Below are 72,089 nucleotides of genomic sequence, written 5' to 3'. Positions count from 1 at the left end.
CACAGGCATTTAAACTTATCATGTAGATAAAAAGGGTAGCCCCCGAGTGCTTCTCGAGGGGCTCGATGTCTTTGCTCTTAACATGAAAGGTAGTGTGATACATACTGCGTTAACTGTAAAATCTTCGGAGAAGATTTGCGTTCCATGGGCGCTCTGTTTCTTTGTCGGAGTCGTCCCTCTTGCGCGCCTTGGGCATCTGCGAGTCGATGAGGTAGTAGGAGTCGTTGCCCAAGGCTTTGTTGATGATGAAGGGCCCTTCCCATGGGGCCGAGAGCTTGTGCTGGCCGGCTGTTCGCTGGATCAGCCGGAGCACAAGGTCCCCCTCTTGGAAGGATCGTGGCTTGACCCTCCGATTGTGGTAGCGGCGCAAGCTCTGCTGGTAGATGGTGGACCAGCTGAGTGCCAACAGCCGGCCCTCTTCCAGCTGATCGATGCCGTCTTCTCATGCTTCCTTTGCCTCCGCCTCCGTGTACATGGTGACCCGAGGCGAGTCGAACTCTATGTCGGTCGGGATGACGGCTTCAGCCCCGTACATGAGGAAGAAAGGAGTGAAGCCGGTTGATTTGTTCGGCATGGTCCGAAGACTCTAGAGGACGGTCTGCAGCTCTTAGATCCAGCAGCCGGCCGAGCGCTCAAGTGGCTCGACCAGTCGGGGCTTGATGCCAGACAAGATGAGGCTGTTTGCTTGCTCGACTTGGCCGTTTGACTGCGGATGGGCAACGGACGCTAAGACCAGTTGGATGCCCTGCGTCGCGCAAAACGGGCCAAAGCGTCCTTGGCAAAGTTTGTGCCGTTGTCGGTGATGATGCTGTGTGGTATACCGTACCGGACAGTGATATCTGCGATGAAGGTCACATCAGTCGGACCGTTCAACTTGTTGATTGGCTTGGCTTCAATCCACTTGGTGAATTTGTCCACGGCGACCAGCAGATGGGTCATGCCGCCGCGTGCTGTCTTGAACGGGCCCACCATGTCCAGCCCCCAAACGGCAAATGGCCAAGTGAGGGGGATGGTCATGAGTGCAGAAGCTGACAGATGTTGCTTGGAACTGAATTTTTGGCATCCTTTGCACTTCTTGACCAAGTCCATGGCATCGTCCAGAGCAGTCGGCCAGAAGAAACCATGGCGGAAAGCTTTGGCGACAAGGGATCTTGAGGCTGCATGGTGGCCGCACTCGCCTTGGTGGATGTCTCTGAGGATAGCTTTGCCCTTCACTGGCTCTACGCAGCGCTGAAAAACACCAGTGACACTGCGCCTAACCAGCTCTCTGTTTACTATGGTGTATGCTGCTGCCCGGCGTTGCACCTGCCGGGCCAAGATTTCGTCGGCTGGTAGCTCTCCGCTCACCAGGAAGTTGAGGATGGGCTGCGCCCATGATGGTACTTTGACCACTGTCAACACGGCCACTGGTACTAGGGCGGTTGGGTTGGGCGGCGGCGGGTTGGAGTTGGATGCCACTTGCTGCGTCGTTGAAGTCCCTGGGCTGACTGCTGCAGCCCTTGGGCCGGGTTCTGAAGTCCTCGGGCCGGGTGCGACTGCTGCAGACCCCGAGCCGCTTGGTGAAGTCCCCGGGCCGACTGCTGCAGCCCCCGGGCCGGGTTCTGAAGTTCCCGGCCCGGGTGCTACTGCTGCAGTCCGCGAGCTGCCTGCCGAAGTCCCCAGGCCGGCTGCTATAGCCCCCGAGTCGGATCCGACTGTTTCGAGAGCAGCCGGCATGAAGATGGACTCTGATTTCGGCAAAGGCTTGATAGAAGGCTTGCGGAGGCACTGGAGGGAGACTCCGGCTGGTATCGCTTGGCGGGTGGAGCCGATCCGTGCCAGGGCATCAGCTTGCTCGTTGTCGGCTCGTGGCACGTGAAGGAACTCGCACCCGTCAAAGTATCCGCTGATCTGTTGGACGAGGAAGCGGTAGCTTGCCATGTTTGCATCCTTGGCGTCCCAGTCGCCAGGCGGCTGCTGGACTACCAAGTCCGAGTCACCGTAGCACAGAATCCGGTGGATGCCAATCTCCTTCGCTAGTCGGAGTCCGTGTACGAGCACCTCGTACTCGGCCACATTGTTGGAAGAGGCAAAGTGAATTTGCAGTGTGTATCTGAGCTTGTCGCCTTTGGGAGAGGTGAGGACGATGCCGGCTCCCATGCCAGAACGCATCTTCAAGCCATCAAAGTGCATCCGCCAATGGGTAGAATACGGCGCTGGCGGCAGGTACTGGGTCTCGGCCCAGTCGACGAGGAAGTCGGCCAGCACTTGGGACTTGATGGCAGTGCGTGGCTGGTAGAAGATGGTGTAGGGAGCTAGCTCGATGGCCATTTAGACACCCGGCCCGAAGCATCTCTGTTGCCTATGATCTCAGCGAGCGGGGCGGTGCAGACAACCGTGATGGGGTGCTCTTGAAAGTATGGCTTGAGCTTCTTGGCGGCGAAGTACACGCCGTAGCACATCTTCTGGTAGTGGGGGTAATTCTGCTTCGAGGTCGATAGCACTTCACTCAAGTAGTAGACTGGCCTCTAGACCGGCTATGCTCTGCTGTCTCCTGGGCGCTCGACCACGATCACTGTACTGACCACCTGGCTGGTGGCGGCGATGTAGAGGAGCATGGGCTCCTTAGCAGTCGGAGCCGCCAGGACAGGCGGCGTGGTCAGCATCTTCTTGAGCTGGAGGAAGGCCTCGTCTGCCTTGTCGTTCCATTCGAAGTGAGTGGTTTTCTTCATTAGCTGGTACAGGGGAAGAGCCTTCTCGCCCAGCCGACTAATGAAGCGACTGAGGGACGCCAAGCATCCGGTGAACTTTTGGACGTCGCGCAGCCGGGTGGGTCTCTCCATCCGCTCAATGGCCTTGATCTTCATAGGGTTGCACTCGATGCCGCGTTCTGAGACAAGGAAACTAAGGAGCTGGCCGGTTGGGACTCCGAAGACACACTTCTCTGGGTTGAGCTTGATTTGAAAACGACGCAGATTGTCAAAGGTCTCCTTGAGATCTTCCAGGAGGGTGCCACGCTTCTCCGTCTTCACCACAATATCGCCTACGTAGACATGGGCATTTCTGCCGAGTTGCTTGAGGAGGCCCTTCTGCATGCAACGGTGGAACGTGGCACCGGCATTTCTCAAGCCGAATGTCATGGTCAGGTAGCGGAAGGCTCTGAATGGTGTGATGAAGGCGGTCTTCAGCCGACCGGCTGGGTTCAGTTTGATCTGGTGGTAACCAGAGTAGGCATCCAAAAAACTCAACAGCTCACATCCGGCTATGGAGTCTATCACTTGGTCTATCCAAGACAGAGCAAACAGATCCTTGGGGCAGGCTTTGTTGAGGCTGGTGTAATTAATGCACATGCGCCACTTGTTGTTCTTCTTCAGTACAAGGACCGGGTTGGCAAGCCACTCTGGAAAGAATACTTCCATGATGAAGCCGGCTGCAAGAAGGCGGGCGACCTCTTCACCAACAATTCTTCTCTTTTCTTCTGACAGGCGGCAGGGGGGTTGCTTGACTGGTTTTGCATCTGATCTGACATGTAGCTTGTGCTCGGCGAAATCCGTCAGAACACCCGGCATGTCTTTGGGATACCATGCGAAGATGTCCCGATTCTCACGTAGGAAATCGACGAGCTCGCTTTCCTATTTGCTATCGAGGTTGGTCCCCACGATAGCGTGCCTCCCCGGGTGGTCGGGGTCCAAGGGGGTCTTCTTTGTTTCTTTGGCCGGCTGGAAGGAGCCCTGGGTCTCTGACTCCTTGGGATCTTGGGACAGGTCCGGCTGCATGCTGGCCATGGCTACAACCCGGTCAAGGAGCTTCTTCTCAGCAGCGATCACGAGGGACTCGACCAGCCGGCTGCTAGCAGCAGCACGGGCGGCCGACTTCTTGTAGTCGCCGACTATCGTGATAATGCCCTTGGTACCCGGCATCTTCGTCTTGAGGTAGGCATAGTGCGGCACCGCCATGAACTTGTCTAGAGCTGGCCGGCCTAGGAGCGCGTGGTAAGGGCTCTCCAGGTCAACCACCTTAAACCAAATTGGCTCGCGACGGAAGTGATCTTTGTCTCCGAAGAGGACATCTATCTTGATCTTGCCGATTGGTGAGCAGGAAAGGCCAGGTACAATGCCATGGAAGACAGTCCGACTAGGCTAAAGTTGTTTCTCTTTGATGCACAACTTCTCTATGGTGTCGCGGTAGAGGATGTTGATGCTGCTATCGCCGTCTATCAGAACTCGGGAGAAACGAGCAGCTCGCCTCTCTGTTGAAAAGGTGGCATCCAGCACCATGGCATAGGAACCCGGAGAAGGCATCACTTCCGGGTGGTCAGCACGGCTCGAGCTGATGGGCCTCTCGGACCAGTGCATGAACTCTGGGACTTCAGAAGTGACGGCATTCACCTCACGATGATGCTGACGCCGGCTATGCCTGTCGTCGGCCACGCTGGTGAAGACGACGTAGGCTCCATGCTCTTCGGGGAATTCATCTTGGATGGTGGTGACTGGACGGGCCGTCGGCTGCTGAGGAGGCAGAGCCGGCTAGCCAGCAGGCGGAGGCGGCAGTCCTTCACCCTTAGCAATTCGGGTGAGCCAGTGGCACTTCCGGGTGGTGTGGTTGGATGGCTTCGCGCCGCTATGGAACATGCAGGGAGCATCGAGGGTTTGCTCATAGGAAAAGGCAGGCAACCATGCAGGCTTGCCGCCCTTCTGATGCTTGGGGCCGGGTTGTCCCTCCGGCTGCTGGTCTTCAACTGTTGCCACTTGCCGGCTGGTGGCCGGCTGAGGGGCTTTGCGCTTGTTGTCGTTCTGCGGCTGGCTCCGGCTGTTGTCACACCAGCCAGCGTCTGAGGAGCCAGAGGGAGCACTTTTCTAGATGCGTCCACTCAGAGCTCCGACTTCATAGAGGAGTCGGCAGTGGCATACTTGTCTGCTATGATCAGCAGCTCGTCGAGTGTGGCCGGCTCGTCGCAAAGAAGTCGGTGCCTGAGTAGGGTACCCTCTCGGCACCCGGCGGTGAAGTACTCTATGGATTGTACCTCGTGCACCCCTTCGCAGGAGTTGCGCAGTTTGGCCCACCGCGTCAAGCAATCGCGGGTGGACTCGGTCGGGCCTTGGATGCATAGAGAGAGCTGGCGGGGCTTGGGCGGCCGCTTGTAGGTGCTGGTGAAGTTGCGGATGAAGACTTCGGTGAAGTCCAGCCAGCTGTTGACACTGTAGGGCTTGATGCTGTTCAGCCATGTTCGGGCCGTGCCGTGAAGCATGAGCGGAACGTACTTCACGGCAACACACTTGTTGCCGTTTGTGATGCTGACGGAGGTGGAGTAGTCAACCAGCCAATCTTCCGGCTTCACAGAGCCGTTGTACTTGGTAGTGTCTTGAGGGAGCGAGAACCCTTTGGGGAAGGGCTCGTCGCGAATGCGGGGGCCGAAACAAGGTGGGCCGATTGCATCCTCTTCTTCTACCGCCAGAGACTGAGCCAGGCGGTCGATCCGGTGGCGGGCATCGTTCTCTCCGACTCCTTCATGGCAGCCCAGCCGGTCTCCGAGAGTCGGGTGCTCAACAGGCGGCGGGGAGGCGCGCCTCTCCCTGCGCGGGGGAAGCGGACGATCGTCCCGCCGTTCCACTGCTCGGGGGCGGCCGTCTTGGTCGTGCTCGATGGTGATGCGGGTGCGGCTGCGGCTAGCAGCCGGCTCTTGGTCTCTTCGGTCGCGGGCACCGGCTGTCGGCGTTTGGGAGGTCGCGCCGTGTTCTCGGCAGGGGGGTGGGTCGGCCTGCGAGCCGGGTTCCGGCGGCCGGCTTCTTGCTGCGCGGTGGCCGCATCGATGAGCTGCTGGACGCGCTCCGTCATGCAGCGGCGCTCGTCACCCTCCAGGTGGTCGAGCTCGTCTGCAGCCGCCTGGGCGGCGCGCATGTTAGGCGGTCGGCTCCCAGCATGCTGGCGATGGCGGCGCCGCGTTGTCGCACCGTGCCCACGCGGCTGGGCTCTCCAACAGCCGGCGTTCCGCAAACGGCGCGGTCGATCTCGCGCTGGTAGGCTTCGGTGAGGCGTCTCATGGTGGCCAGCTTGCTGGTGCTGTCGAGGAGTGCGACGCGGCAGGCTTCTCGTGTCTCGCCGTTGGCGTCTACCACTATGGGTGCGGACAGGTCCCGCATTGTCGCCTGCACCGGATCCTGACCCGCCCCGCCAGAGGCTCCATCATGCCGGATGACCAGCACCTCCGTGACGGTGCTGCCGCTGCTGTCCGCGCGAGGGAGAGGGTCGTCGATGACCACCACGTTGGTGGGGAAGGCGTCGAGGGATGCCGTGTCGGAGTTGACGAGCATCGGGTCAGTGGAGCCAACTGACTCTAGGTCAGAGGCTGGCTCGTTGGCGATGTGAAGCTTGCCAAGTAGGTTGACGAGGCAGCTCTCGGAGCTGGCTGCTCCCGCGTCGAGTGCGGGCTCGTCGGAGAGGCGGATCCCGCCAATGAGATCAGCGACGCTGCTCGCCACGCAAGCGGCTTCCACGCCACGCAGCGCGTCGGTGCAGGCGCCGTCGGGCATGCCGGGCTGGCTGCGCTCGTCAGGAAGGAAGAGGGTTCCCGTCCAGAACGTGTTTTCGGACGACGGTGCACCTTGCCCCACGGTAGGCGCCAAATGTCGGGGATATCGTGCGACATATGCCAGGGGGTGGCTTATCATGGATGGGGACAAGAGTACGTCTCCGGGCTCTAGAGGCGGGAGTGAGCGAGACCGCATACGCCTGCGAATCTTACCTAGGTTCGGGGCTCTCCTAGGAGATAACACCCCTAGTCCTGCTCTGCGGGGTCTTCGCATGATCACTATCTCAACAAGGTAGCTACAAGCTTGCTCCTTGAGCTATTTGGCTAGAGGAGGAAGAAGAACAAGGCTAGCCCTGCTTCACTCTCTCTACGTGGGTGTGTGGCAACTAAGGTTCTGAACCCTTTGCATGGGTGACCTGGGGGGTTTATATAGGCCTACCCCACCAAGGGTACAATGGTAATCCGGACGGGTGTAGGACCCGGTCGTCAGTGTCTCTGGTCGCCGGCTTCTCCGCCGGCTGCTGGGGCCCGCCACTTGGTGGGTCCCGCCGACTGTCGTGCTCTCGGCCGACATGTAGGGCCCGCCGCCTGCGGGTCGTGTCGGCTGTTCTGTACTGTAGCCTCGCCCCTGACGACGGAGTCTTGGTCGGGGGGAGCGTGGCTACAGTCCCGCTGCTACCTCTTGAGCATGCGTTGGTTTTTCCTTGAAGAGGAAAGGGTGATGCAACAAAGTAGCGTAAGTATTTCCCTAAGTTTTTTAGAACCAAGGTATCAATCCAGTAGGAGACTACACGCAAATCCCTAGTACCTGCACAAACCAATAAGAACCTTGCAACCAACGCGATAAAGGGGTTGTCAATCCCTTCATGGCCACTTGCAAAAGTGAGATATGATAAAGATAATAAGATAAATATTTTTGGTATTTTTGTTGTATAGATTGAAAAGTAAAGATTGCAAAATAAACGGCGACAGAAATAGCACGTTGGCGGGAGATTAATATGATGGAAAATAGACCCAGGGTCCATAGGTTTCACTAGTGGCTTCTCTCAAGATAGCATATTTTACGATGGGTGAACAAATTACTGTCGAGCAATTGATAGAAAAGCGCATAGTTATGAGAATATCTAGGCATGATCTTGTATATAGGCATCACGTCCGTGACAAGTAGACCGAAACGATTGTGCATCTACTACTCTTACTCCACACATCGACCGCTATCCAGCATGCATCTAGAGTATTAAGTTCATAAGAACAGAGTAACGCATTAGGCAAGATGACATGATGTACAGGGATAAACTCAAGCAATATGATATAAACCCCATCTTTTTATCCTTGATGGCAACAATACAATGCGTGCCTTGCCCCTGCTGTCACTGGGAAAGGACACCACAAGATTGAACCCAAAGCTAAGCACTTCTCCTATTGCAACAAAGATCAATCTAGTAGGCCAAACTAAACCGATAATATGAAAAGACTTGCAAAGATATCAAATCATGCATATAAGAATAAAGAGAAGAATCAAATATTGTTCATAGATAACCTTGATCATAAACACACAATTCATCGGATCTCGACAAACACACCGCAAAAAGTATTACATCGAATAGATCTCCAAGAGAATCGAGGAGAACTTTGTATTGAGATCCAAAGAGAGAGAAGAAGCCATCTAGCTAATAACTATGGACCCGAAGGTCTGTGGTAAACTACTCACACATCATCGGAGAGGCCATGGTGTTGATGTAGAGGCCCTCCGTGATCGATTCCCCCTCCGGCGGAACGCCGGAAAAGGCCCCAAGATGGGATCTCACGGGTACAGAAGGTTGCAGCGGTGGAAAAAGTGTTTCGTGGCTCTCCTGGATGTTTTCAGGGTATAAGAGTATATATAGGCGAAGGAAGTAGGTCGGTGGAGCTACGAGGGGCCCACGAGGGTGGGGGGCGCGCCTCCCTGCCTCGTGGCCGCCTCGTTGCTTCCTTGACGTCCACTCCAAGTCTCCTGGATTGCGGTTGTTCCAAAAACGATCCTCGCGAAGGTTTCATTCCGTTTGGGTTCCGTTTGATATTTCTTTTCTGCGAAACACTGAAATAGGCAAAAAAAACAGCAATTTGCAGTGGCCTTCGGTTAATAGGTTAGTCCCAAAAAAATATAAAAAGGTATATTAAAGCCCATTAAACATCCAAAACAGATAATATAATAGCATGGAATAATAAAAAATTATAGATACGTTGGAGACGTATCAAGCATCCCCAAGCTTAATTCCTGCTCGTCCTCGAGTAGGTAAATGATAAAAAACAGAATTTTTGATGTGGAATGGTACCTAACATAATTTTCAATGTAATTCTATTTCTTGTGGCATGAATGTTCAGATCCAAAAGATTCAAGATAAAAGTTTAATATTGACATAAAAATAGTAATACTTCAAGCATACTAACCAAGCAATTATGTCTTATCAAAATAACATAGCCAAAGAAAGCTTATCCCTACAAAATCATATAGTTTGGCCATGCTTCATTTTCGTCACCCAAAATGCTCCCATCATGCATAACCCCAATGACAAGCCGAGCAATTGGTTCATACTTTTTAACGCGCTTCAGCCTTTTCAACCCTTACGCAATACATGAGCGCAAGCCATGGACATAGCACTATGGGTGGAATAGAGTATGATGATAGGGGTTATGTGAGAAGACAAAAAAAAGAAAGTCTCACATTGACGCAGCTAATCAACGGGCTATGGAGATGCCCATCAATTGATGTCAATGCAAGGAGTAGGGATTGTCATACAACGGATGCACTAGAGCTATAAGTGTATGAAAGCTCATCAAAAGAAACTAAGTGGGTGTGCATCCAACTTGCTTGCTCACGAAGACCTAGGGCATTTTGAGGAAGCCCATCATTGGAATATACAAGCCAAGTTCTATAATGAAAAATTCCCGTAGGCCAATTCGGCAGCTTTTTGTTCAATTTCTCGTGGAGTAAAAAATTGATCATCACTAGTATATGAAAGTGACAAAATAAGAAACTCTCTATCATGAAGATCATGGTGCTATTTTGAAGCACAAGTGTGGAAAAAGGATAGTAACATTGTCCCTTCTCTCTTTTTCTCTCATTTTTTTGTTTGGGCTTCTTTGGCCTCTTTTTTTATCTGGGCTTCTTCGGCCTCTTTTTTTTATTTCAAAGTCTCCATCATTATTTCCTCACATGGGACAATGCTCTAATAATGAAAATCATCACACTTCTATTTACTTACAACTCAAGAATTACAACTCGATACTAGAACAAAAATATGACTCTATGTGAATGCCTCAGGCGGTGTACCGGAATATGTGATGAATCAAGAGCGACATGTATGAAAGAATTATGAAAGTGGCTTTGCCACAAATACGATGTCATCTACATGATCATGCAAAGCAATATGACAATGATGGATCATGTCATAAGAAACGGAACGGTGGAAAGTTGCATGGCAATATATCTCGGAATGGCTATGGAAATGCCATAATAGGTAGGTATGGTGGCTGTTTTGAGGAAGATATAAGGAGGCTTATGTGTGATAGAGCGTACCGTATCACGGGGTTTCGATGCACCGGCGAAGTTTGCACCAACTCTCAAGGTGATAAAGGGCAATGCACGGTACCGTAGAGGCTAGCAAATTGCGAAAAGGTAAGAGTGCGTACAATCCATGTACTCACATTAGTCATAAAGAACTCATATACTTATTGCAAAAGTTTATTAGCCCTCGAAGCAAAGTACTACTACGCATGCCCCTAGAGGGATAGATTGGTAGGAAAAGACCATCGCTCGTCCCCGACCGCCACTCATAAGGAAAGCACTCAAAAAACACCCCATGCTTCAAATTTGTCACACAACGTTTACCATACGTGCATGCTACGGGACTTGACAACTTTAACACAAGTATTTCTCTATTTCACAATTACCCAACTAGCATGACTCTAACATTACCACCTTTATATCTCAAAACCATTATCAAGCATCAAATTTATCATAGTGTTTAATGCACTCTATATGAAAGTTTTTATTATACCTATCTTGGATGCCTATCATATCAGGACTAATTTTATAGCCAAAGCAAATTACCATGCTGTTCTAAAAGACGCTCAAAATAATATAAGTGAAGCATGAGAGATCAATAATTTCTATAAAATAAAACCACCACCGTGCTCTAAAAAATATAAGTGAAGCACTAGAGCAAAATTATCTATCTCAAAAGATATAAGTGAAGCACATAGAGTATTCTAATAAATTCCGATTCATGTGTGTCTCTCCCAAAAGGTGTGTACAGCAAGGATGATTTTGGTAAACTAAAATGCAAAGACTCAAATCATACAAGACGCTCCAAGCAAAACACATATCATGTGGTGAATAAAAATATAGCCTCAAGTAAAGTTACCGATAGACGAAGACGAAAGAGGGGATGCCTTCCGGGGCATCCCCAAGCTTAGGCTTTTGGTTGTCCTTGAATTTTACCTTGGGGTGCCTAGGGCATCCCCAAGCTTAGGCTCTTGCCACTCCTTGTTCCAAAATCCATCAAATCTTTACCCAAAAACTTGAAAACTTCACAACACAAAACTCAACAGAAAATCTCATGAGCTCCGTTAGCGAAATAAAACAAACCACCACTTTAAGGTACTGTAATGAACTCATTATTTATTTATATTGGTGTTAAACCTACTGCATTCCAACTTATCTATGGTTCATACCTCCCGATACTAGCCATAGATTCATCAAAATAAGCAAACAACACACGAAAAACAGAATCTGTCAAAAACAGAACAGTCTATAGTAATCTGTATCAAACGCAAACTTCTGGAACTTAGAAAAATCTACCAAAAATGGACGACCTAGATAATTTGATTATTGATCTACTGCAATTGGAATCAGTATTTTATCACTTTCTGGTGATTTTTAACGATTGTTTTCGTGAGCAGAAAGTTTCTGTCTTTTTCAGCAAGATCAAATAATTATCACCCAAGAAGATCTTATAGGTTTTACTTGGCACAAACAATAATTAAAACATAAAAACCACATCTAACCAGAGGCTAGATTAATTATTTATTTCTAAACAGGAACAAAAGCAAGGAACAAAAATAAAATTGGGTTGCCTCCCAACAAGTCCTATCGTTTAACGCCCCTAGCTAGGCATAAAAACAAGAATAGATCTAGGCATTGTCATCTTTGGTTGGCAATTCTTCAATTGAACACATATAACCCTTAGGAGTTTCCTTCTTTTTATTAATGATCAAACTCCTAGGCAAGAAATCAAGAAATTCATTTGTAGCGAAAGGTTCCTTAATGATAGCGAAAAAGTTGGGGTGAATACTTATTGATTTGAGATCTGCAGTTTCCTTACTAGAAGATTCACCCTTATTTTTAGGAACATACATAAATTTGGCAACTTTGGTGGTAGGAGGGTTTCAAGTATTTCTCACGGCAGAAAAGGCAGACCCTAAGTTGGTAATAATATCCTCAAGCTTATCAATTCTAGTGGAATCTTGATCTATTTTTTCATTAACTATGGGTTCTTTTTCTTTAAAAAAATTCAGAGTAACTCCTATCTTAGATCCATATTGGGTACTTTGGTTGTGGATCTTTTTATCCAAATTCTCAATCAACTCTACAGTGGCAACTTTATTTTCAATAATTTCAAGCCTTTGCATTACGTGTTCCAAAGTTAAAATAGTTCCATTAACTAAAAGAGGTGGTGGGCCAAACAAATCTAATATAGCATTATAAGAATCAAAAGTATGGCTACCCAAGAAATTCCCTCCGGTAATGGTATCAAGAATATATCTGTTCCAAGGAGTGATGCCTACATAAAAATTGCGAAGAAGAACGGAAGTAGAAAGCTTCCTAGTAGATCTATTCTGAGCATTGCAAATTCTATGCCAAGCATCTTTTAGATTTTCTCCCTCCCTTTGTTTAAAATTAAGAACTTCATGATCGGGAGTACTAACAATGATAGAAGGACTAGCCATAACAGCAAAATAAACGATCTAACACACGGACACACAAGAAGCAAGTAAAAAGGGACGAACGAAAAAGGGCGAATAAAACAACAAAGGTGAAGTGGGGGAGAGGAAAACGAGAGGCAAATGGCAAATAATGTAATGCGAGGGATAAGAGTTTGTGATGGGTACTTGGTATGTCTTGACTTGTGCGTAGATCTCCCCGGCAACGGTGCCAGGAATCCTTCTTGCTACCTCTTGAGCATGCGTTGGTTTTCCCTTGAAGAGGAAAGGGTGATGCAGCAAAGTAGCGTAAGTATTTCCCTTAGTTTTTGAGAACCAAGGTATCAATCCAGTAGGAGACTACACGCAAATCCCTAGTACCTGCACAAACAAATAAGAACCTTGCAACCAACACGATAAAGGGGTTGTCAATTCCTTCACGGTCACTTGCAAAAGTGAGATCTGATAAAGATAATAAGATAAATCTTTGTGGTATTTTTGTTGTATAGATTGAAAAGTAAAGATTGCAAAATAAACGGCGACGGAAATAGCACGTTGGCTGGAGATTAATATGATGGAAAATAGACCCGGGGGCCATAGGTTTCACTAGTGGCTTCTCTCAAGATAGCATATTTTACGGTGGGTGAACAAATTACTGTCGAGCAATTGATAGAAAAGCGCATAGTTATGAGAATATCTAGGCATGATCATGTATATAGGCATCACGTCCGTGACAAGTAGACCGAAACGATTCTGCATCTACTACTATTAGTCTACACATCGACCGCTATCTAGCATGCATCTAGAGTATTAAGTTTATAAGAACAGAGTAACGCATTAGGCAAGATGACATGATGTAGAGGGATAAACTCAAGCAATATGATATAAACCCCATCTTTTTATCCTCGATGGCAACAATACAATACGTGCCTTGCTGCCCCTGCTGTCACTGGGAAAGGACACCGCAAGATTGAACCCAAAGCTAAGCACTTCTCCTATTGCAAGAAAGATCAATCTAGTAGGCCAAACTAAACCGATAATTCGAAGAGACTTGCAAAGATATCAAATCATGCATATAAGAATTCAGAGAAGAATCAAATATTGTTCATAGATAATCTTGATCATAAACCCACAATTCATTGGATCTCGACAAACACACAGCAAAAAGTATTACATCGAATTGATCTCCAAGAGAATCGAGGAGAACTTTGTATTGAGATCCAAAGAGAGAGAAGAAGCCATCTAGCTAATAACTATGGACCCGAAGGTCTGTGGTAAACTACTCACACATCATCGGAGAGGCCATGGTGTTGATGTAGAGGCCCTCCGTGATCGATTCCCCTCCAGCGGAGCACCGGAAAAGGCCCCAAGATGGCATCTCACGGGTACAGAAGGTTGCGGCAGTGGAAAAAGTGTTTCGTGGCTCTCCTGGATGTTTTCAGGGTATAAGAGTATATATAGGCGAAGGAAGTAGGTCGGTGGAGCTACGAGGGGCCCAGAGGGTGGGGGCGCGCCCACCCCCCTGGGGCGCGCCTCCCTGCCTCGTGGCCGCCTCGTTGCTTCCTTGACGTCCACTCCAAGTCTCCTGGATTGCGTTTGTTCCAAAAACGATCCTCGCGAAGGTTTCATTCCGTTTGGATTCCGTTTGATATTCCTTTTCTGCGAAACACTGAAATAGGCAAAAAAACAACAATTTGCACTGGGCCTTCGGTTAATAGGTTAGTCCCAAAAATAATATAAAAAGGTATATTAAATCCCATTAAACATCCAAAACAGATAATATAATAGCATGGAACAATCAAAAATTATAAATATGTTGAAGACGTATCACCCGCCGCCTGACGGGTGCTCACTGTAGCCACACCCCGTCTTATCTGGTTAATGGCGCACAGACTCCGATGGAGGGGGAGGGCCGCCTGCTGGGAGTCGGCCCACACCCGTGCCGCCTGCTCAGGGTTCGCCGCCTTCTGGTAGCTCACGGACGGGTAGGGCCCGCCGAGTGCGGGCCGTACCGACCGCCCGTCGTGGAAGCTTGTCTCCCTCTGCCATGGATGATGTCACGGGCTGCGTGGCCATAGTGTCGCGCCGGGCAAGGGGTGTCCGCCTGGTACGCTGCACTGTGGCCACGATCTGCCCTGGATCCGGGGGTGGCAGGCTGCACTGTAGCCACGCCCCGTCTCGTCGTGGTAATGAGGTGCTAACTTCAAGGGAACGAGGGGCCGCCTGCTAGGAGTCGGCCTCGCTCGTGGCCGTCTTCTGGGTTCTGCCGCCTTCTAGCAGCCGGCCGCTTGGGCCAGCCGGCCCAACAAGGCAGACGTTTGTCCGGGAGGTGTGAGGGGTGCAGCCGGCCCCGATGTCTTGAAATACCATGGGGGGATGATGAGGCTACCCGTGGTCATTTACTCCGACAACCAGCTTCGGGGACTACTTTCGGAGTAAATAACCACAGGTAGCCTCATCAGCTCCCCATGGTATTTCAAGACATCGGGGCTAGCAGCGCCCCTCACACCTCCCGGACGAAAGGCCAACCCTTTAGGCCGCCTGGTCAGACGGACCGGCTGCCAGAGGACGGCCGGCTCTCAGAAGGCGGCCTCGAGGGAGCCGACTCCTAGCAAGCGGCCCCGTCCCCTCAAAGTTTGCACCCACTTAACCATAACGAGACGGGGCGTGGCTACAGTGCGACCTGCCACCCTCGAATCCAGGGTGGAACGTGGCCATAGTGCGGTGTACCAATCGGACACCCCTTGCCCGGCGCGACACTGTTGCCACGCGACCCATCACATCACCCACGCCAGACGGAGCCACGCTCCCACGATGGGCGGTCGGTACGGCCCGCAGGCGGCGGGCCCTACCTGTCCGCGAGCCACCAGAAGGCGGCGAACCCCAAGCAGGCGGCAACAAGGGCGGACCGACGCCTAGCAGGCGGTCCTCCTCCCCCTCGGAGTCTGCGCGCCATTAACCATATGAGACGGGGTGTGGCTACAGTGAGCGCCCGCCAAGTGGCGGGACTGTAGCCATGCTCTCCCCGACAAAGCCTCCATCATCAGGGGCAAGGCTACAGTATAAAACAGTCACAGGGCCCGCAGGCGGCGGGCCCTGCCTGTCGGTCGAGTGCGGGCCCAGCAGCCGGCGGAGAAGCCGGAGCCTAGAGACACTGACGGCCGGGTCCTACACCCGGCGGGACCCACCAAGCGGCGGGCCCAGCAGCCGGCGGAGAAGCCGGAGCCTAGAGACACTGACGGCCGGGTCCTACACCCGGCCGGATTACCATTGTACCCCTGGGGGTAGGCCTATATAAACCCCCCAGGCTTCCCCATGCAAGGGGTTCAGAACCCTAGTGATCATACACACACATATAGAGAGGGGAGTAGAGCTAGCCTTGCCCTTCTTCCTCCTCTAGCCGAAGAGCTCAAGGAGCAATCTTGTAGCTATGCTATTGACTATAGTGATCATGCGGAGACCCCGCAGAGCAGGACCAGGCGTGTTATCTCCACGGAGAGCCCCGAACCTGGGTAAGACTCGCCGGCGTATGCGGTCTCGGTCACTCCCGCTTCTAGAGTCCGACGACGTACTCTTGTCCCCATCCATGATAAGCCACCCCCTGGCATATGTCGTTAGATATCCCCGGCAGTGACTTCCTCATGAGTGCGGCGTGCCGCCGCGCCTCAGCCTGCTAGTATTATTAGAAGATCACGTGCAAAGTTTAGAGCTCTATCTCAGTGTCTATGATAAAAAAGGAATATGGGCTTGATAAAACCCTAAGAATATTAATTTGAAAAACAATTTAGTTTTGGAGGTTTGACATTTTTGTCATTTATTTCAGAATATTTGCATAGTGAAGTGATGCATCCGGACATGATGGTTGCAAAATAAAATAACAATTCATTATTCTGGTTAGGGTATTACCCAGGGATGTTACAACAGAGCTGTGAGCGCGGGGCGGGGCGGTATGTGCGGTGACGGTCAGCATCACGCTACGAATGGGCCCAACCGGTGCTGCAATGACACCGGTCAACGCTACCACGGCGAGTCTCAGGTGAGGCATGAGTTCGGAGAGGACGTGCATGCGCGAGGGGATGGCGAGAGGAAGACGACGACCGAGTCTCACGCGCAATCCAACGGTCGAGGAAGGGACGGGTCGATCAACCAACGGTGAATAGGATTTGGAGTCCTGCCTCGCTATCAACACAGCAAGGCAAATTCGCCATGCTTTCAGTCGCACCCAGCGACAACGCGGAAAGAAAAGAAAAGGCTGAGGACCACGCGAGCCACAACAAATCCTTGCCCTCTGCGGTATCCTTATCTTCGCGAATTTTACCTACTTTCGGCTAGTTGGGCCTCACCAGGATCAGTGCAGATATTTGGGCAGGCAGGCGCCGTACGTCCTTAGCTGGAGCCCTCCGCGGCCACACACTCCAGCAGGACAAAATTTTTGTTCTAACCTTTTCTATAAACTTAATCACGAATTGAGCATGTTTTGAAAAGATTTTCGAATCTGACCTTTTTGTCACGCCAACATCCTTGGTGTCTGGTTTGCATGGCAGACGCCAGGATGCGTGGCGTTTGGCCCTGGCCCATACTTGCCTGGTTGGCGCTGATGTGGCGATGCGGAGACGCCATCCATCTTGGCGTCTGGGGGAAACGCCATAGCCCTTGGCGTTTGGTCCTACTCCATCACTTAAACAAAGAAAAGGCTACATGCACCATTAATGAAGTTGCTTCTAAAAAAAATTCTTGATTAACTCCCGTAATTAATGGCTTGCTTGATAGCCCAGCCCAGGCTAGAGCATGTATGGTTACCTCGTCCTAATTTGGTAGTAGTATCATGCACGCAAAAAGATAAGGAGAAGAAAATAAAGAGATCTGCCTTGAATTTTAAGGGATTACAATTACAGTATATGAGATGATCTCTTGACCAAATCACCACTTGTTTTTTCTTCACAAGAATTTACAAGCTGCTAGAACACACAAACGTAGTCTTCACACATACCCATCTGGCTATGTTTAGCAAAACGGGAGACAATGTACAAAAAAGATCAAAATTCAGGATCCAAACAAAATACCTTGGTCTTGGCGTAGGCACGTCTAGACAACTAACGAAATACTCCTATGTGTAGTTAGGACTTGGCAAATCCGACTCTTCAAACGTCCACGGGCGCGTCTAGGCGCGTCCGTGGACAGTGACCAGCCATGCCTTAAAAAATGCATTCCACATCCACAGAGCCCGACCGCTGCCGTGCACGGGCCTCCTCCCAGGCGCGGCGGAGCGCAAGTCGGACGGCCATCTCCTTTCCGGGGCGCGTGGGATGAGTTCAGAGTCGACGGATCTGGAGGTGAAGGACTCGGATCCGCTGCCCGCCATGTCGGAGACGGTCGGAAGGAGCCGGAGACGAGCTTGGGTGGCGGAGCAGAGTGGAGGGAAGTGGCTAGGTTTTGGTCCGGCGAGCGGATGGGAAGAAATTTATGTGGGGTCGGGTGGGCCAGCGTGGGCCGGGTCCGACGTGGCGGGTGTGCCCGGACGTCTCCATATCCGGCCCATATTTGGCCTGGGGATGAGGGGTGCCGGTCTGTCTGGGCGTTTGAGGGGGCCACCGTCAATGTGGGCGGCAGACGGATGGACGGACTACTGTCATGTTGTTTGAACATGGAACAGACGCCAGCACCGGGAAGCGGTGCGCGCGGCACTCTTTTGGTCGGCGTGTTGCTTCAATGATGGCGCCAGTGAGTGGTCGCGTCTGCTCTGGTCCTCATGAATGCGGACACTCACACTCTGGATCTACGCTGAACGTTTCGAGCGGGAAGCGTGCACCGGCGAGGGAGGAGGGTTTGGGTGGGCTAGGGATGTCAGAAGCGGGCGTGACAGCTGTCCCGACTCCCGGAAAGCTCCTCCACATTTTTTCTCCGGTTTGTGAAAGAAAAAGCGTCGGGACCACACCGTAGACCGATACAGGACCATGTTGGATGGATTCTTTGTCCAAACAAAACGGTCCGGACGGTCGCGGAAGGTTTGAGAGTCAGCGTTGGAGATGCCCTTAATAGGCTAACAACCGCAGATACTACAGAAAAGTAAATCATCATGTGATTAATTAATTTAAAACCGGATCACCATATTAATCTCCTAGAAATCTGCTCCATCTCACCCTGACGCCTCATCCAAAGTCGATCCGTAGAAAATTTGTCGTCATTGGTTGCATTTAGGCGTGGGTTAATTCGTTTTGCAACGATGTTTAGCAGGCTTTTTATTACGGGAGTAATTAATCATGAGAATTGTTTATAGAAGCAACTCTAGTAATGGTGCATGTAGCTTTTTTGGTTTAAGTGATGGAATAGGGCCAAACACCAAGAGCTATGGCGTTTCCCCAAACGCCAAGATGGATGGTCTCCACATTGCCACATCAGCGCCAACCAGGCAAGTGTGGGCCAGGGCCAAACGCCATGCACTCTGGCGTCTGCCGTGCAAACCAGACGCTAAAGATGTGGCGTGACCAAAAAAGGTCAGATTCGAAAATCTTTTTGAAACGAGATCAATTCGTGATTAAGTTTACACAAAAGGTCAGAACAGAAATTTTGTCCCTCCAGCCTGGCTCGGAGCACTGCAACTGCAAGCAGTGAGTCGCTGTCTCTTTTACAGCGTGGAGCCGGGTGGATGAGGACGGGAACAGTCAGCAGTGGATATGTACCGCGCGTCCCTGCTTCAAAAGCCAACGGTCAGGTTCATCCCCCGCATTCCTAATCGGGAGTTTTACTAAGGTTACCTGGCCCAGTGGGTGCGGTGCGCTCTCCATTTCATGGGATCTCTAGACCCACCTTTCAGCGTCTTTTTTCTGCTTGACGCAAACACCACCCACATGAGTGGAGTGGATTAAAAAGTGGGACAAGTGTATATTCGTCGGGCATCCCATTATTATATTACAGAAAAATAATCAGCCAGTCATACCATGTGAAGAAACAGAATAAAATGTTACTGTGTGCGCGTAGGCGTAGCAAAAAGCCCCAGGGGATACCGACGTTCTCGATTCCCATTGGTGGGGACATGCAGCTGCTTGGGAGCACAGGATGTACAGCGATCCGTCCAGCACATTTTGACCCCACGTCACACCCGCGGCCCGTCCCGTTCACCCCTCCTCCCCCACGGTGCCGGACCCGAGCCAGAGTTCCCCTCCCCGCCTCGCACCGCCCCGTCACACTCCGTTACCCCTAACAACCACCGAGATACAAAAACAGAGCGAGAGACGAGCGGCGGCCGGTGGGGATGGCGCGGCGCGGGCGTGTTGAGCTGCGGCGGATCGAGGACCGGACGAGCCGGCAGGTGCGCTTCTCCAAGCGCCGCGCGGGGCTCTTCAAGAAGGCGTTCGAGCTCGCGGTCCTCTGCGACGCCGAGGTCGCGCTGCTCGTCTTCTCCCCCGCCGGGAAGCTCTACGAGTACGCCTCCTCCAGGTGCATGCTCTCCCCTCGCCGCCGCGCTCTTATTTACCTGCTCCCGTTGCTTACTCCTGTGCACTCATTTACGCCACGCTAGTACTCCAATTCGCCCGACAGAATCCGCGGCGCGCGCTCGGTAGATTTGCTCCGATTTCAATCTGTTTTCCCCTTGGCCTCCCGTAGTAGCATAGCGGACGGCTGCTCTGCGCGCGCACGCCAGATGCTCGAGACAATCTCCCGCAGGCTTTCCACCTTGCACGAACCTGCTTAGCATCTTGGCTTCTTATATGTGCACTGCGAGTATTGGTACAACCACCTTGCATGAGCATGAGCATGAGCAGGGGCAGGGGCAGGTGTTCTGCTTTTGCTTCGTTGGAGAGAAAAGCGTGGTCTTGTACTGACCCGGGGAAGCTTCTCCAATGGCGTGGACCGCGTGCTCGTATTCTTCCGCCTACGACGCTTGAGCCTGTCGCCTTTTGTTGGCTCCTGCATGGTCAACCAACGCATGCCGCCCGCATGGTGATTACGATTTTTGTTTGCGCGTCCTCCTTGAAAGGAACATACTGTGGAGTTTAACTGAAAATCATTACTTGAAGTCGAAGCACCGGAAGTTAAACGTCGGGACTATACTGTGGAGTTTAACTGAAAGTAGACAGACAACGCCTATTTTACTTTTTACTCCCTCCGTCCCGCAATATAAGACGATTTTACAAGCTATGTTAGCTTGCAAAAAGATCTTATATTATGGGACAGAGGGAGTAATAGATAGAAACACCGAACATAAGGTAGATGCTTATGCGCACGCACCCTCAAAACACTAATTGAAGACCCTAGTTGTGATACAAATTTGGACGCTGATTTGGTGAACATGATTCCACGCACACTTTTTATGAATATTAAATTCAAAAAGAAAAACTAGATGCAATAAAAATGTACTTTTTTGTAACATACGTAGTCAAACGATATACCTGTGTATGAAGTTTAATGAAGAAATGACATTTGTGGTATTTTGGGCAAAAATGACAAAAGTGAAACTATATTAAAAAACATTGTTTGATGAATAGTATGGTCCTGTCGAGGTTGGATGCGTCGATGCCAAATATCGCGGGGATCCCCATTTCTGTTTGGTCAGGGGCTAAAACACTCCAAAAGTTTTCAAACCAAGACACAAAGTTTTTTGTACCCAGGTTCAGGCCACCAAAATGGTGTACTACCCTATGCCCTACTTGAGTTTTTCCTCTGCTTACGTATCATGGATTACATGATGAGCGCTATCTCTCTCTCCCTCTCCCTCCCCCTCCCCCTTCCCCTCTCCCTCTCTCTCTCTATTGGAGAGTTGTCCTCTTTTCTGAACTACTCTTATGTCTTCTTCAAAGTTGCGTACCTTTTGCACGGCCTTGGTCCTCCCCTTATATAGGGGGGGGGGTGTAGGGGGGCACCGCAATACCTTGCTAGAAAGCATGCCACAAACGATCTTGGGCGACCTAGTCGGTGCTACCCACGCGGGTCCGTCAGAGGATAGGGCGGTGGGCCAGGTGGCGTCGATGAACTGAGCCGCGCTAGCTATACATAGCTCGCCAGCTCCCACTCCTGGCGAGAGAAAGCCTAAGAGCATGGTTAATAATACAGCCAACGGTCAGCTACAAGGAGTTGCCATGTCATCTAGAGCCAAACTCATAGCCGACATGTACAATAGTAAGTTTTAAATGTGTACTACTTTATTAATAGTTGGCCCACCTTATATCCTCACAAAGTATCTTGGGTCTCGTGTTGCAGCCGGCTACTAACCAAGAGTCCGCTTCTCTTCTCTCTCCTCCAACTAAGTAAAGATATAATATTCTATTTCTTAAAGCCTGCTTATGTCACCTTATTGTACTTGCTCTAAGAGACATGCTAAATCCAGCGGGGTGATAGTAAAAAAAGTGACTTGCACATGCCAGGTTCTTGATACGCGGTAGGCCATATCGCCTCGGTTCAGAGCGAACTGGCTTACTATTAATAATCATCATAACCGATAAACCGTAGGTTATCATAAACATGCAGGCATAGCTATTAATGCGCATGTCGGCCTTTGATCTCACGGAGAACCCGAAGGGAAGCGACCAAGCCTATACTTGATCTTTTGCCAACTTGCGAGCCCCTCAAATGACCCGAAGGCGAGGATATATAGATTCCTCGCAGCAATTAGAGCATGGTTAATAATATAGCCAGCTGATGGCTATAAGTAATTGCAATGTCATTTATAGCCATTATCTATAGGCACTCATACAATAATGTAGGCTATAAGGTTGGCTATTACATTATTATTATTTTCATCTTCTCTCTATCTCTTTCTTCATATTTGTTGCATTTATCTAGGAATGCGTATATAGCTAGACTCTTGGATGAGAGCTCACTCCCCTTACTTTTTCACATCTCTCACCTCCACATAGGAAAAAGTGCCATGTAAGCAGGTTATAATCCCACTATTGTACTTGCTCTTCGTGTCTTGATGCTTCAGAGGCCCTGAGCATGTTGTCTCTTTCTTTAAGTATTGAACAATAAGCTAGGCTCATCTCTAGAGACCCGGGGGACCCTGTTTCCCGTGTCGTTTACAGTAGCCCCCTACTCTACCACTTGGCGATAATTTCGGAGGGATCGAGACTAGCGGAAGGCTCTTTTTCTTTGATGGGTCACCTCAAACATCAGCCCATGATTATGGAAGTGGAGATGCCACTCTGGTTCCTGTGCGCCGTGGAAGCGAAAACGTCCCTTCATTTATGACAACTCATCGCTTGCAAAAGCACAAGCGTCACCCCGATTCTCGTGCATAGTGAAGGTGTCGCGTGGCGGCCCAATTACATGAGTGATGGGAGTTGTGCTCTGCTCTTAATTGCAAGACCATCATCCTAGCTCCCTGACTATAAGAAGGCTTCACCCTTGTGTAGACTCCTCATCATTTCCTCTTCGTTCTTCTAATCCCTGGCCACTTGGCCCTATTGCCATGGCTTCATGTCGCTCTAGTAGCCGCCGTCGTCCACCGCACGTCCCTCCACCCCCCTCCAGCTGTAGTTTAGTCTGCAGAACTTCTTGTTGTCGCACAATGACGTGGTTGCAGAGATGGAGGCGCTCTGCGGCTTGGCGGGCAGTTCGAATCCGAGACATCGTGTTTTCTACAGACAACAACATACACTTGCGCTGATGCCCATCGACAACCGGGGTGTTCAATGAGCCAAGAGATTGACGCACTCTAGAAGCGGGTCGAGATCGATCTGAAGCTCATGGCAATGCAGATCATCGCCGAGACCAACTTGCAAGAGCGCCCCCGGGATGGGATCGCTGGAGCCCCCGGTGCCGAAATCTCCGGACCAACGGCAAGTTGCTCGTTGGGCGTGCATCCATGGCACGCTACTGAAGGATACGACTCTGCCTCTTAGCCAAGCCCTTCTGCTCTTCCGTCGGAGTCAGGTCCATCCACCAGTCGAGGCTCTAAGAGGAGGGAAGCTCGAGCATGGAAGACTGACAAGGCTTGGAGTGGCAGAGGGATTCATCAGCGAAATGGCTTCGCCTTTTTCGTTCTTTGTTTTTGTTTTAGGGCTAGAGCCCCTCTTGTTGGTGTTGAAGTCCAGGGTCATGTGCGAGTATTACTTCTCGATCACCTGCTTGGAGGCCTTCATGGAGACTCCCTCGAGCACCTTTTTGTGAAGAACTTCTCCTTTGATAGATGCATACTTATGTGTTACTTGCATGTTTGCCTGAACGCTCGGTAAGGGGCAGTTTTCAAGTTTCAATGGTTAGTAAAAGTTCCAAACGTGAGGATGATGCTTATCTTTAGGAAGAGAACATAAATCTCCCCAACTAATAAACAACCTACCCACTACTCTCCCAAGCACGCGCATACTTGGCAGCAAAGGGGTCGGGATATGAAAAGACAAAGACAAATTATTTAACATGAAGATCGGCCCAAGAGGGCTCGGGCATCCAACTTGCCAAAACTTTACATGAAAACACAAGCCCCTGAGCATAGTGCTCATGGGAAAATTGGCCTAGAGCACAACTTGGAACCGGTATTCGACGCATAGATCTTCGATATTCCACGCATTTGGAACCAATACACCTTCTGTTTCTAGTCGCACGCGACCTGGTCACGAAACACTAGTCACCAAGAAAGGGCCCTCCCACATGGTGAGAGCTTCTTCTTCCCTTCTCGCATCTGGGCACGAGGGAGGATGAGATCCGCCACTTTGAGTGTGAGAGCCTGGCTTAATAGGAATGATAGACTACTCATATCAACAAGGAATTCCTTCTTTTCCGGGAGCGCATTCGAAAAGAACTCCAAAGTTAAGCGTGCTTGGCTTAGAGTAATTCTAAGATGGGTGACCAACCGAGAAGTTGGTCCCGAGTGCGCACGAGTGAGGACAAAGTGCGCAGGAAAGACTAGTGTTGGTCTGTGGGGCCTGTCTTGATCCCGCTTGGCGTAACAAGGCGTTACATTTGGTATCAGAGCCGACCCTCGCGGTTACACGGGCATGCGCGAGTCAGGTGCGCGGGCATGTGGCGCATGGCGCGTGTGGTCCGTTGTGGCACACGGCATGGCACATGTGCCGGACTGGACGCGCACACGTGTACCAAGAGGGAACGTTCCTGATGGGCCGACGAGGACGTCGGTTCCTTTGAGTGGGGGTGTATGTGAGAGCCTGGCTTAATAGGAATGATAGACTACTCATATCAACAAGGAATTCCTTCTTTTCCGGGAGCCCATTCTAGGATGGGTGACCGATCGGGTAGTTGGTCCTGGGTGCGCACGAGCAAGGACAAAGAGCGCAGGAAAGACTAGTGTTGGTCTGTGGGGCCAGTCTTGATCCTGCTAGGCGTAACAGGGCATTACATCGAGTGCTCATGATCGAACATGATGATGATGATGGCGTCTAAGTCCTTGTTGGTAATGGGTTGCACAAACAACAGCTCGGCATCAAAGCTCCTCCAACAGATTGACGTCGGCAATCCTCCCTTTTTATTGCTCCTCTTCCACATAGGATTGGATGCGAGGTGATTTGAAAGTGAGCTTGGAAAGGAGGACCGCCTTAGCTGCATAGACGAGGGCGAAAAGTGTTTCGCCCTTAGCTCTACTCTAGGTTGTCTGAATCAACCATAATGCTGAAGGGAGTCGACCCATTCCACGAAGACGTGATGCACCGCTAGGACCGAACTCCACCGCGACATGATGAATAGTATTACGATCGAGTGATATCTCCTCGATGCAATGGCGCAGTCTATACTCGCTCCGACACTATCACGACGCGCCTTACCATGGAGATGATTGGAGGCAAGTGATTTCTCCATGTCAACGGGTTGATCATTATCCCTGTAAGCATGGCGATTCACTGCATGGGCGGGATGATCGTCCCTTCGATGCTTGGGATTACTTGACTCGGTAGGATCAAGGCCGAGAAGAAAGATCTGATTATGAAAGAGATTACCCGAGTGGATCAAGCTCATCAGGGCCAATGTGTTTTAGCTGGTTTATCCGTTCAGCCCCCATTCCCCAGCAATTCAGGATGACTACTTGGATAAGCAAGTACGACAGGAATTCCAAGCCCGACACTTGGCTTGATGATTATCGTGCCACTTTTCAGACTGGAGTCGACGATGATGTTGCAATGAAACATTTGTCTTTGATGTTGGAAGGATCTGCTCAAGTGTGATTAAAGGAGTTGCTACCTAGTAGTATTTACACTTGGGAACACTTGCATCAAGTGTTCGTCAAGAATTTTTTGAGCACTTACAAGCGGCCTGGTGGTTTGGCCGAGCTGCAACATTGTGTCCAGAAGCAGAATGAAACTCTCAGAGTATATCCAAAGGTGGACCACACTGCATAACTCGATTGAAAATGTCACCAGGCATCAAGCAGTTTATGTGTTCAAGCAAGGCATTGAGATATAGATAATTAAATTTGAAGTTTGATCGTACCAAGGTTCTTTCCTTGAGCCGAATGATGGAAATTCAAATTGCTATGCCAATGGCGAGGAAGAAGATAGAATCGTGACTGGTAAAGGACGAGCTAGTGACAACAACAACCACTCGGGCCAGAATCGTGGTAATGACAACAACAATCGTAACAATAATAAGTGCAAGCATTGAGCTTGTTGCCTTTGCTAATCAGAACAAGGGCAAGGGTCAAAAGAAAGAGCGGGTGCCTAGTAAGAAGGCAGATTCAGATGAAGAAATATTGGACAAACCATGTCAGATTCATGTCACTAAGGATGCAGAAGGAAACCTTGTTCTTCCCAAGCACACCACTCGGCAGTGCTGGCGCTGATGAAAATGTTGTCTAACAAGTTAATGCCATCGGAGAGCAAAGAAAAGGAGGAGGATGACGATGACGTAGCTCTAGTAGGTGGATTTCCAAGAGAGCATGGTGTACTCTTGATCTTTGCACATCCGAGTGCAAGCGGGCGCTCAAGTGCGTCAAACGGGAGAGGTCAATGCAGTTAAGCCAGTACTACCCAAGTACTTGAACTGGTCAAAAACGCCATTACATTTGACTAGTCGGATCATCCAGCTCATGTCCCGACTTTGGGTCGACATGCGTTGATTGTCAGTCCACTGGTTAATGGGACGTCCTCATGGACGACGGCAACCATCTGAATATCATATACACTAGCACCTTGCAGCAGATGGGCATTCGGTTGTCCAAGTTGAGCGTTAGTCAGATGTGATTTCGTGTGTCATCCCAGGAAAGGAGGCCCAATCACTCGGCCAAATTTCCTTGGAAGTGGTGTTTGGCAACCCCAAAAACTTTTGGGAAGAAATTTTGATTTTTGAAGTGGTGGATTTCCAATGTGTCCATCTTGCGATTCTTGGTCAGCCAGCGTATGCGAGGTTCATGGTCAGGCCATGCTATGTTTATCTCAATTAAAGATGCCTAGTCCGAACGGAGTTATAACCATCATTGGGGATGGGAAGAGAGCTGAAAATTGCATGCAGCGCGGTTTTGTCATTGTGGATGAGTAGATGGCAGAGGTAGAACTCGATGAATATAGAAATTAGCCGATCCTAGTGAACTTATCTACCAAGAAGCCAACGTCAGAGGCCGCCTTTTAGTCTGCCAATGATACCCAGAAGTTGTTGCAAGTTCATCTGACCGACGCGACCAAGACCATAAATGTGGCGAAGGGCATACATAAGAGAGAGGAAGACGAGCTCATCCAGTTCCTCTATGAGAACTGGGACATCTTCGCATGACAGCCTTCTGACATGCTTGGTATTCCAATGAAACTTTCTGAGCACAAGCTTCATTTGGATACGAAGGCTAAACCCGTCAAGAATACCTGCGTCATTTCTCCGAAGATTAATGCAAGTCAATTGACGAAGAAATAGCTTGGCTTCAGCCTCAGTAGTGCATACTCGCGAGACAAACGTAAGGCAAAGATTCTGTTAGGAATAAGCAACTTATATTCCCATGAGGCCATAGGCCGATATATATACATGTACAGGTGTGGAACATATGCAGGAAACCCCTTATACAACGGGATAAATACAAAGGGGTACATGACCTATATTATAACTCTAACACCCCCCCTCAAACTCATGGTGGAGGAACAACACTGAGTTTGGAGAGATAAAAGCCATGTTGTGCTCTAGTCTGGGCCTTCGTCAGGAAATCCGCCAACTGTAACTCGGAAGGCACATACTGAAGAGCAATAACCTGATCCTGCACAGCAGCGCGCACATAGAAAGCATCAACACCAATATGCTTGGTGAGCTCATGCTTCACAGGATCGTGCGCAATGCTAATAGCACCTGTACTGTCAGATAAGAGCAGAGTCGGTGTAGTGACAGAAACACCAAAATCCTGAAGTAACCACCGTAACCAAGTCACCTCTGCCGTCAAAAGAGCCATGGCTCGCAACTCAGCCTCAGCACTCGAACGGGAAACTGCAATCTGTTTCTTCGTCTTCCAGGCAATGAGAGAACCGCCAAGAAAAACACAGTAAGCAGAAAGTGAACGGCGATCAGAAGGATCACTAGCCCACGTAGCATCCGAATAGGCCTGAAGCTAAGAACTGGAGCTAGGAAAGAATAGACGGTGAGAGATCGTGCCCCGAAGATAGCGGAGAACACGAAGGAGATGACTATAGTGAACCGAAGTGGGAGCAGAGACAAACTGACTCAGAATATGAACCGGATAAGAGATGTCCGGACGAGTGACAACTAGATAGACAAGACTGCCAACGAGATGACGATAACGCGTCGGGTCAGGGAGAGGATCACCATCAGTAGCACGGAGGTGAACATTGAGCTCCATAGGAGTCTCAACAATGCGCTCGTCAGTAAGAGCAGCACGAGCAAGAAGATCCTGAATATACTTTTCCTGGGATATAAAAAAGCCATCAGAGGTAGAAGAGACTTCAATCCCAAGAAAGTAGCGAAGAGGTCCAAGATCAGACATAAGAAACTGCTCACTAAGACGGGCCTTGACAAAGGCAATATACTCGGGGTCATCCCCAGTGATGACCATGTCATCAACATAGAGAAGAAGAAGAGTCCGGCCACGAGGACAAAGGTGAATAAACAATGCTGGATCATGAGCACTTGCTGAAAAACCAGCAGTAGTGACCACAGAGGCAAAACGCTCAAACCAGGCGCGAGGGGCTTGCTTAAGGCCATAGAGAGAGCGACGAAGACGACATACCATGCCATCAGAAACAGAATACCCAGGTGGTGGCTGCATGTACACCTCCTCACGCAGCTCACCATTAAGAAAGGCATTCTTAACATCAAGCTGAGATATAGACCAGTGGCGTGCAGAGGCAACGGCAAGAAGTGTACGAATAGTGGTCATATGGGCCACAGGAGCAAAAGTCTCGTCATAATCACGACCATGCTCCTGCTGAAAACCACGAGCCACGAGACGAGCTTTGTGACGCTCAAGAGAACCATCGGAGCGAGTCTTAACCTTGTAGACCCACTTACAAGTTATGGGACGGACTCCGGGAGGAAGAGAAACAAGATCCCAGGTACCAGTGCGTTCAAGAGCAGCAATCTCCTCTGCCATCGCAAACTGCCATTCAGGATGAACAACAGCCTGACGGTAAGAAGTCGGCTCAAGAACAGCAGCACCAGCGGTGGGAAATCCAAAGCGATCAATAGGCGGACGAGGACGAGAACGCAAGCCATAAGTAGGCTGAGAGGAAGAGGACGACTCATCCAAGGAAGCATCCACAGGTCGTGAACGACGAGTGTAATGCTGAGGAAAAGATGGAACAATAGAAGGAGGAATCGCCAAGGTAGAATTGGGGGGTGGCGACGAAGAAGTCACCGGAGATGAAGGTGTAGAATCCGGTGACATGCTAAGTGAGGAGACCGGGGAAGATGGTGGTTGCAAATCGACGAGGGGTGGAGAAGCAGAGGGAGTGGAACGAATAGGCACAGGCGCGACGGGGGTGATAGGTGAGTCAGGAAAAGTGAGGAAAGAGATATCCTCCACTGAAAAAAGCGAGGAAGATGGGCGTGGGTAGAAAGGACGAGACTCATCAAAAGTCACGTCTCGAGAGATACGCATCCGACGACCGATAGGATCCCAACAACGATAGCCCTTATGCTCATCACTGTAGCCTAAGAAGACACACTCAACAGACTGAGCGGTCAGTTTGGTGCGTTCGCGAGGGGCAAGAAGAACATAGCAAACACAACCAAACAAGCGAAGCATCGAATAATCGGGAGAACGATCAAAAAGACGCTCAAAAGGAACACCACCCTGCAAAGCAGCGGACGGCTGAAGGTTGATGAGATAGGCGGAAGTGGAGATAGCCTCGGCCCAAAAATGAGGCGGAAGAGAGGCGGCGATCATCATCGCACGAGCCGTCTCAAGAAGGTGACGATGCTTGCGCTTAGACACGCCATTCTGAGCATGAGCACCAGGACAAGAGAACTGGGCAAGAGTACCCTGCTCAGCAAGGACACCACGCAACATCTTAGAGATATACTCGCCAGCGGTCAGCACGAAAAACACGAATGGGTGAAGAGAACTGAGTATGAACCATGGCAGCAAAACGCTTATAAATAGACAACACCTCACTACGAGAAGTCATGAAATAAAGCCATGTGTAACGAGAAAAATCATCGATGAAAATAATATAGTATTTATGACCACCTTTCGAAGCGAAAGGAGCCGGACCCCATACATCAGAATGGACTAAATCGAAAGGACGCTTAGACACTGACTCACTATGTGAATATGGTAACTGAATCTGCTTGCCAAGACGACAACCCTGACACTCTAAAGAGACATCTCCTGAGACAGACCCCAGAAGACCTCGACGAACTAAAGACGATAACCGAGAACCACACAGATGACCAAGTCGATGATGCCACTGCTTGAAGGAACCAGTAACAGAGGCGACAACAGCGGAGGGACTGGCGATGGTGGTGGCAGTGGAAGGAACATGAAGCCAGTCCAACTCCCAAAGACCCTGAGAATCACGGCGGCGAGGGCCAGCCCCAACCAGAGTGTGCGTGCGACGATCCTGGACAGAACAAGAGTCAACATCAAGGATGACACGACAACCAGAATCAGTAAGTTAACCGGCAGAAAACAGATTCATGGTAAGTCGAGGAACATGAGCAACATCAGGAACAGAATAAGAAGGAGTGGAAAGATGGCCTCTACTAGCAACAGAAAGTGGAGTACCATCAGCAGTGAAGACATGAACAGGAGAATCCAGCGATCGAAGAGAGGACAAAGCGGAAGAATGAGAAGACATATGAAAAGAAGCTCCAGAGTCCAGAACCCATGGGGATGTACCTGACTGTGTAGAGGGCGGGTGCTCAGTCCGAGAAGCATCAGTCACAGAACCAGCAGTACCCGTCGAGGAAGAACCTGAAGCCGCGAGCAGACGCTTAAGTCTCAGAATATCCTGCTCAGTCAAAGCAATGGCTGAAGCTGTCGAGGGAGATGACGAAGTCCCTGAGGAGGATGATCGCGCCTTGCGCAGGTGTTTCCGCTTTGTGTAGCACTGGGACTCAATATGGCCATCATTGTTGCAGTAGTCACAATGTGGACGGGGGCGACCTGAGCCTCCAGAAGGAGTGGGCAAGAGCGGCGGAGCACTCGAGCGAGAATGGGGCGGTGCAGCAGGTGGAGTGGAAGAAGCCCGATTAGCGAGCACAGAGGGAACCTCCAGCAAACCAGCACCACGTAAGCGAGTCTCCTCAGCACGAATCTCTGAAAGCGCCTCCATGAGAGAAATACGGCCACGAGCAAACAACTGAGCACGCCGGGGCTCAAACTCCTTACGGAGCCGAGACAGGAACTCGTAGACGCGATGAAACTCCAAATTGGCCTGGACAGCCTGGCAGCAGGGGCAAGTACGACAACCAGCACTGCGGAGAGAATCAAGCTGGCGCCAGATAGCAGAACTCTGTGCATAAAAGTCATCAACAGTAGAGTCACCCTGCTGAAGAGCATGCTCCTGACGAACCACAGAAAGGTATAAGGCATCACCAGAGGGCTCATAGCGCTGACGAAGACAGGTCCACATCTGGAAGACAGTAGGAAGACCCAGAAACTCAGAAGCAAACTGAGGCAGAACACTAGCAGTGAGAACAGCTGCAGCATGAGCATCATCATCAAGCCACTGGGTGTAAACAGACAAAGCACCATGATACGTCTGAAGAGCCTCCTCATAAGCCAAAACCCTCTCATCATAGGCACGATCAGCAGCCTCATCAGCAAGCTTAGCCGTATCCTTGGCGGCCTGATTAGCATCCGTAGGAAGAACCAGTGGAGTCGGCAGAGTAGGGGCCACCGGAGGAACCGGACGTGGCGGACAGCAGACCTCGCCAGAAAGAACACCCCAGAGACGGATGCCACGCATGTGAATGCGCATGAAGCCAGCTGAAAGATCGTGGATGTCGCCTAGAGGGGGGGTGAATAGGCGCTTTAAAATAATTACGGTTTAGGCTTGAACAAATGCGGAATAAACCTAGCGGTTAATTTGACAAGCACAAAACCTACAACAACTAGGCTCACCTATGTGCACCAACAACTTATGCTAAGCAAGATAAACAACTAAGTGATAGCAAGATATATGACAAGAAACAATATGGCTATCACAAAGTAAAGTGCATAAGTAAAGGGTTCGGGTAAGAGATAACCGAGGCACGCGGAGACGACGATGTATCCCGAAGTTCACACCCTTGCGGATGCTAATCTCCGTTTGGAGCGGTGTGGAGGCACAATGCTCCCCAAGAAGCCACTAGGGCCACCGTAATCTCCTCACGCCCTCGCACAATGCAAGATGCCATGATTCCACTAAGGGACCCTTGAGGGCGGTCACCGAACCCGTACAAATGGCAACCCTTGGGGGCGGTCACCGAACCCGTACACTTTGGCAACCCTTGGGGGCGGTCACCGGTACCCGTCAAATTGCTCGGGGCGATCTCCACAACCTAATTGGAGACCCCGACGCTTGCCCGGAGCTTTACACCACAATGATTGAGCTCCGAACACCACCAACCGTCTAGGGCGCCCAAGCACCCAAGAGGAACAAGCTCAAGGGCACCAAGCACCCAAGAGTAATAAGCTTCTCAACTTGTAACTTCCACGTATCACCGTGGAGAACTCAAACCGATGCACCAAATGCAATGGCAAGGGCACACGGAGTGCCCAAGTCCTTCTCTCTCAAATCCCACCGAAGCAACTAATGCTAGGGAGGAAAATGAGAGGAAGAACAAGAAGGAGAACACCAAGAACTCCGAGATCTAGATCCAAGGGGTTCCCCTCACAAAGAGGAGAAAGTGATTGGTGGAAATGTGGATCTAGATCTCCTCTCTCTTTTCCCTCAAAAACTAGCAAGAATCCATGGAGGGATTGAGAGTTAGCAAGCTCGAAGGAGGTCAACAATGGGGGAAGAACACGAGCTCAAAGGATAAGGTTCAATGGGAAGAAGACCCCCTTTTATAGAAGGGGAAAAATCCAACCGTTATGTGCTCAGCCCGCACAGGAGCGGTACTACCGCTCCACGAGCGGTACTACCGCTCCACGAGCGGTACTACCGCTCTGGCGGAAGAAGCAGGGAAAAGGAGCAACCAAACATGAACCTTGGGGCGGTAGTACCGCTTATAAGCGGTACTACCGCTGGAGGAGCAGAACACGGGACAAAAATGCAGTAGCGGTACTACCGCCCGACCGGAGCGGTACTACCGCTTATAGGTGGAACTGCCGTGCCTTACTGCCGTGCAACTACTGCAAAACTCGACACGAAAAATGCAAGACCCAAAATCGAGGCGGTACCAGCGCGGAACCGTAGCCGTACTACCGCTTATGGCCATAGGCGGTACTACCGCTTTGGACAGCGGTACTACCGCTTGGGGCGATAAGCGGTACTGCCGCTCTGGCCGCGGTACTACCGCTAGGAAACCAAAACTGCCATAACTTCTGCATATGAGCTCCGAATTGAGCAAACTCAAGCTTGTTGGATTGAGAAAGACGAGTAGCATCAAAACAGCGACTGGTTATAGTAAGAAGAGGCAGGGGAGGTATACCAAAAAATAGAGGAGTGAAACCTCCAACCGAGAAGAACCGGCATAACCTCCAACATCGAAAACATCATAGAAGATGCGAGTGAACTCCGTTTTCGATGAACTCGAGCTTGTCATCAAGATGACCATTAGCTCCAAAACTAACAAAGAGAAGAACCAAACAAGAACCAACAAAGATGATGCAAGGATGCAATGGTTTGAGCTCTCTATGAACGATACGATCAAGCTACTCATTGAGAGCCCCCCTTGATAGTACGGCAATCGATCCTATAACCCGGTCTCCCAACTACCATCATGAGACCGGTAAAATAGAAAACCTATCAAGAGCAAACCTTTGCCTTGCACATGGTCCACTTGAGCTAGATGATGACGATCTTGACTCCCTCAAGATGGACCACCTTTCTTGGTTGTGTTGGCTCGATGAAGTCTAGTTGATTGCTCCCCCATACTCCACTATGGGTGAGCCACTCTTCCGCACATCTTCACCAGTCCATTGTCACCACAATGGACGGCAAGCTTCAAGCATTTGATCTCTTCATGATGCTTCACTTGAACTTGCACACCGCAACCTAACCCCACAAAGAACTCTCACGAAGATCATGGGTTAGTACACAAAGCGTAATTGACAATGCTTACCACACCATGGGATCGCTTGATCCCTCTCGGTACATCTTGTGCGCTTTGTGTGTTGATCAACTTGATTCACTCTTGATTTAGTCTTGATCAACCTTGACTCTTTCCAACTCTCTTCATTTGGATGATGTCTTGAAGGTAAACATGAATGATCACACAATCTTCTTCTTCAAGACATGCTTGCAATAAGCTCTACTCTCACATGACCAATCTTTGGATAATTCCTTAATAACACCTTGGTCACCACATAAACTCCTTGAAACCAACACATGGACTTCAAGAAAAGCCTATGGACTAATCCTTCAAATATAACTCAAGGCAACCATTAGTCCATAGAGATTGTCATCAATTACCAAAACCAAACATGGGGGCACCGCATGTTCTTTCACCAGCGAACTCGGTGTAGTTAGTACCATCGTAGATCACCGGACAGCGAGGGACAGCAACATAGCCCGATGCAGCAGACATGTTTTTTTTTAATCTGCGCGAGGAAAGCGGAGACGAGAAGGAGTCGCACGGCGGTTCCACGAACGGCGGCCGCGGGAAGTGGAGCTGGGGCTCACGGGGAGCCGCGCACTGAGCCGATGCTGGGAGGAACGGCGCGACGGCACACCAAACGAAAGAGCGGACAGCGAGATCAGAGACGAAGTGGAGCAAGCCGGCTGCTGGAGCAGTTGTTTCGATCCAGATCAGCCAGAGCGGCCCGATCGTGACTTGGCTGCCGCTCGATCTGCAAGGCTTTGATACCATGTTAGGAATAAGCAACTTATATTCCCATGAGGCCATAGGCCGATATATATACATGTACAGGTGTGGAACATATGCAGGAAACCCCTTATACAACGGGATAAATACAAAGGGGTACATGACCTATATTATAACTCTAACAGATTCATGACTTCCAGAAGTTGGGTGGTTGTCTCGCGGCTCTCAGTTGGTTCATTTCCAGACTCGATGAGAGAGCTTTGCCTCTGTATCGACTGATGAAGAAATTTGATAAATTCAATTGGACAGATGAAGCTCAAGCACCTTTCAAAGATTTGAAGAAGTTAGTTGTGTCGAGTGAAAAAGAGCCTCTGCTCTTATACATTGCAGCAACCAATAAGGTAGTTAGCATCGTGCTCACAGTCAAGCGTGAAGAGGAAGGAAATGCTCTGAAAGTTCAAAGGCCCGTTACTATGAAGTTTTTTAACCCCTTCCAAGTAGCGTACTTACATTATCAGAAGCTTGTATATGGTGTTTTCCTTGCTGCAAAGAAGTTGGTTCATTACTTCCAAGAGCACTCGATCACAATCGTAAGCGATGCACCATTGTCAGAAATCTTAAACAATCGGGATGCGACAGTCCGAGTGACGAAGTGGACCATCGAATTGTTGCCTCACGACATCAAATTTGAAGCTAAGAAAGCAACTAAATCTCAAGCCCTTGCAAATTTCGCTGCCGAGAGGAATGAAGCCCAGCACCCACTCGCCCAAATCCAGTCGGATCACTGGATCATGTTTTTTGATGGTTCCAAGATGTTAGCTGGCATGGGGGTTGGAGTGGTTTTGATTTCCTGAAAAGGCGATAAACTCAGTTGCATGCTCCAAAGTCATTTACACCCTCAAACAACGAGGCCGAGTATGAAGCTTTGATGTATGGTCGACGCATGGCTATTTCACTTAGTATCTACCATTTGCTGGTTTATGGGGACTTAGACCTAGTTGTTAACCAGGTGATGGAAGATTGGGATGTTCGTAGCCCCTCAATGGCAGCATACTGCACTGCAGTCAGGAAACTTGAGAAAAAAATTGAAGGACTAGAGTTGCATTACGTATCGCAGATTGTGCGTCGCTCCAAGGCTTATACTGTTATGAATGGTGAGCTGTATAAAGAAAGTGTTACATGAGTGCAGTAGCGTTTTATCCCCCAGAAGAAGCAAGACAAATCCTGGAAGAAATCTACTCGGGTACATGAGACCACCACGCGCCCTCTCTGGCCTTGGTAGCAAAAGCGTACCGAGCTGGTTTCTTCAAGTTAACTGCTCATGCTGATGCTCAAGACATAGTGGAGAAGTGCACAGGTTGCCAGTTTTACGCCAATAAGCCTCATAAGCTAGCTTTCGAGCTGAAGACCGTCTGGCTTACTTGGTCGTTTGCAGTTTGGTATCTAGACATGACTGGGCCGCTGAGAATGGTGTAAGGCGGCTTTAGTCATTTATTGGTAGCAGTCAACAAATTTACCAAGTGGATTGAAGCTATGCCTATCAAGAAATTGGACTCCAAGACATCCATCAAGTTTATGAAAGAGATGATTTATCGCCTCGGTATTCCTCACAACATCATAAAAAATGATGTATTAATTTGAGTCATATGAATTTAAAGAATTTTGTTGGCCCCAAGGCACTCGGGTTGACTTTGCTTCAATAGCGCACCCGCAGACTAATGGAAAAGTTGAACTGATCCAGTGGAATGATCCTCAAAGGCTTGAAGCCACGATTGATGAGAGACTTGGAACATTGAGTAGGCGCTTGGGTCATAGAATTACCATATGTTTTATGGGGCCTGAGAACTACTCCCAATCGTTCCACCAAAGTCACTCTGTTTTTCATGCTCTACGGAGCGAAGCAAATATGACGAGTTATCTTATTCATGATTCACCCCGGATGAAATTTTATAATGAACTGAAAGCTGAAGTAGCGCAATAGGATGGCCTTGATATCCCCGAGGAGGAACGTGAGCTAGCCCTTGTCCAATCCATGTCTACCAGCAGGACCTATGTCGATATCATAGGCGGTAGGTGCATGGGCGTGCATTAAGTGAAGGTGATCTCGTCCTCAGATTGGATACTCAAATGGAACATAAGGTAGCCCCTCTGTGGGAAGGGCCATTCATCATCTCCATGGTGCTGAAGAATGGTGCTTACCGATCGTATAACCTTAATAAGAAGACTGGAGAACCAAGGGTGGGGAATGCTGATCTCCTCCGTCGTTTCTTTACTTAAGTTCTTCATAATTTTTGTTTCACAAACTTGTGCCTAGTCTGTCTCGATGAATAAAACTTTAAGTTTTGTACTTATTGTCTCCAAATTATTTTAATTAAGTATTTTTTTAGTATTCATGCAAAAAAATCAAAGTAGTGTTCTTCACTTGGGACTCGAGATTATGCCGCACTCGAGGGCTACTCCATCCGTCGATTGGAGCCGCCGACGGGCGAGCCAGGGGAGGACAAGCGCACGCGTCCCGCCCGTTCGCGCGCTGTCCGTTTCACCTCAAAGGCGGCCCAAACTTGGGTCGGGGATGGGTCGAAAGTGGACAGAAAACGGACAAAAGTCCGTTTGCGTCCGCGGGCTGGGCCGTCTAGTCTGTCCGTTTTGCCCCAAACGGACGCACCCGGACAGGATGGGGTCGCGCGCTGGAGTTGGCCTAATAATTTTTGAAGGCATAGAAATATACTTTGAGTTTATGAACCGATAATGGACATGAAAGGGATATTCAATAATGAGAAATATTGCAAAATGACGAATAAATATTTTTGTGGGTGTGGGCTTTCTATATATCATATAGGCTATGCTAGTGATTGGAGAATCATAGGAGCAAAGGAAAAGAAGTTTTCTTTGTAATGGTCAGAAATGGAATCATGGTTTTAATATGGTGGCATTAGGGTTTAGAGATACACCCTAAGAATTTGTTTGAGATCAAAATGGTCTGAGAAAAGTTCATGGTTCCATGGAGAGAGCTTGCCAAATTACCAAGTCATTCACCCAATATCCAAATAAAATCCAATAAAGTCAATGCATTCAAAAAGGAAAAAGCCAGGAGGCAGATTCACATGCCAAAATTCACTAAGTGATGTTTAGTTTGTGATATGTTTGAAGGTCGAGTTCTCGCTCTCTAGTGAGGAACAAACAAGCATGTCCATTCATCTAGTCGTTGAAAGCTAAGTGTGGAACACACGATCGCCATGAGGTCACCTGTTACACCCCCTAAGCCAACACACAGAGGAGCTCATGTGAGTCCCTTCACCTATCTCGAATATTCGTGTGAGAGGTTTTGCATGTCATCATCCTCTCATCGCTCTACGGGAAGCTCTAGCAGTTCAAACTCCTTGAGGCGTGGTCGATCACTAAGGTGGAAAATTCAGGGATGCCTAGCCCCGGAAGAACTTTGGGTTGTCCCATAGATGAACGGTTTCTGCGTCTACTCCGTCAAGCGATTCGATGGAACCACCAATCGTAAAAGAGTTTCTTAAGACTTACGCCACAATTATTGAAGCAGCTGGTGGTGGTGATGTCAAAATACCTTTGTGGCAATCCTTAAGGGGACCGTTAGAGATTAGTTGACGCACCTCCCTCGATGATCAATCTACTCGTGGAACAAACTATGTCACATGTCCAACATGGAGATGAGGATCCACTATGGGACTTCATCCAATGTTTTTTCAGCATCCGCCATACTATCCCATGGGTTCTTGATTACTCGTTTATCCAGGCATTTAGAGGGGTGGTTACCTTCTACCGCCTATAATGCCAACCTAAGCAAGGCTAGGCCATAATCGATGAATTCCTTCCTCAAGTGGGCATGGAAGGACGTGGATGCCAAAGAGGCCATAAACTCATCATCGAAAAGTGCTTGGGCTTGTCTAGGTCGGGATCACACCACAATGACCACTCGGTAGAAAAAAAAGAAGTTCACATGAACTGGTGGCACTGACCCCTTCCTAGAACGCATTCTGGACCATATATTTGCTAACTCCGTGTTCGACATGTTTAGAAAGTTGTACAAGGTCGTCGAAAGGCAACTGTTGGCCATCATCCCCATCCCAAAAGCAGCTACTAATGGTCGGACACCACCATCACCTTCGACCAAGAGAACAGCCAGGGACTTAACTCAGCTCGGGTTTTTCCCTTTAGTTTCTCACCCCAGTGCTCGCTAACTAGAGCGTCACCCTGGTGCTCGTAGACATAGGGAGTTCACTTAGCGTCCTCATCACTTAAGCACGTGACGATCTGTAAATCCCAAGGACGTCAATCAAGTCAATTAGGCAATTCTTCCATGTAAGTCTGCAGATCTTCTGCCCAGACTATTAGACATGTTACCTTGTCCATTTCTTTGAGGGTGTGGACTACAAGACAACATTCAAGGCCATACTTTGATGGCTGGCACTCATGAAATTAATGTTCATGCCAAACTATGTGCACGCTCGTCGCAAGATTCCTGCGCCGAAGGGGGCCATCATGCTCTAGGGATGCATGGAGGCCGCCGGTTATTGCCATAAGAACCTTGGTGTGGCGACCAAGGATGGCGATATACTTGAAGAATGGGTGATGCGTCCCAATGTCGACTCAGGTGGACCTTGGGGAATCACCCAACACCCAAACTTGAGCCCGAGTCGACTTCGATGAAAAAGAAGACTTGAAGACCTTAGGGCAGAGTTAATAAAAGTGGGAGCACCCTTAGGAAAACTAAGGAATTACAACATTCCTCGTTAACAATTCACGTGATGTAAGACCTTAGGCCCCGCCGGCCAAAAAAAGTTCTCACTTTCCCCTCTTATGGTATGCACCTCATCCCACCCTAGTACTTGTTAAGCTTCATGCACTACCAACACAACCAAAAGTTTGAACTGATGGAAAAGGCTAGGAAATCCACATATACACTTCAACACCCCCTCTCACGTGTGACGCGGGAAGTCAACACGTGAATATACTTAGAGGTATGGCTCAAGAGCCCTTTACATGGACACCAAGGGGGGAACATCAAATTTTTCAATAAATTATGAAAGCCAGGACTTGAACTTGAGACCTACGGTTCTGATACCATGGTAAGCTTCATGCAATAGCTAATGCAACCTAAAGTCCAATCTGATGGAAAGGGCTAGGTAATCCACACTTCAACACTTGCAACGACACTTGTCTTAACACAAGGACATCTTTCCTCAACAGGAGAACCATGATGAACCGCCTCGTGCGTAACTAGGTTCATAGGGAATCCATATGGCAAAGGGGAATTCGCGTCACAAGGGACTTTTTGAACCTCCACTGTTAGCCCTTCGCCTCCATTTCCTCAGGTTTGGTCCATTGGACAAAACACCCAAGTTTCCTAGTCATGATCTTTGCACTTCCCATTAAATCCAAACCTTCTTTAGCCTTTGTAAAATTGCTCGGGGCATTGCTATGATAAGCTTTTTTCCAAACATTAAGGTTGTTGTGGCCTCACCATTGCTTGGGATTCAGGAAGGAATAGAAAGTCCTTGTGGTACCCTACCATTATTCCTCGTTGTTGCCTTCACTTAGAAAAGTGGTATCCCTAGGTATCCAATAGTGACACGGTAAGATGTATTGCATGGAAGCTCGTTGTAAAGACCAAACTAAGTATAACAAGCAGAGATGAGAGCCCTGTTGCGACCTAGGAGTTGACTTGATCATTGCGACATGTTCATAAATCTAAAAATCAACAAGCAGCCGTCAACCCTAAAAGGACTCTACCTTTAAGCTAAGCATCCTAGAGCTAGAACGGTCTCAACGGTCAACTCAAGACTCAGAAAGCGGAGGAAATTTGGTATTGTTTTCCCTAGTTTTTGTGATGCATGTTTGGTGTTATAGGTGAAGAGCCTATAAACTTGAGCCGCCTAGAGGCCGGAACATCCTCCATGGTTGTCAGGGGTCAAGTATCCCCACAAAGGAAGTAGCAATTCCTCAAAACCCTTAGGAAAGGTCCCGTATCGTCGATGGATTGACCGTAAGGAAGCTGTCGGTGATGTAGGACAAAACTTTAGCGCCTGCTTTCTTGTTTCCCGAACTCAATTCCCGTGTCACCATCTCGCACATCAAGGCAACACAAGAGTCGTAAATCTATCATGGATTCCCAAGGTCATAAAGGTCCCTCGGGGCACGATTTGCAACCCCGCTCGAGATAAGAAGTTTCCACAGTCTTCATACACGGACCGTAGTGACAGGTCCGTCGCCACCAAGGACCTCTCAAGGGAAAAGACAATCTCTACCGTACCAATGCTTTCCCTTTGCTAATGTGCCTCCCGGGCCAACGCAACGTGATGCTTTTTACCACACCATGGCCAATCGACGCTCCAGGAGTTGGGTGTGCGAGCCAAGCCAAACATTATCTTGCTCTCAGAAAAAGCTACTTGGCCTTCAAATCTGACACCCCCTTAGGTCGGCCCCATCTCGCCTTGACTTGCGAGACCCCAAAAGAGACGATTGTACATACGAGGAGGTTAATGTTTAACTAGCCAAGAAAAGTATTACCCTAGCACATGGTAAGGATGGCAAGCAATTTGTCTCATCCACCTTGGTAGGAAGACCCGCATGTAACTCCTATAAGCAAAGCTCGTCCTCATCTAGCCTTGATGGGCCTCCCAGCTATCTAAGTCGGACCGATCGGGTCACCATTGGATTGTGGGAGGGATCACAATGTCATCGCCTCCAAAACTATCCACTGGAACCAGGGCTTCATAGGAAAAATAAGACCGAAGCCCACCCACAGAAGAGCATCAACCAACAAAAGGGGGGATCACCGTTAGTTGGGTTATCCCTCGTCTACCACCGCAAGGGTGCTTCAGAGGGAGCTTCGTGGGGTCAGGCTCATCCCTCCTCTTCCTCATTTCCGAGTTAGGGGTTTCTAGCCTCAGAACCCCTAGCTCCTAGTGAGAAATCTCTCCTTGGTTTCGGCCAGTGCCAAGTGGTGGCAGTTGTGCACCCGATATGCTCCAGCCATCGGGCCAAACAGGGAGGGAACTCCAACCTTATCTGAACGATCAGAGGTGTGTACAACTTGCTGTGGTGAAGGGTCGGCTAGAAGTGGATCACTCAGTATGATGACGCTTGGTTGAGGCAAGCAAAACCTTATCAATCACAATGGATATCACTTCTTTCATCGGAGAACTCCGCGACTCCCTCATGTTGAAGTGTATATGTGGATTTTCTAACCATTTTCATTAGTTCGGACTTTTGGTTGCGTTGGCTAGATGCAGAAAGCTTAACCTGGTATCAGAGCCTAAGGTCTTGAGTTCAAGTTCCGGCTTTCGCAGTTTATCCAAAAATTGTTGTTGCCCCCTTTGTGTCCATGTATAGGCCTTGTGAGCCATACCTGTGAGTCTATCCACATGTCGACTTCCCGCGTCACACGTGAGAGAGGTGTTGAAGTGTATATGTGGTTGCCTAGTTGCATTGGCTAGTGCATGAAGCTTAAGACCTTAAACATCGAAGGAAAATGTGGCGCCCCAAGAAGTCTCGGGTTACATCCTTGGCATGAAGATCTTTACCAGCAATAGTGGGGCGATAGAACATAGCTGCCATAGGGAGGTAGGCCTGGAACTCTACTCAGGAATCTCGGTCAGGGAGCCTCCCTGAATTCGCCCCGACAATAAAATGACATTGACCACTAACCTGGCGGTGGGGGGAAACGTCTGGTGATGTAATCTCTATGTTGCTCCATGCAAACATGGAATGATGCGGTGTCAGACACCCTATCTACAATGATTTTTTCGGCTTTCTGGAGCTGGAAGAAGTACCGCCACATGTCGAGGTTTGGACTTACCCTAAGCCAAGCTTTACAAAGGTGCATGAAAAAAGCAAGCAGCGCCAAGGACGACGGGCTGAGGTGGGTAAGCTCGATTTGGTACCAGACCAAGATACCCATGAAGGCAGATGGCGGGATCAAAAGGCCCACTGGCAGAAGCTTTCAAATACGACCAATTTGTCAGGGTTATTCTGAGTAGAGGCCTCCCTAAGGGTAGAGCGCCAGTGTATGGCCTCCTGCTCCTACAGGAGGTGACCGTCCACCAACTCATGTAGCTACCTCTCGCTCAAGAGTCGACATTGTCCATGGGCCACTTTACCATTCTGGCAGAGGGGCGAGGAGAAAAGGGGGTGGATAAACCAAAGGGAAAAGAGTCTCGACAAGTAGCCTCTCGTGGTTTTTTATAGCCCGCCCTGCACCGGTGATGGTTTAGATCGAAATACACCAAGGCCACTACCCAAAATTCACGCTAGCAAACGGAAGCGGTTTGAATGAACACTGTTCCTTGCTGAAGAACTCTTCGTTTTCCAACCTCAAATATCGTCTCCATACATTGGTCTAATATTGGAGCAAAATTGTGATTGTGGGTACGTGTTGAACCACAGAGGACGAAGGGAACTACATAGATTGAGGCTCCCACTCCGCCAAGCCAGACGGGAAGATTCTACAAGTGGGAGTGGATAATACTTTCCCCACCGCATCCACTAAGCATAACAATAGATTCATTTCATGTACTGGTGGGGTTACTCGGTGACTACATGTACCTAGTCCAAGAAGGATGCCTCAATGGCCTGCGTACCAAGTGACCAAAAGGGTGTCTGAATATTCCAATGTCTTGCACCTCGTTGTGACCGAGCCGACACTTCAAAGGGATAAGGATGTGTGCACTAAGCTAGAGATTTGGCAGTTATGAGAGATACACTCCCTATAACAGCGGGATCACATTATCGTATTGTATCCCTCGAAGACAACTATCACCATCGCCCGCAACCTACATAGGGGCGAGTGTCCCTTAGTCAAAGATCATCAAACTCCAGGAGAAACATGCATGTAATCTAGTTTTTCATAAGTTAGTTATACATCATTTTAATCCCCTCATTGATCAATAAAGCTTATTAGGCAAGATGTAGGACTTTTATCCATCTGGAGGCTTGAACCTGGGTAAAACCACCGTGTCACCTTCATCGTAGATGAGATCCCTTCGGCACCACCTTTCTCCCTACTGTCTTCCACGACCTACAGTCGATTGTAAGATTGTCGACGTATTAATCATTGACAGACATAAATCCATCAAATAGTCAATGGTATTAAGCAAATTTAATTGAATGTACTCCCACTAAAATCAATATTCCTCTATTGATAGAGTGACTCAAGACCTACAATTAACTAGTCTAATAGTGACCTTTTGCGCCACTACTGAAAGACAATTGAATCGGTAAGAAACACCTTGCTAATCGTTATCCCTATATGACTCGTTTTACTAGGTGGCATCTCTATGCCTCAACGCCAACCTCAATGTCTCAACGTTCTTAACTGTTATGATGACCTTGTCAAGTTAACAAATGCTATGGGTGTATTTCAACATGAACACATCTAATCAAGGAAAGTTAATGGCACCCTACATTTGTAGACCCACCATTAATTTAGAGGAGATGTGCAATGTAACTTTTAATTGGGAGGGCATGAGTTTTACTTGATACTATGTGAGGGTACGTAGGAGTAAAATAACAATAATAAAATCCACCACATTCACATGATTGTGATATATAGTATGGCACCCTTATGGTGATCTCCATCGCCATGGTTCTGTTATCCATTATGATCTCCATCTTCATGGTCCATGTACAATGTGCCACCAAGTATTAATATAATTTGTTGCTCCTAACAGTTAGTAATAAATTACATAGCATTATGGAATCATTACAAGCCGACACGCAGGTCGTTAATACAATTAATGATAGCTTATTGGCTCCAGTCTGGGTGACATACTCATGACTCATAGGCCATGGAAAATTACATACACGCATCACATACATAATGGGCCATACTCTACACAATAATCCTGCAAAAACAAGTTATAGATAGAATCACATTATACTGTATTAAGTGAATCCACAACTCTTTAGAATGTCCTATGGTATAAAAGGTGCTTTCAAAAGGGGTTCAGAGGGGCATTAGTCCTTGCAATGGTTGAAGGGGTAGTGCCCTCCCTTGTGGCGTCCTGACTGCTGATTGCCGATTGGCGGGGGATTGGCGGGGTTTGACGGGGTAAAGCACATTGTGGGTGGTAACGCTCAAAACCTCAAAGAAAATGACAAATCCAATCGATGCATCGACCATGCCCATCTTCACTTGGTAAATCATATTTATTGGTTTCATCATATATCGGTTATTGTTTGATTCGACCATTCAATTGACTTTGCATGCAACTAGCTATGTTGTTTAAAACGAACTAAGACCCTTGGGAATCAACTTAGAGCCCAATCACACGATCATGATACATTGCTGACAAATCCAGAAGCCAGTCTGATCTTGTTCAGATTCGACCAAACATGTCGATTTCATGTGCACTAATTGAGTTTACGTTTCGTAGTTTACATCGATGGCCAATCCAACTGGTGCGGCTATAGAGTCACAAACATAATTTATCTTTTAGGACAAACTTTCTTCATCCTTTTTCTCTTACATGTGTCCAATCGCATCCAAGCATGCTAGAGACCCCTGGTGGGGCCACGAATGAAGAGCGAGAAGGATTGGACTGCCACCAATAAGGCCCTCCTACAGAAAAACATGGAGATCCTAATCCTGAAGCTAAACATGATGATTCTTTATCTCCTGCTTAGTTATGGGAATTGCATTTATCTGGTTGGCCCGTTGGGTGAAGCCCTAAGGTTGTGAAACACTAGATACTAATAGAGCATTAGTATCTTCATCTATCTAAATGACATGAGGTGCTAACCCAAGTATGGCATCACATGCCTAAATACATCCCATTTCCCATTATTGGCCTTGACATTTGCGATGCACCTCCATGTCACTCCTTGATATTAAGATTCGTACTATGAGGTGTCTCTGAGCCAAAGGGCTCTAAAGTTCATGTCAAGAGGGTCAAAAGGCACTTAAAGGGCTCTAAAGTTCATGTCAAGAGGGTCAAAAGGCACTTAAATTTGTTGCTCACCTCTGGCTATGGAGAAAGAGCATGAAAATTGCACCATTCCATTCAGGGGGTCACATTAAGCATAACCTTCAATTTATCAGACATACACTCTTATACTGATGGATATGTAGCAGAGACAATCTACTAGCAATAATGGTGGCCACTTGTAAAATAATTGGACCACCGCGATGCTCGTTACATGGGATCCCTTGATAGCATAAGGCCAATTAATACATCACCACATTCATGCAAGCGCGCCCCACAATCATGCCTTGTTGCCATCTAATAAACAGTCAAAGGGTCCTAATGTTTTTGTGAGGGGATTTTAATGTCATCGTAGCTCTTGTCCATTGAATCATGGTATGGTCATATGGGAATCGAGGCTTCTTGAATCACGTAGCCCCCTTGCATTGGAGATTTTAAGGCATGGGTTCATTTTTTCTAGCATGGTATGTTATTGTTCTCATACTACGCTTGTGATATTGTAATCATTTTGGTTGAAGAGAAAGTTGATGGTGGTATGTGTTCCAAAAGGTCACAGTGAAGAGTGGTAGATCGAGCCTATGTCAGTTCAAAGGTTGTTCCATGCTTCGTTTGTGTCAATAATGATAACCCAAGGATGAAGGTTTATGTTGGATCCTATTGCGGATGCTTGAAAAAGGCGAACTCACTGCTCATTTCAAGAGCTTTCCCAACATAGGAGGTACCAACAAGACATAATAAGGGAAGGTTACCCTCTATTTTAGATGGAAATCGATCTCACAACACAGAGAAGATATTGTGGCATGCTCATAAACTTTCGGGCAAATCCAACTTGGTTGCTTCCCATTTCTTCAAATTTTCTCCTAATCTTACAATAACATCAATAGTTTCAACGATGATTCTTCGAGAGGCTTTCCTTTGGAGGATCTTCAACTTTATGATGGGTGGCGAAATACTAGCTATGGCTTCTTACCACCTACCAATCTTAGAAGTGTTTCAATCAAACGTTTCTTCCAATTAGCTCTAGATGGTGGTTTGGTCCAAAACATACTCCAATGCAATTGTTCCCACAAGTTCGCCTGCCTTCTCCAATATAATTAAGCTAGTGATGCATGCATAGGAACTACGCGTAACTTGATTGTCGCTTCAACATTAATTTAGCGTCACTAGTGACCACTTAAGTGTGGAATCAGTCACATAACTTGTCCCTTTACGACTCCTTTTGGGGGTGTTCTTAAAGACTCTCCCTTGCTTCGTTGGCAACGATGCTTCCCTCATAGGGGCAATACAATCATGAGTCCTTCCTCGAGTGGTTAAAGTATCTCCACATGGGTTTGCTTTTCTTGTGGCTCACATTCATCCAGGATTTACACAAATGAGTGACATAGAACAATCTCATGAGTCAACCACATCTGATGCAGTGGTATCCAATGTTGTGGAGTGTACACATCGAAGGACAAGCTCATGCACCAACCCTTTTACACCTTTCAGGCAGTCTTACTCGGGCTTTGGGAGTGCAAAGTGATTTCTCTAGGCAAGGCTCAAAACCTAGGGAGGCTTCCATGTTCATTGTCAACACAAGACATGCAGACATTTATAAAAGGTGAATCCTTTCAGCTCATTTCGAGGGACTGTCAACACGGGAGGTACCAATAAGAGAAACAAAGGGGAGATTACCCAACATCGAGCTCACGACATAGACAAACTATTGTGGCATGCTCATAAACGCCGGGGAAACCCAACATGGTGGCTTCCCATTTCTTCAACTTTTCTACTTCAATAGCCTCAATAGTTTATAGGATGATCCTTTGAGAGACTTCCCCTTGGAGGATCTTCAACGTTATGAGAATGTTGGGGTAGTTCCCATGGCTTCTTACCTCCCGCAAATCTTAGAAAGTATCTCGAATGAAACGTTTCTTTCAATCAACTCTTGATGGTGGTTTTATCTAAAACATACTCTGATGCAATTGTTACCACAAGTCCGCCTAGCCTCTTCCGATATGATTTCTTGCATGTATAGGAACTCATATTACTTGATGGTCGCTTCAAGACTCATTTAGTGTTACTGGTGACCTCTGAAGTGTGGAATTACCAATCACATAGCTTATCCATGTAAAACTCCTTTTGGAGTATACCAGGGGACTTCTCCCATCTCTACTTGTTATAGGGTGAGAAGTTTCTTCGGAGCAAGTTAATGACTTAAATATTACTTCACCATGGATCTTTTAGGGCGCTTTTGCAAGAAGGTATGCTTGTAGAAATTAACATTTCTTGCAGTTAGGAACCCTTACCATATCAAGTGCATGGACTTCATTTGAGAGTTGCAAATACGGTGGTTGTTCAAACCCTCGTGGTGCACCACACGATGTTGGTGTGCACGGCCTAGGCAGGTATGCTAGACTCCACGAGCTTGCCGCATGAACAAGTTGCCCAATAAGTCTAGAATCATTATGGTGATGTAGATGTGTTTGTGTATGATAGCATATTTGTTGTGCGTCATACTGAAGTAGGAATATTGAGGATATCAACATATTCGACTGCATTTTTAATGTGATGCATCTTGAAGTTGTACCATCCATTTCGACTGACAATGGTCATCATGTAGGACTATTTCTTGAGCTATGTAGGGGCTTTCCTGGAGATCTAAGCTAAGTTTGGTGCCCGATCCGCCTCGGAGTATAGAAACCCCACCCACTATGAAGATAGATGCCCCCCTTTTGCTCGAATTGCCTACCACCATCTTGAGCTCACCGCATTGCACCCACGACGAATGGAGTGGGTAGATTTGACAACCTATGTGTGTCACAATTTTTATAGTTGTACCAAGGAATGCTTGAAGCCCTATATTATCGATTATGCTTCTGTTGGGAAAAATGACTTTTCTTAGGTGGCTAAGAAAATATCTTGAACTTCTTAGAGTCAACCTCACCAGATCAACTAAATCTTACGTGGCTAAGAGGTCGGTCTTATTGAGGGTCCTAGTTTTCTTGTAGTTGTTCTAGCCCTTTCCAAGGATGATGCAAACGTTATGGAACCAAAGAAAAACATTGAGCGAGGGCTTGTGAAGATGACACACTCTAAAGTCTAAAAGGGAGACAATAATATCGTTCGAAAGGAATGTATATGTGGTTTAATTTCTCTTCTTATATGTGTTCTTACCTACATGCTTAGAAGGTATTTATGAACATCCTTACTAATCTTATCCATTTAATGGTTCGTAGCTACAAACTTGATAGAAGTTTTAGCCGACGGGGGCAAGTAATACCATACATGTTGGGTATTGTACTCTAGGTCAAACATCTTTCCCAAAGGCCCAAACTCTTGGGAGAAGACTTGGAGAATGCCGAGGAGAAAACGTCTTCCGGGAGGCAAAGAGCCTTCGGGCCTAAACCTAATCATATATCGGGCCGGGTTTAAGGCCGGGTTTGCCAAAGCCCGATCCTTAAACTACAAGCCTTAGCCTAGCCCGGAACCCAAAAATATATCTTTTCTCAAGCCCGAGCCCGGCCCAAAAAGCTGCGTGAAGCCGAAAGTCCTGACTGAACACTATTGTTTAGCCTACGCACGTGCAAGCCCGGCCTGAAAATCACGAAAATTGAAGCCCAAGCCCATCCTGAATACTCTTTTGGCCGGTAAAATGAACCCAAACCCGGCCGAAAAGGCAAGCCTGACCAGCCCAGCCCATTTTTTTGGGTCCGGCTCGGGCTGGGTCATCGGGCTGGGCTGTCCATCATCAGGTTTACTCGGGCCCAAGGAGGGGGCTTTTATAAGAGAAAAGTGATACAAAAGTTTCTAAATTTACACTATGTAGCTATTGTTTGCACAGGTTGAGATATGATGAAACTACATGCAGGTCTTCACCAAATTATAAAAGAGAAAGAGATGAATTCTATTTTACTGTTTCTCCTCAGTACTTACAATTTTTGTTTGAAATCGCCTTTCAGAGTCTTACATGCAGGTCTTCGCCATTTTTTTGTTTGAAAGACCTATATGCAGTCTTCACCAAATTATAAAAGAGAAAGAGATGAATTCTATTTTACTTTTTGTCCTCAGTACTTAGTTTTTTTGTTTGAAATCGCCTGTCAGAGTCTTACATGCAGGTCTTCACCAAATTTTTATTTGAAAGACCTATATGCAGTCTTCACCAAATTATAAAAGAGAAAGAGATGAATCCTATTTTACTGTTTCTCCTGACTACTTAGATATTTTTGTTTGAAACCGACTGTCAGAGTCTTACAGCTTTAGTACAGTGAGTTTCCAAATGTTAATGTGGTACATTTGTTTTCAGCATTGAAGGTACATATGATCTCTATCAGAGATTTGCAGGAGCTGGAACGAACTTGAATGGAGGCGATGCAAGTAGCAACAATGTAAAATAATCTATAGCTTTTCTTATTGCATATCTTAGAGCTTGTTTAGGTGTGGAATATGTAACTGCCAAGTATCATGGATTCTATCAGTCTATATTTCTGAATTTGCCATGGAAGTATGATGTGCATGATGAAGTGTCTGTGATCAAGGATTATGTCACCTATGATGGAGTGTTTATAATCAAGGACCAGCAAAATGAATACAAATAGAGTTTTTTTTGGGTAGCTACTAGTTTATCCAAATAAGCCATTTATATTCTATAACCTAAGACTATATTTGTAAGTACACCATTTTGAATCCATGATATCCAAATTATATGATTGTTTATATACTTACATATCTCTGACACAATATTTTGGTTCGGGACCAGGATGGTGATCCTTCAAACATACAGTCAACGCTTAAAGAGATCGCTTCCTGGTAGCTCTTGAGACCTTTCATAATCTCTTCTAGTATGTTATTTACTGTGTTTTTCCATAAGCTGATTGTGTGCAATCCTGCAGGTCTATTCAAAACAATGCTGATGTCTCAGATGCTAATAAGCTAGAGAAACTGGAGAAACTCCTGACAGATGCTTTGAGGAATACAAAATCCAAGAAGGTACACTTCAATGGCTCTATTGACACCTGTAATCAGGTGTTTTGTCAATGCATCAAGTCTTTGGTTCCTGTTGGACCCTTTGCTCCATCAGAAAAATGGCTCTGTTTTCAGCTATTTTCACTAATTCAGTAGCTCACAGCTTTATCACTATCTTGGTTTCCAGTCTTGTTCTTGATGCCCTAACTAGACATAATTAATTCCTACTGAGCATATAATGTTATTATCTATGATATAGGGTATGCAGTTTCCATTTTTATTACCAATTCTACTATAGAAAAGTTAAAGAAAGTACTTAGATCTTGAGATAATGGGCTGAATGTGTTTGCTATATTAGAGCCTATGTGTTGGTAAATGATAGGTAGAGCAAAATAAGCTCACTGGATACTTCACTATGGATGTGACTGCCTTTGATAGTTTCATTAACTCAGAAGGAGTCAACTGCTAGTAGATTTTCTAAATTCAGCATAAGGACCTGTTTGGAATGGATGTATGGCATCGGTATTTAGCTCAAACCAGTGTATCCATTTCAAACAGGGCATAAAGGTTTGTGTGCTGCCCTTGATTGAGTAGAACTGTACTTGTGGATATGATCCAAGCAACAGACACACGTATGCATAAAGAAATCTGACCTCGTGCCAAAGATAATGAAAACCTTGTGAACAAGCTTTGTTTGGTAGGCCTAAATTAAGTATGAACATTCCTGTGATGCCAAAATAGCAGATGCCAAAATATCTTCTGGCTATACTGGAATCAGGATACTCTTGAAGTTTACCGTAAGCCAGTGACAAGCGGGTTCTTTTTCCATTTTTCTGAGAATTGTCTAGCTTATTCCGTAGCATTAGTAAGCCGGTTTGTATTGCAGGCTGCCTGAAATGACAGACAAAATGGAGACATAAGAATAAATCCCGTCAGTTACCTGCAAATAGGAAATTAAGTTTTGAAACAGAACCTGGTTGGAGAGTTAAATCAATAAAAAGGCTATTTTCAAGGCAATTTAGTCTATAAACTAAAAACAAGACAAAATGGAGGCGTCAGAATAGATCCTCTGAATCCATATGTGCAAAGATTATTTACAAGCTTTGCCTGCTTGTTTGCCGGAGTGCAGATGTCGGCGCAACAAAATAGCGGGGCAGGCACGAGTGGCGAGAACGCCAATGGTCCTAGGGGAAAGAAGAAGCGAGGAAGGACTTGAGAGCAGTCATGTGGTGTGTCTGCATTTGGTACAAGCAATGCTCTGTTCCTGATGCAACACTCTTCCCCAGTTGGGTATGAAAGAGTTGTCAGAGCTGCTGCTTGTAACGTGTATGGCAGTAAGGGCAAATTCAATAAAAGGGTGGTGGGTTAACACTAATTCAATAATATGATGTTTTACCTTTTGCCTTGTTCGAACTATATGTGATATTTATGTGAATCTATCAGTCTGTTATCATCCTTCGCTATTCCTATCGTATGGAACTGAGTGGTCTCTGTCAACAAATAAAATTGCAACTGAATGGGAAATCAGTTTATGTGGATGCACTTTATTATAACCTAATGCACTTATTCATGTCAGTAAGTGATCCCATAATGCTGATTTGAGATGAAATAAGTGGTTCCCCGCAAAACAAAAAAAGATGAAATAAGTGGTAGCCTTGCAATTCGTCAAAAAAAAAGTAGTAGTAGCCTTGCTGGATGATGAGATGTGGGCCTACTTTGTCTTGCATTTGCTACAGAATTTACAGCCTCTTTGCTCTTTTCTCTTTGCGTCTACCAGATTGGGCTTTGGGCTGGGCCTCGTGATGTTAGTGTTTGCTGAATCTCGATGCACTAGTTGTGCAGAAAGCATGTTTCGTTTATCTAGTACTCTCTCTGTCCCATAATATAAGAACGTTTCTGGCACTACACTAGTGTCAAAAACGTTCTTATATTATGGGACGGAGGGAGTAAGTGCGTGATCCTAAAAAAAAAAATCTAGTAGTGCGTTGAGGCAAGAAAACAAAGTTCAGCTTTAATCCCGATGAAAAATGAGCAGTGCCATTCTTCTATTTTTTGAGGGAGAGAGCAATGTTATTCTTACGCACTAGTTGTAGAAAAATCATACGGACTATTCCCATTTGCTGTCAGTTATTCCCTAGTTTTTCTTCAGGTAGTTATTGGTTCTCTCGCAGTATGTAAGTTTTTGGTAGAAGTTGTGCGTGGGTTAAAAAAAAGAATAATGCATAGAGTTGGCAATTTATTTCACAGATTTGCTAATTCTTAATTGACCTAGAATTAGTTAGATCGTCGAGTACCTTCCATCGCAGATATTTATTTTTCTAAGCTCTAAAAACAAGCAGTTTTTTCACTAGATGAACAATTTTTAATAACACAAGCAGTTCATTTTTTTTTACACTAGATGAACAATTTTTAACAACACTGTAAATATTTTTGCAGATGTGCTTTAATTAATTTGTAAAACCGGCTGAGTAAGAAAACCTTTCAAAGTGTACAGATCGGCCGCGTGAACATCGGGGAATGGAATAATACGAGCGAGCAAAACACACCTGACACGGTGCCGGCGCCGGCAATGGCGGCACGCCCATCCGTGAGCTCGACCACGGTGCGGTCACTGCACCGATTGCCTCGCCGCGCCGTCCTCCTTCCTTCCTTCCTTCCTTCATCTTGGCCTTGGGCAAGGATGCCCTCGCTCATGTTGTCAGGTTGATCCCGCCTTGCACGGAACGGAAGCACACGTCCGCTCTACTGCATCACAACATATAGTCTGTGTTATATGGTAAATCTAGCAAAGATCGACGCGCGTGAAAAAGTTGAGGTGTGTGGACGAACCCCTCGTCTCAGGCCGCGGTGACGGAAATCAAACCCCCGCTCGTGCATATCATGAAAAATCAACAACAGCACTTATCCATGAGATGAGCAACAACATCAACCAAAGCATCAAAGAACTCGAGCACACGCGTTGACCCACCTTTGCCGCGTCTTGCAGAGAGCCAGAGACTGAAGGGCAGGAGAGGAGAAACTCCAGAAGAAGCAGCAGCAAATGGAAACGGAGAGAGAGATGGGGGAAGGAGGCATAGATAGATAGCAGCTCAGGCCAAGGAAGGAAGCCGCGTCGTAATAAACAAGCAGCTTGGGGCCACGCGCGCCTGGTCGCGTGGCGGGTCTCCACGGTCGAAACGTCAGGCGCTGGTAGAGGCATACGTTTCGACCGGGCAGACCGGCAGAGCGTCGAGTCATGCTGCCTGCCGGGGACATATGCGTCATATGCTCCGGGATCACTGTGCTACGTCCCTTCCAGATCTGGCATGTCCTTCCACCGACAGGCCTTTCACCAAAAAGGCAAACTACCGAAGGCGGCGGGTTGCCCCTTGGGCTGTGCCCCGGGTCAAGCAAGCAGCTAATTGGACTGACTGGACAGGTAGTATTGAATGTAGTAGTACAGGCAAAGGGAGACGCCGCACGAATCTTGGCAAGTTGGCGTACAGGGGCAGCCATGCATGTGGTGAAGACGGAGACTGTCGGACAAGTGAAACGAGCCTCGAAAAAGGGAAGCAAAGAACGAATTCGTAACGGGACGAGAGCAGCGTCAGCGAGCTTAATTAGCAGTGACTGTGGGCAACACGCGCGCGGCGGTGCTCTGTTTCCTACTGGAGCGCGCGCGCGCGTCCGCGGCTGGCGCCCAACGCAGTGGTTCTGGCCAGCGCGGACGGCGTTACTGGCGGGCACGGCCGACTAACACACGGTGGCCATGGCAATGCGCCTCTCTCCACTTCCTCCCGGCGCCTCCCCAGCCACCCGCGTACGAGCCGGCGGTGAACCAACCAACAGCGACCCCCCGCGACGCTTTAGAAGCAGATCGAGCTCATCGCCCTCAACGCACGCACGCACGCTCTGCATAATTATGAGATCTGTATTAGCACTAGCTAAACCGGCGTACACCTGACGCGGCCAGCTTAATTTTGCTGCATCTAGAGAGACCAGCAAGGTGACGAGCCAATGGTGGCAACGATGCAAGAACACAATCTCGATCTCCAAAAAATAATCAAGGCGAAGAGTAGAGCAAGCAGAAATGGGAGGAAGAAGGCAACATAAAGTAAAGCGGGAGGAAAACATCAACAACAGGGACGGAAAGATATTTTGCTTACCGCTCAGCCGGCGACGCCTGGACGAACGGAGTGGAGGCGCGCGTCGCCATTTGGCTGGCTCCCGGCTAACTGGAGAGGCAGGCCTCGGCGGTGCGCCGCATTTTGTACTGCACTTTTGGGAGTTGGGAGTGGGGTACCGGAAGCACCATGTCGGCAGCTCTGACCACGGGCCCGAGCCAAGAGCAATGCGCGTCGTCGTGTCGACGCAGCATTGGCCAGCGGATTAGTACGATGAGTCACCGGCCGCGGTGCCATGTCCCGTGTGCCGGTTCGTCGCGTTTGCAGCTTGGGAGTTTGTCGCTGCGTGCGATGCCATCGCACTGCTGGTGCTAGCTAGTGGCCGAGGCCGGGACAGGAAGGGACGTCCCTCGTCACAGCCCTGCGTCCCATCGTACTAGTGGGATGGGAGCAAACGTCGTGCAGGTGCAGCCACGCGAGGCCCACAAGTCAGTGGAATCTAATTCAACTATAGATCATGCAGCGAAGCAAATATGGTCGTTTTGATGAATGAGGCACCTAGAGTGATCAAAATCTTTTAGTAAAAGCTATATATGTAAAAAGAAATGGCTTGCTTATTTTGCCTTGCGCTTTCATCCTGTTCCAAACCGCACATATGAATTCTCATTCTTGCGTTTTCTAATCATCTGCTTTACATCTGCAATCGTAATATTTTATACTAAATCAGCGACAATTAAATCTGGTTTGCAATCTTTCATTTCAAACTGGTTTGAAATCTTTAGATGCTCTTTGCTTGTGCAGAGAGAGAGAACAACCTAGGTTCGAGAGGACACGTATCCACCTCGATTTTTTGATCAGTGTGTATCACGCTCAAGCATCTTGCTTTCATTATTTATACAAGTGATTATTCAAAAAATATATGTATATGAGTGTCTCATCTCAAACTTCAATTGTACTTTTGAACGAGCACGACTTTAGGTGCCGTCCATTTCCCGTCATTTCTCTGCCTCAAATCCTCCTTGTCCTTCGTATAACAATTTTCTCATATATTTTCATGACTTTTTCTTTTGTCATTGGCAATTATGTCTACTACATATTGATCCTACATCTCCTAACTTCGTTGGGTCATCGAAGTCTATCGCTCCTCATTGACATCTTCTCTTGTATGCTCTTCCACATCTAGCGGTCAATGGTCCCTCGCAAAAGGATCATCTTGATTGTGTTACCGACACCATATACATAGGCTACCCAAACCCCGACTGCCATCATGTGTACAATTAGGTGTTCATCGTTAAAAGCGGTGGTGAAGGGGGAAGGGGCATGTTTTTCGGTTGGCTTTGCTGCATATCAAGGCTAATTACTATGTGGTATACCCTATTAGCTGGGGGAGGGGCGTAGTCGTCCCAGGATGGCTCTGCCACTTGTTAAAAAAATGGTGCATAGTTTCAACTAATAGCAAAAAAAAGTGATTTACATTGTGAATAAATTGCACCATGGGGGAAGAAGGCACTTTCTAATACCTTAATAAATGCATTTTCATTCCTTGTACAAGGTGCAAAGCAGGAGTGCTTGTGTCCCCAACCCACTAGGGATCCAACTCTAGGTTTGACGGATTGTGCATCTCAATATAGTCAATTATCTTTTAAGTGTGCGACGTTCTTTCTTTTTCGATAAGGGGCGCTTTATTACTTAAAAGGTTTAAGTATTACACCCGGCTCGGCATAACTAAGATGCACACAGTCAAACCAAGTCCAAACTCAAAAAGAAAAAAAGGTGAAATACGAGTAAACATAAGACTGTATGACGCCTAATCCATGGGAGGGCCAATCCTAAGATCATGCCGCATATAGGTGAAAGGAATGAGAAGAGGTGTCTAGAGGGGGGTGAATAGACTCTAGAAAAGAAAAGTTGCAGTTCTTAATCTCTTTAAGTTGAAGTGGAGTTTTGGCACAAGTTTTAACATTCACAATACATATCAAGCAAGCATGTAAAGAGTATATGAGCAGCGGAAAGTAAAGCATGCAAATTGCAAGAATGTAAAGGGATGGGATTGGAGTGTGCAAATGCAATTTGGAGACACGGAGATTTTTTATCCGTGGATCCGATAGGTGGTGCTATCGTACATCCACGTTGATGGAGACTTCAACCCACGAAGGGTAACGGTTGCGCGAGTCCACGGAGGGCTCCACCCACGAAGGGTCCACGAAGAAGCAACCTTGTCTATCCCACCATGGCCGTCGCCCATGAAGGACTTGCCTCACTAGGGTAGATCTTCACGAAGTAGGCGATCTCCTTGCCCTTACAAACTCCTTGGTTCAACTCCACAATCTTGACGGAGGCTCCCAAGTGACACCTAGCCAATCTAGGAGACACCACTCTCCAAGAAGTAACAAATGGTGTGTTGATGATGAACTCCTTGCTCTTGTGCTTCAAATGATAGTCTCCCCAACACTCAACTCTCTCTCACAGGATTTGGATTTGGTGGAAAGAAGATTTGAGTGGAAAGCAACTTGGGGAAGGCTAGAGATCAAGATTTATATGGTAGGAATGGAATATCTTGACCTCAACACAAGTGTAGGTGGTTCTCTCTCAGAAAATGTATGTTGGAAGTGTAGGCATGTTCTGATGGCTCTCTCCACGAATGAAGAATGGGTGGAGGGGTATATATAGCCTCCACACAAAATCTAACAGTTACACACAATTTACCAAACTCGGTGGGACCGAATCGTGAAACTCGGTCAGACCGATTTAGTTCATAATGTGACCGTTAGGAATTTCGGTGGGACCGACATGTCAACTCGGTGGGACCGATAACGTTAGGGTTAGGGCATAACGTAATCTCGGTGAGACCGATTACGCAAACTCGGTGAGACCAATTTTGGTAATTGACAAACAGAGAGTTGGTCAGGCAAACTCGGTGGGACTGATTCGCTCATCTCGGTTGGACCAAAACGTTACGAAAGGGAAACAGAGAGTTTGCATTGCAATCTTGGTGGGACCGATCGCTCATCTCGGTTTGACTGAAACGTTACGAAGGGAAACAAAGAGATTACAATCCCATCTTGGTGAGACCGAGATCCCCATCGGTGAGACCGAAAAGACTAGGGTTTATGACAGTGGCTACGTCAACAGAACTCGGTGGCGCCGGATAGAAAGTTTCGGTGGGGCCGAGTTTGACTTTTGGTTTGGGACATATGTGGATGTGAGAAAGTGGTTGAGGGCTTTGGAGCATATCACTAAGCACTTTGAGCAAGAAACTCATTAAGCAACACCTCATCCCCTCTTAATAGTATTGGCTTTCCTATGGACTCAATGTGATCTTGGATCACTAAAAGTAAAATGTAGAGTCTTGTGCTTTGAGCTTGAGCCAATCCTTTGTCCTTAGCATCTTGAAGGGGTTCCACATCCTCTAGTCCACGCCACTCCATTGTTGAACTTATCTGAAACATACTAGGTAAAAGTATTAGTCCAACAAGAGATATGTTGACATTAATTACCAAAATCACCCAGGGAGCACTTGTGCTTTCAATCTCCCTGTTTTTGGTAATTGATGACAACATACATCAAAGCTTTAGATAAAGATATAGAGAATAACAAGTAAAGCTTTGGAAGGACATGTAACATGCATAGGCTCCCCCTACATGTATGCAATCATGTAAATATGGAATATTGGAGCATGTGAATGCATGAGCATGACAGAGTAAGCAATGTGTTACATGTATCTTGGCTATATGCATCAGAGCAAATGATGTGAATATAGGAAATGTACCTTCATGCTCATGAGTCCTTCTTGCAAACAGTATGTACATCAGCAAGAAATCCTCATACACATGACTGTGATGCATATACTTACCTTGTGGTCTTGAGTTGGCTTAGGAAGGAATGAACCTGCGTAAACAAGGTTAGATAACACAGATACACCTACTAGCCAGAGCAAACAAAAGAAACCACAAGAGTACCAAGACTAGGATGACAGGAAGAGAGTGAGTACTGAGTACCCCATAGGATATAGACATGTCCCCAAAGGTAAAGATGTGCAATGAATTCAAGGATTTCCTTCCCTTAGATGTCTTGCTCCCCCTGAATCTAGCATGGGATACTGGGAGAGGATAGGGAACAGAAAATCAGAGCAAAGAAAAGAAACAGAGCTAATGCAAGCAATCAAATATGAACATGTCTTTCCCCTCTTAAAGACATGTGACTTCTCTCCTCTTGAACACCAAGCATCTGGGGTCTTTTGAAGTGATACTTCTGTCTCCTTGTAGAAGAACTCTCTCCCCCTGAGTATTTCCCCCCTATAGAAATGATTAAGCTTTGATGTGATCTCTCTCTCCCCCTTTGACATCAATTTCCAAGAAGGGTTCTTCTGGATTTTTGTTACAAATGGGTTTGGTCCTTGAGTCACAGAAAAAAGCAGCAAGTCGAATGTGATGCTGGTAGAGGACAAGAATCATTGAGTGGAGCTGGATCAAAAAGAATGCAGGAACAAGTGGCAAGCTGTCTTTCCTGCAGTGAAATTGGTGGCACCGAGTTGTGTGCTTCGATTGCACCGAAAGAATTCGGTTGGACCGAAAACAACAGACCGGTGTGACCGAGTTCATCACAGAGAAAACACTTGTAACCTCAGCTCACTAGTCAGGTAAGATCTCACAAGGATTTGCAAGGAATTAACTGAAAGATTTGCAAAGAATTGGATGCAGGGAATGCAGAACAAAAAAGAAACAGAAAAGAAATCTAGATGAAGTTTTTTTTGAAAGGGGAAACTAATATGCATGAGACAAATGCAAGAGCGTAGAAAAGAACACAAGAGAACTTCATCTAGAATTGGTCGGCGACAATGTCACCTATGTTAGAGTATATTGACTTAGGAGTCAAGTGAGATCACTTGATCATAGGTCATACTCATCGTTTAAGCTCAAAATGGGGTTACCATTTTTTGTTTAAGCATCTTGATGTATTCACATCTTGTTGAGTTGCTTTGACTCATGACTTGGAGTAAGCTTCTCTAAGATGGAATAACATACCTTGGGTGGTGGTGTTGATCGTGATCATGTAGTTGAACTCGTGTGGGTTGCTCAAGGTTGATGTAGCTCATCAAGAGTTGGGAGCTCCACTTGGAATTTGAGTTCATCTACCTACATGGGTTAGTCTTGCAAGGAAGAGCACTTGTGTATCCAAAATGACAATCATAAAACTTAATATAGAATTTGTCAAAGGATATGTTTGAAGGGTTTCGTGCTTCCTTGTCTTCAACCACCGTAGAGTAGAGACTTGGTGATGTAGAGATTGCTCAAGATATGAGTGGGTTGCAATCTCATAGATTTAGATTCATCCAAGCACCTACATGGGTTAGATAGCATGCAAGGGTGCAAATATATCCAAGACATATAAATAGCAACATGAAAGAAATATCAAGGATTAGTCAAAGGCTCATGCCTTGCATGTATCCACATGGAGTTTCTACTCCAAGTTTGAAGCATCAATGACGTTGAATTCACCTCTCAACCTGCAAAACACTTTCTCATCAAGTGGTTTAGTGAATATATCCGCTAATTGCTTATCAGTGCGAACATGCTTAAGATCAATGTCCCCTTTGGCAACGTGATCTCGAATGAAATGATGACGAACTTCAATATGCTTAGTTCGAGAGTGTTGCACGGGATTGTGAGCAATCTTGATAGCACTTTCATTGTCACAAAGCAATGGAACATGTTTCACATATATCCCATAATCCTTGAGAGTTTGGGTCATCCAAAGTAATTGAGCACAACATGAAACGGCGACAATGTATTCCGCTTCGGCGGTGGATAAGGATACCGAGTTTTGTTTCTTGGAGGACCAAGACACAAGAGATCTACCAAGAAATTGACAAGTACCCGAAGTGGACTTTCTATCAACCTTGTCTCCGACATAGTCCGAATCGGAGTAACCAACAAGATCGAAAGAAGACCTCTTAGGATACTAAATGCCAAAATTTGGTGTGTGTATTAAGTATCTCACTATCCTTTTCACAGCCTTAAGATGACATTCTTTAGGTGCCGCTTGATATCGTGCACACATGCACACACTTAGCATAATATCGGGACGAGAGGCACATAGATATAACAATGAACCAATCATGGAGCGGTAGACCTTTTGATCAACCGGTTCACCATCTTTGGTCAAATCAAGATGTCCACTAGTAGGCATGGGTGTATTCATACCTTTGCATTCTTGCATATTGAACTTCTTGAATAAGTCCTTGGTGTAGTTTGTTTGAGAGACAAAGGTACCTTCCTTAGTTTGCTTGATTTGCAAGCCGAGAAAGAATTTGAGTTCACTCATCATAGACATCTCAAACTTCTCCGACATTAGCTTTCCAAACTTCTCACTAAAGTGAGGGTTAGTCAAACCAAATATAATATCATCAACATAGATTTGGCACACAAATAGTTCTCCATTAACCCTTTTAGTAAAGAGAGTAGAATCAATTTTTCCAATTTCAAAGCCTTTTTAATAAGGAACTTGGTCAAGCATTTATACCACGCTCTAGGAGCTTGTTTAAGACCATAAAGAGCTTTGTGAAGTTTGTAAAGATGATTAGGTTTCTTAGGATTGACAAAGCCGGGAGGTTGCTTAACATAAACTTCCTCCTCTATTTCACCATTTAGAAAAGCACTTTTAATGTCCATTTGGTACAAGGTGATATCATGGTGATTAGCATAGGCAAGTAAGATGCGAATGGACTCAAGTCTAGCAACGGGGGCATATGTCTCACCATAGTCCATACCTTCGACTTGAGTGTAGCCTTGGGTGACGAGACGTGCTTTGTTGCGAACTACTTGTCCATCTTCATCTTGCTTGTTGCGAAACACCCATTTGGTACCAATGATGTTGTGGTTGTTGTCGGGCTTCTCAACCAATGTCCAAACTTGATTTCTCTCAAAGTTGTGTAGCTCTTCATGCATGGCGTTTATCCAATCCGGATCTTCCAAAGCTTCTTCAACCTTCATAGGTTCAATGCTAGAGATGAATGAATAATGTTCACAAAAGTTAGCCAAACGAGTTTTAGAGAGAGTGATTCTCCCGGTTTGGATATCATTGTAGATTTGCTCGACGGGATGGTCTTTGGCGACTCTTGCTCGAACTCGTGGAATCTTTTGCTTGGATCTGAGTGGAACATCTTCTTCATCTTGTTCTTCTTCTTGGCCTTTTTCATTGTTGACGTTGTCGTTCTCTTGCCGTGGTGGAAAGGGATGTTGTTGATGTTCATCTTGGTGTACTTCCTCGTTTTCTTCGTCTTGGTGTGTCCCACTTGTGGATGCTTCCGTATCAACTCTTGGTTCACCTTGTCGTGAGGTGGAAGCTTCCACTTGGACGGACGAGGTACTCTCCTTCACCTCCGTTGGACGAATCTTGCCAATAGACAAGTCTTGGATTGCTTCCGAAGGGTCTTTGTCTCCTACATCAATTGGCAATTGCTCTACTTGTGAGCCGTTAGATTCATCAAACTTCACATCTACCGTCTCTTCAACCTTTCAGGTGAAATTGTTGTAGACACGGTAAGTGTGAGAGTTTGAGCCATAACCAAGTAGGAAACCTTCATGAGATTTAGGAGCAAATTTAGAACGACGATGCTTATAAAAAATGTAGCACTTTGAGCCGAATACTCGAAAGTATCCCACTTGAGTTTTGGTACCGGTGAGGAGCTCGTATGCCGTCTTGCCGAGTAGCTTGTGAAGATACAAGCGATTTGTTGCATGACAAGCTGTCTCAATCGCTTCTGCCCAAAAGTGCTTCGGCGTCTTGTACTCGTCAAGCATCGTTCTCGCCATTTCAATAAGAGTCCAGTTCTTCCACTCAACAACTCCATTTTGTTGAGGTGTGTACGTAGTCGAGAACTCATGTGAAATCCCTTCTTCATCAAGAAAGGTGTCCACATTTGCGTTATTGAACTCCGTTCCGTTGTCGCTGCGAACCTTCTTGATCTTCACTTCAAATTGATTTTGGGCCTTCCTAGCGAAGTTTTTGAAGATCTTTTGGACCTGCGATTTGTCATTGAGAAAGAACACCCACGTAAATCTTGAAAAATCATCGACTATGACTAGACCAAAAGAATTTCCACTGAGACTTTTGTAAGCGTTGGGACCGAAAAGATCCATGTGAAGTAGCTCGAGCGGCCTCCTTGTGGTCATGATGTTCTTCACGGGATGCCTTCCTCCAACCTGTTTACCTTCTTGACAAGCGCTGCAAAGTCTATCCTTATCAAATATGACATCGTTAACGCCAAGGATATGATTACCTTTAATAAGCTTGTCAAGGTTTCGCATGCCCACATGACCTAACCGTCTATGCCACAACCAACCTTTAGAAGATTTAGCAATTAAGCAAGTTCTAGGTTGAGCCTTTTTAGTGAAATCAACAATGTAAAGATCACCTCTACGTATACCGGTAAAGACCATTTTATGATTGTCTCTTCGAAACACTTGGCAATCTACTTCAGTAAATAGGACATTGAAACCGAAATCAGCAAGTCTAGATACTGAAAGTAAATTGTACCCAAGAGATTCAACGAGCATGACATTTTGTATGGAGCTACCATGTGAGATGGCCACCTTACCGAGGCCAACCACCTTACCCTTTGAGTTATCACCAAAAGTGACATACTTTCGAGGGCCGTTGTTTTCAGCAAGCTCACGAAACATATCTTTATCTTCGGTCATGTGATCGGTACATCCACTATCAAGAACCCATTCCTTTCCTCCTGCCATGTATCCCCGAAGATTTGCCATAAGACCAAAGTGTCTCATTGCATCATCAAGATCAAAGTCACTATCATCATCCTCATCATAGTATCCATGTTCAACATCGTCATGTGATGGATCAATTCCTAGAGAGGGTGATTCATTAGAATGAGTTTGACAATGATCTTCTTTATGAATTCTAATAGCTTCGGAAATAATATTGCTAATGATTCCAACATATCCTTTGGCACACATAAGATTTGTAAGCTCAAATAGACAATCACCAAACTTAGGATCATTGGAATTCATCTTACTCAAGGCAATAGACTTATGAAGAATTTCATCTAAGTTTTGCAAGAAATAGTTTGGAAATCTTTCCACAAGAAATCTCCATATAGTGTAGGCGCAATCAAGAGTAGGCAAACATCCAATCAAGTTTCTAGGCAAGCCTCTAGTGATAAGATTAACAGTTCTAAGATTGGGAATCATGTCAATTGACTCATCAAGGGTAGGATGCAACGAATCAACATGAGGTGCACAAGGGCTAGTAATGTACTTGTTCAAATGATATTCATTGAAAATCACAAGCATCTCATTTTTCCACTCATGAAAATACTCTCCATCAAGTATAGGCACTCTACGTCTAAGACTCCCCAATGTAGACTCATCCATCTTCCTCCAATGGTGTTTAAACCAAAGCAATGGAGACCAAAGCTCTGATACCAATTGAAAGGAACGAGAAGAGGTGTCTAGATGGGGGTGAATAGACTCTAGAAAAGAAAAGTTGCAGTTCTTAATCTCTTTAAGTCGAAGTGGAGTTTTGGCACAAGTTTTAACATTCACAATACATATCAAGCAAGCATGTCAAGAGTATATGAGCAGCGGAAAGTAAAGCATGCAAATTGCAAGAATGTAAAGGGATGGGATTGGAGTGTGCAAACGCAATTTGGAGACACGGAGATTTTTTATCCGTGGATCCGATAGGTGGTGCTATAGTACATCCACGTTGATGGAGACTTCAATCCACGAAGGGTAACGGTTGCGCGAGTCCACGGAGGTCTCCACCCACGAAGGGTCCACGAAGAAGCAACCTTGTCTATCCCACCATGGCCGTCGCCCACGAAGGACTTGCCTCACTAGGGTAGATCTTCACGAAGTAGGCGATCTCCTTGCCCTTACAAACTCCTTGGTTCAACTCCACAATCTTGACGAAGGCTCCCAAGTGACACCTAGCCAATCTAGGAGACACCACTCTCCAAGAAGTAACAAATGGTGTGTTGATGATGAACTCCTTGCTCTTGTGCTTCAAATGATAGTCTCCCCAACACTCAACTCTCTCTCATAGGATTTGGATTTGGTGGAAAGAAGATTTGAGTGGAAAGCAACTTGGGGAAGGCTAGAGATCAAGATTTATATGGTAGGAATGGAATATCTTGACCTCAACACAAGTGTAGGTGGTTCTCTCTCAGAAAATGTATGTCGGAAGTGTAGGCATGTTCTAATGGCTCTCTCCATGAATGAAGAGTGGGTGGAGGGTATATATTGCCTCCACACAAAATCTAACAGTTACACACAATTTACCAAACTTGGTGGGACCGAATCATGAAACTCGGTCAGACCGATTTAGTTCATAAAGTGACCGTTAGGAATTTCGGTGGGACCGACATGTCAACTCGGTGGGACCAATATCGTTAGGGTTAGGGCATAACTTAATCTCGGTGAGACCGATTACACAAACTCGGTGAGACCGATTTTGGTAATAGACAAACAAAGAGTTGGTCAGGCAAACTCGGTGGGACCGATTCGCTCATCTCGGTTGGACCGAAATGTTACGAAAGGGAAACAGAGAGTTTGCATTGCAATCTCGGTGGGACCGATCGCTCATCTCGGTTTGACCGAAACGTTACGAAGGGAAACAGAGAGATTACAATCCCGTCTCGGTGAGACCGAGATCCCCATCGGTAAGACCGAAAAGACTAGGGTTTATGACAGTGGCTACGTCAACAGAACTCGGTGGCGCCGGATAGAAAGTTTTGGTGGGGCCGAGTTTGACTTTTGGTTTGGGACATATGTGGATGTGAGAAAGTGGTTGAGGGCTTTGGAGCATATCACTAAGCACTTTGAGCAAGAAACTCATTAAGCAACACCTCATCCCCTCTTAATAGTATTGGCTTTCCTATGGACTCAATGTGATCTTGGATCACTAAAAGTAAAATATAGAGTCTTGTGCTTTGAGCTTGAGCCAATCCTTTGTCCTTAGCATCTTGAAGGGGTTCCACATCCTCTAGTCCACGCCACTCCATTGTTGAACTTATCTGAAACATACTAGGTAAAAGTATTAGTCCAACAAGAGATATGTTGACATTAATTACCAAAATCACCCAGGGAGCACTTGTGCTTTCAATAGGGTAAAAGTATCCCTCGTCGTGTTCTCCAATCGTGTATGCAGTTACGTAAACAGGTCTCGATTCTCCACACGTTGTAGATACAACCATAAACGGTGCGAAACTGATACATCTGTAGATAACCGGTACACCTCCGTAAACAGGTTTCGATTCTCCACACGTTGTAGAGACAGCCATGAACGTGAGAAACGGTGCGAAACAGTGCTTTTATCGTTAAAAACCATATCATTTCTACATAGCCAAAACGGCCAAATAACGACAAGCGCTCCCACCCTCAGAAGAATTCTAAACTTGTGATCAATCCCGTGTAACCAGTTGCCAAATATAGTAGCAACACTACCTGGAGAATACAAGCCAGAAGTTACTTGTATGACTGACCATATAAAATGACCTAATTTGCATTTAAAAATAAATGTTTTATTGTTTCGTCATGATGACAAAAAATACACTGTGTACTTCTATGCCAATTCCTCTTAATTAGGTCATCTTTGATAAGAATGACTCCTCGACGAAGATACCATGCAGAGCTTTTATTCTTAAGGGGTATCTTCATCTTCAAAATCTTCTTATTATTGTCAATTGGCAGCTCTCACTGGATCAGAGCTATATACATAGAGTCCATCGTGAATTTACCAATCACGTGTAGGTTCCAACAAAATTCATCGGTACCTTGTGACAGTTGTACCGTGGACAATCTCAGTAGCAAAGTGTTCCACGATTCAAGTCTGGTGCCAATTAAATCACTTCTGAATGTCACATTTTGCATAAAGGAGGCCTTAATCGTGGCGATAGTATCACCCTTGTGACGCACAATGTTCTATAGAGTCAGGAATTGTTCGCTGAGTTTAGCACTTCCTAGCCACTTACCCCCCTGGAGCCTAATTTCTGAATCGTCTTTTATAGCAAAGGATCCATAGGGGAATAAGTATTTCTTCGTAGCCATTAGAACCGCCCAAAAGTGTGAGTCCCCAGGCTTCCAGTATAGTTGGGACACCGCCTTTGAGCCCACATATTTTCGCCTAGGAGGGTTTACCATACACCATTTCTCGACAACCATTTCTGAGGAGAGCGGTATTTTTAACCTCAAGGTCATGTACCCAGATCTCCTTGATCTTTGGGATGACAAACTGAAACCTGACAGGAAAGTGTTTCTCACTGATTTACAAGGAGATTGATACGTCTCCAACATATCTATAATTTTTGATTGTTTCATGCTATTATATTATCAATCTTGTATGCTTTATATGCAATTCTATATCATTTTTGGGAACTAACCTATTAACCTAGTGCCCAGTGCCAGTTCTTGTTTTTGCCTATTTTATTGTTTCATAGGAAAACATTAACAAACGAAGTCTGATGACCCACAAGTATAGGGGATCTATCGTAGTCCTTTCGATAAGTCAGAGTGTCGAACTCAACGAGGAGCAGAAGGAAATGACAAGCGGTTTTCAGTAAGGTATTCTCTGCAAGCACTGAAATTATCGGTAACAGATAGTTTTGTGATAAGGTAATTTGTAACGGGTAACAAGTAACAAAAGTAAACAAGGTGCAGCAAGGTGGCCCAATCCTTTTTGTAGCAAAGGACAAGCCTAGACAAACTCTTATATAAAGGAAAACACTCCCGAGGACACATGGGAATTATCGTCAAGCTAGTTTTCATCACGCTCATATGATTCGCGTTTGTTACTTTGATAATTTGATATGTGGGTGGACCGGTGCTTGGGTACTGCCCTTCCTTGGACAAGCCTCCCACTTATGATTAACCCCTCTTGCAAGCATCCGCAACTACAAAAGAGGTATTAAGGTAAACCTAACCATAGCATGAAACATGGGGATCCAAATCCGCCCCTTACGAAGCAACACATAAACTAGGGTTTAAGCTTCTGTCACTCTAGCAACCCATCATCTACTTATTACTTCCCAATGCCTTCCCCTAGGCCCAAATAATGGTGAAGTGTCATGTAGTCGACGTTCACATAACACCACTAGAGGAAAGACAACATACATCTCATCAAAATATCGAACGAATACCAAATTCACATGACTACTTATAGCAAGACTTCTCCCATGTCCTCAGGAACAAACGTAACTACTCACAAATCATATTCATGTTCATAATCAGAGGGGTATTAATATGCATAAAGGACCTGAACATATGATCTTCCACCAAATAAACCAACTAGCATCAACTACAAGGAGTAATCAACACTACTAGCAACCCACAGGTACCAATCTGAGGTTTGGAGAAAAAGATTGGATACAAGAGATGAACTAGGGTTTGAGATGAGATGGTGCTGGTGAAGATGTTTATGGAGATTGACCCCCTCCCGGTGAGAGGATCGATGGTGATGACGATGGTGACGATTTCCCCCTCCCGGAGGGATGTTTCCCCAGCAGAACAGCTCTGCCGGAGCCCTAGATTGATTCTGCCAAGGTTCCGCCTCGAGACGGCGGCGCTTCGTCCCGAAAACTTCTTCTGATTTTTTCTAGGGTGAAAGACATCATATAGCAAAAGATGGGCACCGGAGGACTGCCAGGGGGCCCACGAGGCAGGGGGGCGTGCCCCCCACCCTCGTGGACGGTGGGTGGCCCCCTCTGGTGCTTTCTTCGCCCAATATTTTTTATATATTCCAAAACTGACTTTCGTGGAGTTTCAGGACTTTTGGAGTTGTGCAGAATAGGTCTCTAATATTTGCTTGTTTTCCAGCCCGGAATTCCAGCTGCCGGCATTCTCCCTCTTCGTGTAAACCTTGTAAAAATAAGAGAGAATAGGCATAAGTATTGTAACATAATGTGTAATAACAGCCCATAATGCAATAAATATCGATATAAAAGTATGATGCAAAATGGACGTATCAACTCCCCCAAGCTTAGACCTCGCTTGTCCTCAAGCGGAAGCCGATAACGAAAAATATGTCCACATGTTTAGAGATAGAGGTGTCGATAAAATAAAATACGGACATGAGGCATCATGGTCATTCTTATAACAACAACATATATATACATATACATATATATATATATATATATTGTCATATGATTTCTTATGCTAAAGTAACAATCTATTCACAATGTCAAGTATGAATCAGAAACTTCATTGAATACTAACAAACTATGATCTCGGTCATTGAAGAAATTGCAATTTATCATAACATCGGAAAGAGTCAATATAAGAGCTTTTCAGCAAGTCCACATACTCAGCTATCATTTAGTCTTTCACAATTGCTAACACTCACGCAATACTTATGGGTATGAAGTTTTAATCGGACACAGAGAAAGATAGGGGCTTATAGTGTTGCCTCCCAACCTTTTACCTCAAGGGTAATGTCAACAAAAATAGTTCATGATAACTTACATCCAATTGGATATATATATATCAGGATCTTCCAACACAATGTGCTTGCCAAAGGATAAAGTGTAAAAAGGAAAGGTGAAGATCACCGCGACTCTTGCATAAGACATAAGACAAAAATAAAAGATAGGCCCTTCGCAGAGGGAAGCAGAGGTTGTCATGTGCTTTTATGGTTGGATGCAAAAAATCTTAATGCGAAAGAATGTCACTTTATATTGCCACTTGTGATAGGGACCTTTATTATGCAGTCCATCGCTTTTATTGCTTCCATATCACAAGATCGTATAAAGCTTATTTTCTCCACACTAATAGATCATACATATTTAGAGAGCAATTTTTATTGCATGCAACAATGACAACTTACTTGAAGGATCTTACTCAATCCATAGGTAGATATGGTGGACTCTCATGGCAAAACTGGGTTTAAGGATATTCGGAAGCACAAGTAGTATCTCTACTTGGTGCAAAGAATTTGGCTAGCATTAGGGGGAAAGGCAAGCCCAACATGTTGGATGATCCATGACAATATACTTTATTTCGGATATAGGAAAACATAACCCATTACATTGTCTTCCTTGTCCAACATTAACCTTTTAGCATGTCATATTTTAATGAGTGCTCACAATCATAAAAGATGTCCAAGATAGTATATTTATATGTGAAAACCTCTCTTTCTTTATTACTTCCTATTAATTGCAACTATGACCAAAACTATGTTTGTCAACTCTTAACAATTTTTATTCATCATACTCTTTATATGTGAAGTCATTACTCTCCTTAAGATCAATACGATCTCTTTAATTCTTTTTACTCTTTCTCTTCTCTTTTATTTTTATTCCCTCAAGACCATAGCAAGATAATCAAGCCCTGACTCAAAACTAATCTTTATTATATATAGCTCACGGACTCGATTACACAGAAGGATCATAAAGCATAACTCAAAACTAGATCATACTAAAACTTTATTCTACTAGATCAAGATAGTACCAAAAAGATCGAACTAAGAAAAAGGTAAAGATAGAAGTGTGCTGGTGATACGATACCGGGGCACCTCCCCCAAGCTTGGCAGTTGCCAAGGGGAGTGCCCATACCCATGTGTTTATGTCTCTTTCCTCGGAGGTGGTGATGATGGAGTTGTTGATGATGTAGGCTTGTCGTCCATCTTCCAAGGAATAGGCTCACCATTATAGAAGGATGATCAAGTCTCCGGGATCCTTAAATCTGCAACCAAACTCACCCTCTTGAATCTATATTCATACTCACAGTTTTGGTTTTGCAGGTCATAGATCTGGGCTTGGAGATGCTCGATTTTCTCGTGAAGCTTGGAGATGCTCGATTTTCTCTTGAAGCATGAAGATGGTCTCCCCAATGTTCTTGGCATCCAGTTTGTGGTTGTTGGTGAACTCCGCGATCATCATGTGGTTGGCGTCGAGTCCGCGTTCCACCATCCCCTGGCACTTGAAAACTTGTTGCTCCATTGCTTCGAGTATTGTCTCCACGCTTTCGGTCCTCCTTGGTCCCTCGACATCGCGGATGTGCAGCAACCCATCACGCATCTCAATGGTTTGAGGGTGTTGCAGCACCTCCGCGAGTTAGGGATTGATAACCTTCTTGTCGGGTTGTTGGTGCGACATATGCCAACGGATGGCTTATCATTGTGGGTGCCAATAAAACATCGCCGGTGCCTGGAAACGGGATGAGGCGAAGACATGCACGCCGGCGGATCTTACCCAGGTTCGGGGATCTCCGAGGAGATAACACCCCTAGTCCTGCTCTGCGGGGTCTCCGCATGATCACTAGATCAGGAAAAGGTAGCTACAATCGCTCCTAGAGCTGTTGGGGTTCAAGGGAGAAGAAGAACAAGGCTAGCTCTTGCTTCTCTCTGTCTCTATGGTGTGTGTGCTGTGTTCAGAAGCTGACCCTTTGCATGGGTGCTCCGGGGGGTTTATATAGGCCTACCCCCGGGGGTACAATGGTAATCTGGCTGGGCATTGGTCCCAGCCGTCAGTGTCTACGCTCGCCGGCTTCTCCGCCGGCTGTTGGGTCCCGCCGACTGGTGGGTCCCGCCAGCTGCCGGCTTCTTGGTCGACAGGCCCGTCCCACCGCCTAGGGTCTTGTCGGTGGCTGCTTACTGTAGCCTCGCCTCTGATGACGAGGGCTTTGTCGAGGTAAGCGTGGCTACAGTGGGCCGCCTCGGGGGCTCTCACTGTAGCCTTACCTCGTCTTGTCTCCTTAATGGGGCTCCTGCTTCGAGGAAGGGAGCAGCCGGCTTCTGGGGGCCGGCTACACCCTTGTCCGACTGGGGGAGGCCGGGCCGCCTTCGCGCCTCTCTCTGGCAGAAGGGGCCTGCCGCCCGCGGGCCGTACAAGAGTCGGTCGTGGATGACGTTGAGGCTAGCATGGCTACAGTGCCGAGCCGCACGGGAGACGGCCGTCCCGTACGGCCTCCTGTAGCCATGCCCGCCTCGGGCTTCGGGGGGAGTGGGCCGCACTATGGCCTCACCCCGTCTTGTCACCGTTATGTGGGTGTAGCTTTGGTGGTTGTGGTCTCGGCCGGCTTCTTGGAGTCGGCGCTCTTCGAGGCCGGCTTCCTGGAGTCGGCCACCCCGCGGATATCTTGGGAGGTTGCTGATGCTGGGCCGCCTCCCGTGAGTCGGCTTCGGGGGTAGCCGGCTAGGGGAGCTGGTCCAATGCTTGGAGTGCTTGGAGGCCCAAAGGCCTGATAATTTTTCTGAAGAACCAGGGGTAGTCGGTTAGGCTACCCGTGGCCATTTACTCCGACAGTAGTCCCCGAAGCTGATTGGGCTTCGAGGTGGAGTAGGAGTTGAGAAGTTCGATCAGCTTCCTATCTTAAC

At 47.0% G+C, this 72,089-nt stretch overlaps 1 protein-coding gene and 1 long non-coding RNA gene across 2 annotated transcripts; one reads left to right on the top strand and one right to left on the bottom strand.

The window, feature by feature from the left end:
• Positions 1-19,588: 19,588 nt before the first annotated feature.
• LOC543018 (MADS-box transcription factor 51) lies at positions 19,589-52,190 on the top strand. The gene is made up of 5 exons (XM_044503242.1): positions 19,589-19,909; positions 49,994-50,075; positions 50,447-50,496; positions 50,580-50,676; positions 51,782-52,190. Exons 1-5 carry the CDS (start codon positions 19,725-19,727, stop codon positions 51,866-51,868), a joined length of 501 nt encoding a protein of 166 aa, XP_044359177.1. The 5' UTR covers positions 19,589-19,724; the 3' UTR covers positions 51,869-52,190.
• LOC123080331 (uncharacterized) lies at positions 51,288-54,872 on the bottom strand. The gene is made up of 4 exons (XR_006438308.1): positions 54,798-54,872; positions 53,482-54,543; positions 53,199-53,397; positions 51,288-51,543 (listed from the first exon to the last, which is right to left on the bottom strand). It is a non-coding gene; the product is annotated as an uncharacterized lncRNA (long non-coding RNA).
• Positions 54,873-72,089: the final 17,217 nt, after the last annotated feature.

This window comes from Triticum aestivum, chromosome 3D (genome assembly GCF_018294505.1).
Source record: "Triticum aestivum cultivar Chinese Spring chromosome 3D, IWGSC CS RefSeq v2.1, whole genome shotgun sequence".
Classification (NCBI taxonomy): domain Eukaryota; kingdom Viridiplantae; phylum Streptophyta; class Magnoliopsida; order Poales; family Poaceae; genus Triticum; species Triticum aestivum.
Note: the sequence above shows the minus strand (reverse complement) of the source record. Positions and strands in the feature narration are given on the sequence as shown.

Excerpts from the sequence above, each read along its gene's own strand:
- LOC543018 (XM_044503242.1), top strand. The coding sequence starts at position 19,725 with ATGGCGCGGCGCGGGCGTGTTGAGCTGCGGCGGATCGAGGACCGGACG. Across the intron at positions 19,910-49,993 it reads TACGAGTACGCCTCCTCCAG|CATTGAAGGTACATATGATC; the intron begins GTGCATGCTCTC and ends ATTTGTTTTCAG. Across the intron at positions 50,076-50,446 it reads GCGATGCAAGTAGCAACAAT|GATGGTGATCCTTCAAACAT; the intron begins GTAAAATAATCT and ends GTTCGGGACCAG.